This window comes from Papaver somniferum, chromosome 9 (assembly GCF_003573695.1).
Source record: "Papaver somniferum cultivar HN1 chromosome 9, ASM357369v1, whole genome shotgun sequence".
NCBI lineage: Eukaryota > Viridiplantae > Streptophyta > Magnoliopsida > Ranunculales > Papaveraceae > Papaver > Papaver somniferum.
In genome coordinates this window covers 27,351,794-27,423,882 of record NC_039366.1, presented here as the reverse complement: position 1 = coordinate 27,423,882, position 72,089 = coordinate 27,351,794, and the positions used below count along the sequence as shown (strand labels likewise).

General features: G+C 38.8%; 3 protein-coding genes and 1 long non-coding RNA gene across 5 annotated transcripts; 2 read left to right on the top strand and 2 right to left on the bottom strand.

Annotated features, from left to right (window-relative positions):
* The first annotated feature begins 1,937 nt into the window (after positions 1-1,937).
* LOC113308096 lies at positions 1,938-2,851 on the top strand. Its single transcript, XM_026556571.1, has one exon. It carries the CDS (start codon positions 2,011-2,013, stop codon positions 2,677-2,679), a length of 669 nt encoding a protein of 222 aa, XP_026412356.1. The 5' UTR covers positions 1,938-2,010; the 3' UTR covers positions 2,680-2,851.
* Positions 2,852-19,585: 16,734 nt separating this feature from the next.
* On the top strand, positions 19,586-20,603 carry LOC113308111. Its single transcript, XR_003339504.1, has 2 exons — positions 19,586-19,733; positions 19,911-20,603. It is a non-coding gene; the product is annotated as an uncharacterized LOC113308111 (long non-coding RNA).
* A 13,157-nt stretch (positions 20,604-33,760) lies between these two features.
* On the bottom strand, positions 33,761-36,356 carry LOC113313921 (exonuclease V, chloroplastic-like). 2 transcript variants are annotated; one of them, XM_026562695.1, is made up of 7 exons: positions 36,096-36,351; positions 35,234-35,341; positions 35,016-35,137; positions 34,774-34,923; positions 34,498-34,651; positions 34,327-34,403; positions 33,761-34,196 (listed from the first exon to the last, which is right to left on the bottom strand). In XM_026562695.1, the coding sequence occupies exons 1-7, from the start codon at positions 36,264-36,266 to the stop codon at positions 33,980-33,982; spliced, it is 999 nt and encodes a 332-aa protein (XP_026418480.1). In that variant the 5' UTR covers positions 36,267-36,351; the 3' UTR covers positions 33,761-33,979. The 2 variants fall into 2 exon arrangements, with proteins under 2 accessions (XP_026418480.1, XP_026418481.1); XM_026562696.1 differs by having other exon boundaries at positions 34,031-34,196; positions 34,364-34,403; positions 36,096-36,356.
* A 2,875-nt stretch (positions 36,357-39,231) lies between these two features.
* On the bottom strand, positions 39,232-40,137 carry LOC113311637 (F-box/kelch-repeat protein At3g06240-like). The gene has a single exon (XM_026560448.1). The coding sequence runs from the start codon at positions 40,135-40,137 to the stop codon at positions 39,232-39,234; it is 906 nt and encodes a 301-aa protein (XP_026416233.1).
* Between the last annotated feature and the right edge of the window lie 31,952 nt (positions 40,138-72,089).

Sequence of the window (72,089 nt, the reverse complement as noted above, 5' to 3'; positions counted from 1 at the left end):
GACATGGCTGCGAAAAGATTAAAATCAAGAACAAGTTACACACATTCAAAAACATTACCAAAGATCAAAAAACCACATCAATAGCAATACACACACGATAACGCAGAAACCCTAAAATTAGTATACATGCTCAAAATTCATAAAATTCAGACCCTCAAAACTCTACAAGCAAACAGTGGCTTCCTTGATTTAAGATGAAGAACAGGGGCAAACTAGTATGCAAGCATCAAAAGAAGTTCTTCATCACAAACAAGGAACAACAGTAGCAGAGAATTTACAAATCAACACAGCGTAAAACAGTGGAAACAAAGAAAAGAAAAACTTACCGGCAAAAACAGTAGCAGAAGAAACAAACAGTGGAAGCGGGCGTGATTAATGCTAAGGTGCAGAGAATTTAAGATCACAGGTTCAATGAAGACTGACAGAGAATTTAAGGTCACAGGTTCAATGAAGACAAGCAGAGAATTTAAGGGCTGAAAAACAAAAATTGAAAACTGAGAGAATGTTTAGGAAGAATGAAATTAATTTTCTTTCTCTCCTTAATATACCCGAAAGAAAGAGAAGTAAATTAATGGATTAATCGGAAACATGCCCGTTACATAAGCAGTTAATGCACGAATAAAAGACGTGCCCAAGTATCTAGGAGAAGTTATTAGGAGTGAGAAGAATATGCGACGATAGTTTTTCTTCAAGGCACCCATTAGACATTCAAGCCCGAAGAAAAGGGGCAAATTGTGTACACATATATCTCACTATCAGACACGTGTATATAAAAAGATACGTGGAAAGCATGCAGGCCAAAACATCAAAACATGATGCGCTACGAAACACCAAATAAACCCCGAGGAGTTACTTTATCGCATCCCCAAAAGAGAAGCTAGGATCAACGGTGGAGAGAAAGTTAGCTGACACGGACGTGACAGGGGAAGAAGACACTTGTCTGACACGAGCAGACTCCTCAACTACCCGCATTAAACACTCTGAGCAGTGTACTTGTCGATCAACCTGTGGAACGAGCGTGGATGCCTCTGCGGGATCAAGGGGAAAACGCAGACCTCTGCGTGATAGACGCAAGGACACAAGAAGATAAGGTTCCAACGGTCATCAGAGATGGGTCCCACACTCTAACCTTATAAATACCCCGTCTCCACCAAGAGGAAATGGGATCGGAAGAATCAGAAAGGGAGGAGGAGAGAGAGAGAGTTTGCAAGTGTAAGTTAATCATTTAGAAGAGAGAAACATGTAAACCCAAAAGTCATTCGACTATTCGTGTAACGGTGAAGAATATAGTAAAACAACAAACCCCGTGGACGTAGGCCTTAGTGCTGAACCACGTAAACCTTGGTCTTATTTACATTTCAACACTTTATATTTATTTAGCCCCATGGATCTTTACTTATACGTTTTGTTTTCTTTGCTTGTACTTATATCCCGTGCGTAAACGCCTCGCATGGAGTTGTTAGATGAGGCTATGATAAACCCGAAGGTTTTGAGACAATGAATCAACACATGGATATCATCATCACAAATCTCCTTAGATGATGATGATTGATTGTGAGCATTCGGATCCCTTCGTGGTTTGAGTGTTCACAGTTTGTATTTCAAAACCTATTATATGTTACTCATTTTCTCACTCCCACACAATCACAAGACTCAGGTCAGACGTGCCAGAAAATAATGCATGGGATGAATCTGAACATCTCCTTATCTCATAATCATTTATAACTCACAATATTTGATTTGAAATGTGAATCTACGTCGTTTTAAAATAAAAATCCCGATTCATCGAACATAACTCAGGACTTGTTATATGTATATCCGAAGTACAAAATCTTATATTTAAGAAACCAAATCGTTCATCTTTAATTTCCTATTCTTTCATTTCATTTATTTTTGCCGTGATTCATCTATAAGGACACTTTCATTGCGTTATTCTCTGCCTTCATCGCACAAGAAACAAAATCCTTCAATATTTTTCATACTTGCCGAATCTTGTTAGTTTTGTTAACAATGGCATCCACGAGTAGGAATTTGCTTCCATTTGTGGCCATGGCATTACTGTGCTCGTTGTTTTTGGAATTAACGTTTGCTAAAAGATATGTCGAGTATCCTCCTTTAAACCAACCATATAGACCAGGTCCGCCCGGCCAAGCTGGTCCATATCATAGAGGATGCGAGAAAGCTGCAGGGTGCAGAACAAGTCCTCCTGTTGTTACAGGTACTCCTATTCTGTACCCTGATTTTCCGCGTACCGGACGTCATGGTCCGCCCGCCCCAGCTAATCCATATGACAGGGGATGTTCAAAAAGTCACAGGTGCAGAACAAGTCCTCCTGCTGTTACAAATTCTTATATCAAGTATCCTGCTTTAGTCCCTATCAGGGGACGTCATGGACCTCCCGCCCCAGCTAATCCGTATGACAGAGGATGCGAGAAAGCTGCAGGATGCAGAGGTGGTACAAGTCCTCCTGCTACTACAAATTCTTATAGGATTGATTCTACCATCAAGTATCCTGCTTTAGTCCCTATCAGGGGACGTCATGGTCCTCCGGCCCCAGCTAATCCGTATGACAGAGGATGTTCTAAACTACAAAGGTGCAGAACAAGTCCTCCTGCTCTTACCAACGCTATATCCAACACAGGAAGTGGTGTTGCACGCAAACTAGCACCAGGAAATTAAGGTTACATCTTCACGACCAAATAGTTCTTATTAAGTACTTAGAATATACTTAATCAGAAATGATTAATATTAAGTAAGCATTGTCTTAGTATTTTGATTCAAAAAATAAGCGTTGTTTGTGCAAAAACGTTCATTGTAACGATCTTTTTTTACCATTATAATAAAAAGCAACAACCACATCTTTAGCTTTAGAATTGGCTTTAGCATACCAGACTACAAGTGAGTGCTCGATTGTTTCTCAGAATGAACTTTTTGCCACGCTATTTTAGATTTTTAGTTCCAACGATACGCCATATCTCAGGCCAATGGCTACCACACGCCATATGCAAATGCCAGGTTCATTCTTGAATCCATGCTTCTCGACACCCTGCTAACTCTCAAACCAGGTTTTGCCAAACCATTTTTTGAGAAAACTATCACATATATGTCCATACAGTAGTTGTTATTATTCTTAAGAATAATGAAAGGTCTCAACAATATTTTTCTTTCAACATTATTATATCCGCTAGAGGTGTAAATTGGGCTGTGCCAGCACGAGCACAACCCAACACAGCACGTGATTCAGTCCAGCACGGCCCAACACGTTAGTTTCATGAGCTGTGCTGGGTTAGCCTAATCAGCATAGTAGCACGGCACAATACGCGGCACGGATAATCACGTGGCCCAGCCCAGCACAGCACGTTAAGAAAGCACGTCAGAGCATGCACAAGTATACCGTATAACAAGGCATAATACATTACATTTTGTGTATATTTCACAAAAGAGTCACTATTCTAGCTAGTTTTTGACATTTTATGTTGCTTATTTTTATAACAACACATATAATATCTAAATATTTGGAAAATATATTCCAATATCGTTGTTATAACGGTGTTACTTATATTTGACTAGAACATTAATTTACATGACAATGATCCAATTTTATACTTGATAGGCTATTTTTTTTTATTGAATAAACTTGTTACTTTTATTCGAAATAATTTCAAATGATATGTTTTCTATTTAAATTCTCGTGATAATGTCCGACTTAATGTATACACTAAGTGATTTCAAATTATTTATAACATGTGTGCCAACACGGCACAACATGGCACAACACGTTTATCATATGTTGTGCCCGTGGGCTGTGTTGTGCTTAGCTTTTGACTAGTCAAGCACAACACGACACAGCACGTCAAAATCATTGGCACAACACAACACATGGCACGTAAAGCACGCGACTTCGTGTGCCGGACTATGCCAGGCCGGCACGTTTTAGACCTCTTATATCCGCAACACCAATAATCGACGTATGTCAATTTGTAATTCATCCTGGATTACAGACTTCGTTGGATCTCACTCTAACAGGTAATGCTAAAGAAAGGGCGAATCAAGTGTTTCTTCTCTCTCAATAACACCGAAAAAAGACGGTCATATGGGTAAAGATGTTTCATGATATTATTAAATCAAATATTTTGATGACAAAAATATATTTATATGTAAAAATATAATAAAATTTAAGGATTTTTTATTTAACATAACTCCATTGGGTTCTTATTTAAGGATTTTTTATTCCTTAAATAATTTTAAAAAAGAAATCTTATTTCTTAGTGTGCGGATATTATTCATGGAAATTTTAGAGCACAAATAGTATTCTTAATATATTTCATCCATAACAATATCCATCTTGATTTTTTTTAATATTCACTTTCTGTAAGTACCGAAGACCAAAATATTCCCAATATATTTACCCGAGTGAAAGATTTTGACAGATATGTACATTTATGCGTAATGGAGGTATATAATCTTGTATTTAGGAAATCAAATTGTATATCTTTAATTTTAATTTTATTTTACTTCATTAATCTTTTATACGTACCCATTTATCTATCTATATATGTTTATACGCAAATTTATAAATTATATATATACAGTGTTCATTTTTCGGGTCAATTTCCATGCCAGAAGAAACGAAATCCTTGATTGTTTTTCATTCTCACGTCTTAATCAAATCTTGTTAGTTTGCTAACGATGGCATCCATGAGTAGGAATTTGCTTCCATTTGTGGCCATGGCGCTAGTGTCCTCGTTCTTTTTGGAATCAGCGTTGGCTGAGTATCCTCCTTTACATCAACTATATCGCCCAAGTCCGCCCACCCCAGCAGCTGCGTATCAAAGAGGATGTGATAAAAGTGCAAGATGCACAGGTCCTCCTGCTCTAATAAATGATATATCCGTCAATGCTGATTATATCACGTGGCCTCCTCCTGCTACAAATACTTATATCCAGTATCCTGATTTTCCTCGTGATCGACAAGGTCCCCGTGCCCCAGCTAATCCATATCAAAGAGGATGCGAAAAAAGTCATCGTTGCAGAAGTTCAAGTCCTCCTCCTGCTGTTGCAAATGCTATATCCGACAGAGGCAGTGGTGTTGCTCGCAAACTAGCACTAGGAAATTAAGGTCATATTCCCACGACCAGATAGTTCTGATTTGCCTTGTATTTTTTATTCAAAGAATAAGCCTTGTTTGCGTAAAGACACCATTTTTTAACCATTATACTACTAATAGAAAAGAGCCACAGTAGCTACATATTGCTTTAAATTTGGCTTTAGGCAGTGCTCGTGGAAGGCAACATCTCTGGGCAATCGCTACCACACACCAAATGTAAATGCATCCAGCAGTCCCATGCTACGTACGTTAGCTGTCAAACCTACCTTGATGCCATGCTGACTCTCAAACCAGGTTTGAGTGCCAAACCATTTCCGTAAAGGAGTTAGGACGACACTCGTATTCTCTGAAAATGTCCAGCAAAAAATGACAGATTTATTTCATAATGCCAGATTTGACATTCCATTATAACATTCATCGTACTATTTGAATGACAGTATAGATTAACAATCTATACTGTCAGATTTGACATTCCATTTCATAATGCCAGATTTGACAGTAAGACTATAACAATCCCTAGGGTGAAAAAACTCGACCTAAGAGCAACCACAGTCATGAGACGGACCAAATACCAAAAGCCAGACTAAAAACCAAAAAAATTTGGTATTTTGGGTGACCCAAGCGCAGTGGGATAACACCAAATTTGGTGAAGCGTAACTTACACTAACGCCCGATGCCAGACGTAACTTATACTCACGTCTGTTGATGAAGCGGATTTTTATTATGCGTTTGAATGAAACGGAGGTATAATGCCCGCTTGATTGAGGCGCAGGTATAACTAACGCCGGATATGGGACGGCGATGGAAAGTGCGTCTACTGGGACGGAGATGAAAAGTGCGTATCACTCGTGCGGAGATATAAAGTGCGTATGTTTCGGGCGTTAATGGATTATGCGTATGTTTCGGGCGTTAATGGATTATGCGTCTGGGTGAGACGTTTATAGAAGAAGCGTCTGAGTGGAGCGTGCATTTAAGAAGCGTCTGGTTGGGGCGTTTAAAGAAGGAGCGTCTGAGTGGGACGTTTGTAATACCTGTGTCTATGTGGGACGTTTGTAATACGTGCGTGTGAGAGGGACGGTTGTAATACGTGCGTCTGAGTGGGACGTCTGTAATACATGCGTCTGAATCAAGCGTTTGTAATACGTGCGTCTGAGTGAGACGTGAACGGAAAATCCGTCTGGATATAGACGTGATTATCTCTTCTTCTCCTCCTCCTTTTACATAAACAGTTTTTACAGAAGAAAAAAAAAAAAGACGAAAACAGACGAAAAATCTAGGGCAAATATATGCGCCCATCCCAGACGCTTCTAAAACATGCGCCCACTCCATACGGTCGTAATATATGCGCCTCACTCATACGCCCATAAAACATGCGTCTCACACAGACGTTAATAATACGTCCGTCTCCCGCATACGGTCATAATACATGCGCCCGGACCAGGCGCTTTTAGTAACTGCGTCCAAACCAGGCGTTTTTAATAACTGCGTCTGCTATGGGGCGTAGGTTTTATCTACGTATGGCCCGGCGGTGTTTATAATAACGCCTAACTCAAACGCTCTATATACATCCGCCCCATTATCATACGTTATTTATACGTACGCCCGATGTGGAGCGTCCACTATACTTCCGTCTGAAATCATACGCCCACTATACTTCCGTCCCACTATTAATCATTTTAGTCTGGGTTGGCGACCACATTTGGTCGCAAACCCTAATTAACTGGACTAAATATGGTTTTAGTCAGTACCACTGCGGCTGAATTTGGGACCAAATTTGGGTATAGTCCCCAAATTTGGTCATGACTGTGGTTGCTCTAAGGGTAAAATCTGATACTATAAGAATAACTGGCATCGCGTTGTCTTGTATTTTTGATTAACAAGTAAGCGTTGTGTTGTATTTTTGATTCAAAGAGTAAGCGTTGTTTACACAAAAATGTTCATTGTAACGATCTTTTTAACCATTATAATAAAAAACAACCACGATAGCTATATTTAGCTTTCAGATTTGGCTTTAGGCAAGGCAGTACATAAATTATTTTCCCGATTGTTTCTAAAAATTAGCTTAGCTTCCTGCAGCCAGGCTACTTTCAAGATTTAGCTCACTACCACACACCATATGTACATGTCAGGTTCATTCTTGAATCCAATCCCATGCTACCTTAGCTGTCAGACCTACGTTCTAATCGAACTATTTGAATGACGGTATAAATTTTTACAATTTACAATAATCCCAAGGCGAAAAAGATCCGTAGTTTCGACCCAAACTTCCGGTAAAATCTTATACTATAAGAATTAACAATGGAGGGGTTAAATAGGCACACCTGAATAATCATGCGAGACAATTGAGTTAGTAAGGAGCGAACGGAGTTCGCACGTAGCATATCCCAAATGACGGATTTCCAAGTTAGGGTTTTATCTTCTTTGTATTGATTTCTAAACTTAATAAAATCTCTTTAAGTGTTCTTCATAATGATTTCATAGTTTGTTATATAGATTGTTTAAGGGGTGTAGTAGTAGGATTTTCTACTACTACATTTTGACGCTAGAAAACAGCTCGAGAAGGGGATTACACCTGCTTGTGAAAATTTTAAATTTGTGACTACTCGTTTTCCCGTAGTCTACATAATGTATACAGCTCTGAGGATCTAATACTAAGCAATATTGATACCTCTGTTGAACTGATAATGCTAAGTGATAAATGATATCTAAGATCGCAATAATAACGAAGAACATAAATATAATGTAAAATCTTCTAAGTTATCATGAGACACAAGAGATTATGTGGTTCGACATTTGTTTACGTCCACGGGATAATGAGTGATTGTTTTATATTAAGTTTGAGGTGGTTACAAAGATCTTAAATGCTTCCCAAAGTAATAGAGAGAACTCAAGTAGAAGTAAATACTTAAGTTCTAAACATTAAAGAGGTATAAGCTTAAGACTAGATCTTCTCTCCTAGATATTGAATTCCTCTAATTTGTTGGCGAGGCTTGGTATTTATAGCCTCTCTTTCTCCAGGTATATCTTTGCTGCCTCTGGGTCCATCGTCTGCTAATATACCTTTCGTACCAATGGCACCTTCGTCCACCGCGTATCTTCTCCAGTTGTATTTCGCCACCTCAGCTGGCCAACATTCCTTTGGGAACTACCCAACCTTAGTACAGGTTGTACCTTCGTTCATTGCCAGCTTCTGCCAATCGGATCCTGCCACGCCTTCTCTCTCCACGTGCCTTGATTTATGCGTGTAGATAAGAGATTTGAGCTTTTAATGCTGATTAGATTCTACCTCTGTCCCCTCGCCAGCTGCCTCTTTGTAGACTAGGCTTTTACCATTCTTATCTTGACCGTTTAGGCCTTCTTTCTTGGGATGAGATAAAGTAGATATGCGTAGGTATCCTTTGCTACTTAGGCTTCTCTGTTCAGCGAAGGCTACACAGTTGAATATATGTGCGACCACTAAGATCGTGACACGTCCTCCACAGAATATTGGTATTCACAGTTTGCCCATTTTCTTTCATATTCTACCGTTTGGTAGAAGTGGAAGAAAACTTATGTTACGCCGCCATTTTTGCACGTACCGATTCGGTGGTCCCCACATATCCTTTCATGCAATAACTTCCCCTTTAATTTCGGGACACCCAAATTTTTGTGCCGCCTATAAGAAGAGAACAAAGCAAAGGAATTTTTTATTTATTCCCTTTATCCTTCTTCTTCGAACTATCGCTCTCTATCTCTTTCATTGAGATTCTTTTCTGCTGCTAACTGCTCCTTCTTTCCTTCCATTCTCCGCGTGCTTTGGCTCCACAGTCGATCGTACAAGTAAGTGATACTCCTTTTTGGTTTTGATCTTCTCCATGTTTTCCCATGTTGTCTCCTTTTTTGAGTACGGAATTACTGATGTTAATGCTATACTTGCATGTGAGAACTTTTGTTCTTTTTTACTTGTTTGCACCGTATGGGAACTTGGGTTTTGTTCCAATTTGACCGTTGATGGCGATTTCACCATGATAGTTGCCCGCAACTTTGTTTTTCATGATCAATGGTTCTTGATTTTCCCCCATGATATGTTTAGACTGTCCCCTTTGGTTGGTTAAGTGAAACCCGTGCCCAAAGTTCGATCAGTTTTTTGCCCCCAATTCACTTTTGAATGAATTGCAATATTCTTCTATCATTGTTGATGGAGATGTTCTTCCTGCTAGTGTTGGGAATTATGAGGCTTCCAAAGAAACCTACGCGTAAGGGTCCAAAGATATATTCGTCGACTGATCCTCCTCCACGAATGAATCATCCTGATGCTACGCCACCTCCTCCTCCCGAGGACTCTGAGGTGCCTGCTGGTACTGAGGAGGCTACGGTCGCTGAGGAGGAATTTGTTATCGAGGATCTTCCACCTCCTCTTCCTCACTATGAGCTTCAGAGGCTCCAACTGCGTGACAAGGACAACTTTGCTCATTTGTCTATCGATGAGATTACCAAGTCTTTTCGCCTTCATAAATTCGAGATTTCCTTCGTCAATGGCCCTGATGTTCTCACTGAGTCTCTCATTCGCGATTTCCCTTATGATGAGAATAATCTTTTGATTAGCGTTGGCCAATTGGCTGCAGGTATGCTTCTTCCTTTGTATAGAAGAAAGGATCCTTTCTATTATGACGTTTTTTCCACCATGGATGACCCGGCAAACAAGACTCAGGTCCGAGGAATTTACCAGTATACTGGTAATTACTGGCGTTCCCTTCGCGAGAGCTGGTATCGTAGCAAGGGAAAGACTACTTTGAAGTCTTATGACCCCTTTGCTGAAGGGAGATCTAAGCATGAGGACTATACCCCTGCCAACTTCAATGCTACGTATGCTGATGCTATTCAGAAAAGCAACCTTCTTCCTTGGAGTGTTGGTCCTCTTCGTATGCATGTTACTTCTAGGAAGATTAGGGAAGGTAATAGCCTTCGCTTGCTGGAGGAGATTGATAAGACTGGTTTGACTACCATCCCTTATTCTGCTAGTCTGCCTTTGCCAAAGTCTGACTGCATTCGTCTTGATCATGATGATCGATGGGCTCGTACTTCTCTTCGCGTGGTTGGTCCTTAGGCTTATGGTTTCACCACTGCGGACCCCTCAGTCTCTCGTTCAGCTCGTTTTTTGCCTGAGAAGTATGACGGGTATCGGCCTTGGATTTTTAATCCTGATGCTTCTCACGAGGCACCTTTGCTGTTAATATCTTCGTCTGCTTAGATATCTTTATCTGCTTTGATGTCTTTGTCAACTTTGATATCTTCGTCTACTTTGATATCTTCGTCTACTTTGATATCTTCGTTCTGATGGTTTTCTTTTGCAGTATTCCCCTGCTTCTTCTGTTAGGACTGCTCCAGGATCTGCTGGTAATTCTGTGGCCACAAGGACTAGGAAGAGGAAGTCTTTGGTTGAAACGCCTGCGGAGGTAAGGATCATTATCATACCTTTGTGCTTGTAAGTTCCTTAGTACCTTGCCCTTGATTCTTAGATGACGCATGTGTTTCTTTATAGTCTTCCCAGAGGAAGGGTAAGTTGAAGACCGTGATTGATCTTGATGCTTTAGATGATGATCCTAAGGCTGCTGGTGAGGGACCCGGTGACGAAGACATAGAGGATATCGAGGATACTGGACTTAGTACTCATTTGGATGATACTGAGGAGGATTTTGCCAAAGATAACCCTAGTCCCGTCTGAGCTGCTTCAGTTGAGGGTGAGAACCTTCTTGTTGGTACTGGTGCTCAGCTGGTAGACCCTGTTAGCGTTCAAGCCCCTGCACCTACGCTATCCTTGAAGATTCCTTCGTTTTTTGCTCCTAGAAAAGCTTTTCCCGCTATTCCTGCTGCTGCTGGAGCTGCTGTTGTGTCTTCTAAGAGTCTCCCTTCGTCTCTTGCTACCGCCCTTCAATCAAGTGGTTCGTTTGCTAAGGTTGTTACCCCCACGGTGAGGGCTGGTAGCTCAGATTCTCAGCAGAAGAAGAAGGTTGTGATTTCACTAGCCATCTTCTCCTTCAATGATGCTCCTGCTTCGCTAGGGAGTGCTCAGTCTGTCTCTACTTCCCCCTTAGCAAAGCTGTTGGACCCCCACCTTCGTCACCAGATTGGACCGTACTGGATAATCTTCCTTCTGCCGGTGACATGGATTTGGGAGGTTCTCAAGCTCATCTTTCTGTTCCTAGCTCTTCCACCATGCCATCTCTTCATCGTGGTGAGGGTTCAGCAGTCGTACCCCTTGTTCGTGTTCAAACAAATGAGGGAGTTGCCGCTGAATCTAGCCAAGGTGGGTTGCCGGAGAGCTTGATCTTGGGTAGTTCTGATGACGCTATTCTTGAGGCCATCCTGCGGGATTCCAAGGGTCCCTTTTCTGTTGGAGTTGATCATCATCATCTTGGTAGTTCTTTCGAGATAGCTTCATAGCTGGACGTGTTATCTGTCCAGTATCGTGCTTCCAAATACTTGTTCTTTGACCCGGATTGTTTTCGCTCGAGTCAGAGCTTTAGTGAGATCCGTAGGGGTAGCATCCAAGAGATAAAGGCTTTCATGGATACCTATGTTAACTTCCTCCCTCGTCTTTCAACGTTCTCAGTAAGTGATTCTTACCTTATCGTTTTTCTTCTTAATTTGATCCTTCGTCCGTCCTTATACTCCTTTGTTTGCAGCTTTGCAAGCAGATCGATGTTGGTTATACCTTATTCAAGGTTTATAGGGATAAGTGCACTCATTTGAGTGCCCTGTTGGAACGTGCTCGTCAAGAGTATGCTCTTGTTGTTGCTCAGCAGCCTTCGTCGAGTGATGCTACCTCTGCTGCTAAGATATCTTCGTTGGAGGATGATCTGAGGAAAACCCATAGGTCTCTGGAAGCTTGTTTATTGGATCTTGAGATAGCTAATAATTCTGCTAAGGTTGTCGAGGAGGGTCGCAAAGCCGCTGATACTGCCTTGGCTGCTGAGTCCTCTAAAGCCATAGGTTTGTTTTTTCTTCTCCTTAGCTTTTTTCTTTGCTTTCTGGTTGCTTAGTCCTAAGAAAACCTTCGTCTGCCAGCTGGTATCTCTAGTAAACTTAGATGTCTCCAAGATCAAGTGGCCAAGCTAACCTCCATTATCAAAAGAAGTCTGATAGGCTGATGAACGTAACTGTTCATAATGAGGCCCAACTTTCCCTTGAGTCCTCCCATAATGCAGACTTAGAAGCAGATGGCTTTGCTTCGTAAGGAGTGTGACGAAGCCCTTAGATGGAAGGAGAGTCTCATTTTAAAGAAAAAGTAGGATACTGCCTTAGTCGAGAAACGTCTCTCAGCCCAAGAAATAATTCGTAAGAAATATCACGCCGATTTTGAAGATGTTTGTGCTTCCTTAGCTAAGGTTACTGCGGAGCGTAATATATTAACTTCTGAGGTCTGTTCTCTTAAGAACAAACTAGTTGATGCAAGCTCCGTGCATTCTTCCATATCTCATGCATCCTTAGTAAAAAGGTCTGAAGAGTTAGAGAATGTGTACCAAGCTTTATCCTCTGAGAATGCTTCGCTCCGGATAGATGTTGATGATCTTCGGACGGAAAGGGATACCCTTTTGGAAGACCTTGATGCGGATGAGGTGGATCTTGTTGAGGCTCAACATAGTTTAGAAGAGTTCCTTAGCCATGCAGGAGGTAGCTTAGGATTTTTTTTCCCGTAACATCCTTTGTATCTTTAAATGCTTTTTTTCGTTGCTGATACCCTTCGTATCCGCAGGTATCCAAGAGCAGTTGGTGGGTGAAAACGCCAAGATTAGCCGTCTTGAGGGTCATATATCTCAGTTGGAAATATCTCGTCAGTTTGATGCTGCTGCTAAGTTTAAAGCTGAGGCACTTCAGCAAGCTAATAACCAGCTTAGCGCTCATATCAGGGAGCTCAATCAGAAATCGTCTTCGGATCTAGAGGCGCAAGCTTCTCAAATGAAGGTGCAGTTCGAGCATACTGCCATTTATTACATCAATGATGCTTTCGCGGAGGCTGAGCTCTAAGCTGAGGGTGTTGTTTTCCCTCGTCTTCCTTACCCATGATTATGTTATGCTTACTTTGTTTTCAACTGAACTCATTTGTTGTATTATGCCCCCAGCTGAGGGGACTTTATTGTCTCCTTTCCTTGAAACAATGATTCGTTACTTTCTGAACCTTCATCATCTGTAACTTTTGAGATGTGTTAGTTTTATTTTGGTAGTACTATTATGGTACCATTTTTATTATATATATACGTATTGTGTCTAATTATTTGCACATTCGAGTCATCACAAGGTGCTAAGGTGTTTTTAACCTTTGGTGGAACATTCATCATCCTACCCAAGTATCCTTTGGCCAGAAGGTACCATGGTGGCGAGGGTTCCTACGTGGGTAATAATTTTCCTGTAACCTTACGCGTTCAGCGCGATGGCTGCTTTACTTCGACAAGGTATCTCTCTTTGTGGGATATATTTCTTATTATTTGCCTTTTAGTGGGATTCATTTGCCCTTAGGATCCGAGATTGACGTATGCACAATTATGCCGTGCCTTGCCTCATTGTCAATTCTGACGGAGGGTGTCTATTCTAACCCAATTTGTATTTAATCAGCATGTACTTTTTCTTAGCAAAAAGTTTCTTTCATTGATTAATTAGGTTTATGATACCTTTGATCAGGGACAGAACATGGTGGGCCACTGCCCCTTCCCCTGTTCTCCTGAGTAATAACCATTCTCACGGGTAGTACTTCTTTAGGTACATTGCATTCCAAGGATGTTGCAATACTTCTCCTTTGATATTCCTTAGGTAGTACGAACCCTTTCCAGCAATATCGTGTATGATGTAGGGTCCGTTCCATGTCGGAGCTAGCTTTCCCCATTCTTTTTCCCTTTGATATGGTGGTATTTGACGTAATACGTATTCTTCAACCACAAAGTTTCTAGGAATTACCCGTTTGTTGTATTCACGATCCAGCCTTCGTTGGTAATTCACCATTCTTTGTAAAGCTATTTCCCGCCTTTCTTCAAAGTCATCAAGCTTTTCCAGCATAAGATCTGTTATCAGGTTCTTTTCCCATGCCTCTGTCTTTGTCGTTGGCAGTATTATCTCCGTTGGGATGACTGCTTCGGCTCCGTAGGTTAGCAAGAACGGAGTTTCTCCAGTGGCTTCCCTTCTTGTAGTGCGGTAGGCCCATAGGACATTGTGTAGCTGCTCGCACCATCTTTTCTTGTATTCCCCCAGCTTTTTTTTTTAAGTTCATTGCTATCGTCTTGTTAGTGGCCTCCGCTTGTCCATTGCTCTTAGGATATATTGGAGTAGACTTGTTTTTCTGAATGTTGAAGGCGTTAAAGAGCATGTCTATGTTCTTTCTTTCCAATTGTTTGTCATTGTCAGAGACTATGGCGGCTGGTATCCCGAACCTGCAGATGATTTGCTCGAACAAAAATTTAAAGACATCTGTGTCCCTAATTCTTGCCAAAGCCCTTGCTTCCACTCATTTGGTGAAATAATCCGTAGCTACGATAAGGTATCTTCTTTTTGATGTCCCCTCTATCAAGGGTCCAATAATGTCAACTCCCAATTTGGCGAATGGCCATGGGATGATGACCGAGTTAAGCTCCGTTGCTGGTTCTTTAATCTTTCTGGCATAGCGTTGGGATCTTTCACAACGCTTTGCTACATTCTTTGCATCTTCGTCCATGCTTAGCCAATTGTATCCTTGAATTTTGGCTTTGATTGCCAAGGACCTTCTTCCGCTATGATTGCCAGCTTCTCCGCTGTGTATATCATGCAGTATTCTTCTACCTTCGGTTTGTGAGAGGCACCGCATCAAAGGTCCAAGAAATGAACTTCTATATAGTATTCCGTCTCGTAGGTTGTACATTGCTTCCTTTGACTCGATCTTTCGAGCTTCTTTGACATCTGCGGGTAAGGTACCTTTGTCAAGGTACTGGTGAATTGGAATTCTCCAATCGTCCTCAGCTTCGTCCTCGTTGCTTCCATCTGACATGGGTTGATCTTTGTCAGACTCATCGGTTTCGTTATCTGGTTCTTCCATTCCTTCATCTTCTTTTTCTTTTTCTTCTTCCCTCATGGCCCTGGTCTGGACGGCTAAGGTTTCCTCAGTGGCGGAGGTTAGTCCTTCTATCGAAGGTTCATAAATTCTCCCAATTTAGACCAAGGTAGTGTTTCTGTCCCTCAGCATTGATGATATAAATGCTAAGGCATCTGCGTGTCTGTTGTCTTTTCGGAAGACATGTCTGAATATGACCTTGTTGATTTTTGACGCATGCTCCTGTGCTAGCTTTAGGTACGAAGATAGTATCGGATCCAGAGTTTGGTACTTAAGCTCTATTTGTCTAATGACCAATTGTGAGTCACTAGTCAAACAAACGTCTGTTAAGCCTATCTTATGTGCTAGGCGTAAGCCGTGTATGACTGCCTCATATTCCGTGATGTTGTTAGTGTATTGTTCGAATTCTAACCTGAATGCATAGATGAGTCGGTCTCCGGTAGGGGTTGTTATTATGATCCCTATACCTGCACCTTCTCCGTTGGAGGAGCCATCTAAGAATATTTCCCACCTTCGTGAGTTTTGTGGTTCCAAGAGGTCTTCAGGTTCCGGCTTTTATTCCTCCATTCCTGGGATATCGTCTATCTCCACTTCGATGTTCAGAGGTAGGTCCGCCAAGAAGTTTGCTAAGATTTTTGATTTCTCCGCTTTTTTGGTTTCGAAGATTATGTGAAATTGTTTGATCATGGCATTCCATTTTTCCACTGTTCCAATCTTCTCCGTGCTGTCGAGGATTTGACTTATTTGAGACTTTGTGAAAACTCGGATGGTGTGTGCATCGAAATATATCCTTAGCTTTTGCGTTGCCACTACTAAGGCATATATGAGTTGTTCCACCTTGGTGTAGTTACGCTCCGCTAAACTGAGTGTCTTGCTGATGTAGTATACGGGATTTTATCCTTGTCCTTGGTCTCGTACCAATACTGCGCTCACAACGTACCTTGTTGCTAATAGGGTGAGTATTTCACCTGGCTCTGGTTTCTGCAGGATGAGTACTGATACTAAGTACTCTTTGATCTTGTGAAAATCTTGTTCGCACTCTTCGGTCCATGTAAACCTGCTTCCTTTCCTTAGTGTGTCAAAAAATGCTTTGCATTTATCTGACGACCTTGATATGAATCTTCCCATGGAAGCTAAAATTTCATTTAACTTTTGTACTCCTTTTAGAGTTTGTGGAAATGGCATCTCCATTATTGCTCTGACACTTTCAGGGTCTACTTCGATTCTTCGTTTGGTGACCAAGTAATCGAAGAATTTTCCTGAGGTAACTCCGAACGTGCATTTTTCCGGGTTCACCTTCATGTGGAAGTTCCTCATGGCTTCAAATATTTCCCTTAGGTCTAACAGATGGTTTTTTGCTTCTTTGCTCTTGACGAGCATGTCGTCCACGTAGACCTCCAGTATTTTGCCTATACATGGCTTGAAGATTTTGTCTACTAATCGTTGGTATGTTTCCCCCGCGTTCTTTAGTCCAAAACGCATCCTTGTATAGAAATAGAGGCCTCGTGGGGTAAAGAACGCAGTATGCTCCTGATCTTCTTCCACAAGGGCTATTTGGTTATAGCCTGAGTATCCGTCCATGAAAGATAGCCTTTGGTGGCCTTCAGTTGCATTGACCAGCTGGTCAATATTTGGCAGTGGGTAGCTATCCTTGGGGCATGCTTTATTGAGATTGCTAAAGTCGATGCAAATGCGCACACCTCCGTTCTTCTTAGGAACAATGACCATGTTGGATATCCACGTGGGATATTTGACTTCTCGTATGAATCCAGCTGCAAGTAACTTTTGCAACTCTTTTTCTACCCCTTCGTGGTAGATGTCCGCCACCTTACGTATGCGTTGCTTAAATGGTGGTATTTCCGTCTGAGCCGACACTAGTCCAGAAAGGGCTATTAATCACGTTTTTAAATGATAGATTAATTGCGTGAATAAGGTTTTACGAACAAATTCCGTCATATAACATAAAAATAATAGGACCCATCATTTAACGCCAATAAAATGTCATTTTCAAACGTGATAAACTACAAGGTGTGTGATTTAACGTTAAACCATTAAATAACAGAATAAATCCGTAAAATCTTTCATGTTTAAATACGCCCACCACTAATATTCTATTACACACCCAAGAATAGCTAACCACATATTAATGCCACGTTTTATTAGTTGAAAATGGTAAGCCACCTGCTTAGTTGCCACTAGTCTGTTACATACGGTGCGATATAGGTCCCATATCGGTCTTATTCCGATAAACCCAAAACCAAAAGAGATGGTTTCCTTTTTTTCTACCGATAATCAAGGGATTCTGAGATTTTTTTGTTAAATGGGGATTCTGAAATTACTCTTCAAACTTATCTCAATCTTTTTTGTTCGACTAACCTAAGAGGAGAAGAAGAAGGTATCAAATTCATCTATAGTTCATAAGAAGAAGAAGGTATCGAGTAAGTTTCCGATCCTTTTCATTTCTGAATCTAGATCTTGCATAAGTTTCTGTCTGGTACCAAAAAAAAAATTGATTTTGGGAAACCAAAATTATACCAAAAAAAAATAAAATAAGATGCAAAGATATTTCTTTGATAAATTTGTTTAGGTGAAAACAATGATTGAGTTTAGTTCTATTGCATGAATGGGTTTTTAAATCTGTATTCAGAATTGCTCAGACCTGGTTTTTTTTTTTTTTTTGATTAGGGAAATTGGTTAGAGAAGGTCTACTTTGCTTGATTTTGTGGATTTTATATCTTGGTGCCTAATTATGGACTCTGTAATCTGTTGATTTTGTTCTTTATTTATGTTTCATTATTGAAAGTTTTTATCCAAATCTAGGTTATAACTACATGGACACTGTCTTTCCAAGTTGCCTTTCCACTCTAGCTTTATTGAAATTGAGTGATCTTATAAGATTAGGAAGAGAAGCAATAGTAAAACGATATGAAATTCCGATAATCTTGTGAGTTGACAGTAGGAGTGTGTGCTATGCTAGGTGTATGTGGAAGGAGAGTAAGTGTAAACAGAAGGATGTAATTGCACTGCTTGCAACGGTATCTAACACTGGAATCTGGAGTGTTGCAAGCATTACATAAGAACTCGTTATTTTAAACGATAACTGTTTTGATTGAAAGCCTACCTAGTTAATAAGATATCAGAGTGGGTAAAGTGCGTTTCTGTTGTTTTTCTTTGGCAGGAAAACTCTTGCGCACTGAAGCATCTCTGTTTCTCTCTCGGATTTAACTTGATTTCTCTGTTTAGATATATATCCAGGCTTATTTATAGCCAGGAAAGTTGATGTACATTATCCGGTGTACCAGTAGTCAACTTGTGAATTAATGGTATCGGCCGTGGTGCGTAATATTGCATGTCCTAGTGATTAATTCAGTCTGATGAACTAACCGATGAATAAACTATTCAGAAACTAGTATTGACTCCACCGTCGGAGAAGGAAGGAATAAGTACTGCATTAATTTAATTATACAGTTCTGTATGTCATTGTTAACACTTGGCCAAATAGCATATTTTCCTTGCCCCTTGAATACTTGATAGTTTCAGCAAAATGAGTGCAAACTTGTATAACGCATTATGACTGCAGAATTTTAATTGCCAACTAAAGAGATTTGCATACTTTAGTCATGCATATATGACTGTAGTTGAAGTAAGAGTATGGCTGAGTCTCCGTTCTTTGCTTATTCACATTATTTTTGTGTTTTGGGCTTTGTCAATGCCAACACAAGCTTGCCTGTTAGAGCATGTTTGGTTTAGCTTGCATGTTTACTATGTGGAATGATGCAGTATTTTGTGCTTGTGCACACAAATGTCGGGTGCGATTGTTTTAGTTGCCTATTCAATGCAGTAGGACGACTGTCTCTTAGCAGCACTTCGGCGAACTCACAACTTTACACTTGCGTCTTCTTTTAGTGTTGATTACTTTTATTTGCATGGCACTAACAGCTTTGGCCACCTTCTTTACATGTCTTCTTTTAGTTTTGATTTCTTTTATTTGCATAGCACCAACAGCTTTGGCCACCTTCTTTACAAGACGTACAATATTACATGAAATGACTAGGCAACATTGTAACATCATTACTTCAGTTAACTCATCAATGTTATGGAGCTTGTTTTTGTGCTTTTAATTTCGTACTTGGACTTCCTTTATAGTTTTATTTTCTGATAATGATTCTTTTGATCCCTTGTGCTAGGTTGATAAAGATGTGCTGGTGGAACTAACTAAAGCCTAAGACAGAAGGGCATAGATATGCGTGTTGCTGCCTTAGACAGGCATGACATAGATATGCGTGTTTTTGCTTTGGCAAGTCATTTTTTCTTTTTGGTTTAGAGTTTCCTTTTGCTATTGCTATCTTTGCATACTAGGATCTGATCCTAGTATTGTATCAGGTACTTCAGATGCAATTTATAATTAGCATCGTTGATGCAGGTGAATGATACACTTGGTACATAAGCTGGAGGCAAATGCTTCGATAATGATGTTGCAGTTGCAGTTATTTTGGGAACTAACTGGAAAAAATGCAGTATATGTAGACCATTCCTAAGAGGCATGGTCTCCTACCTAAATCAAGAGAGATGGTATGTAGCCTTCGCTGTTATCACTTTATCCTAATCCGAATATGCTTATTCTTCTTTAAGTGATCAGTTTGGTACATAAGCTAGAGATAAAGCATGGACCTCTTTTTTTTCTTTATTTACAATTAACTGTTGTATTTTCAGTGCTTTTAAATGTCGTATCCTTCATTAATGCAACAGATTTTGAGAAGAAATTTCTGGGATGTATTTGGGAGATATTGTACGTAGAGTCCTCTGCAAAATGGCTGAAGAAGCTGATTTTCTTGGTGATGTTGTTCCACCAAAACTTAAGATTCGATTTATTTTTACTATACCATCCATTTCACCTTTAATAAAATTAATTTTTTACTCAGTTCTGCGTTTGCCTACCGCTTCTTAGATTTTGCTTGAATTCTTGGTAAACAAACGCTGAATGAAATGTGAATTATGTAGGACTCCAGAAATGTCTGCCATTCCCATATTTGAGAGTGGTTAGGAGAAAATTGGAGAACATGTTTGTTTGTTCCCTCATGAAGTTGAACTCTTTACTCATTTTCCTATAAACAGCACTTTCGTTGTACCGGTTACACTTGCATATATTGATACTCCAAAGCTGCTAATTGGTGACAATTATGACTGCATAATCCAAGAGTGATGTTGTGCCATGGAGATGATGTCTTGGGGATGTTTGAAGACTGTGACATGATTAAGTCGCCAAAAGGTTATGTAATTCCTGTAGGAGAGTGACCAAGTTAGAGTGGCAAGGTGACAGTTGATTGATTACAATTTTAGTTTCCAATATGCAACTATGGATTGCTATTTATCTTTCGATTTATATTCAAATATTTTATTTTCTTGAAAAAATAATTAATAAAGTTGATTTTCCAATTAAAATCATAATTTTGTTTTATGAATTTGGGCGAATTTCAAATACACCAAACCCAGACCAGATTTCAATTTCACTAAATCGGAATACCTACCTGAATCAGTAGTCAGAAAATAGCGGAATATTCATTTATTTTTATGGAAATGCCTCGTTTATAACAGGTCTTAACTGGTATTGTATTCTACGTACAATAACCGTGATATTTAATGACATATTATGTAAGTGATTTTAAGTCACAAATTTTATTCGTCATATTTAATAACATTTTCTGTTTGTCATTTATAAAGAGTCACAACAAATAAATAACGGTTCAAATAACAAATGAAAACTGTGATAAATCATGTTTTATAACAGACTTCATTCGTCATTTATAATCCCTCCTGGACTAGTGTGAAGATGGTGTGAGACCAAATTCGGATCAATTCCTGGCATGTCTTCCATTGACCATGCAAAGACGTCTACGTACTCTTTCAGTAACCTTTGTAGTTGCACCTGCTCTTCCTCTTCAAGTAAAGTTCCGATATTGAGCATCTTTGATTCTGCCTCCGTCCCAATATTGATTTTCTCTGTTGGTTCCACCGGTGAGCAGATTTGTTGCTGAGGTCGTTGAGGAGTGCTTTTCTGTAATTGTCATTTGGCGGAGACATCTGCGTCTGGAATGGCGGAGGTGCTTGTCTCCGGGGCTGAGACGGCTTTGGGTACCAAGGATGCTGTGTCCTGCACTTCCTTGGTATTTGCCTCGCGTCTCTTTCTTTCATGCTGTTGAGCAGCAGTTCTTTCTTCGTTGATTCTGATTTCCGCTAGATTGCATAGCCTTGCGTCTTGCTGATCGCCTTTGATTTCCATTTCACCCATAGGTGTAGGAAAGCGTAGGTATTGGTGATACGTCGAAGTTGTTCCTCGCAATCTATGGACCCATAGCCTGCCCATGATTACATTGTAGAGCGAAGGTGCTTCTACCACACAAAAGCGTGTATTGGTTACTAAGGGTCCTGCATGTACCTGCAAGACGATTTCTCCCTTTGGCCTAGAGACTGCTCCGTTAAAACCATATATTGTGCAAGTGGAAGAATCCATTTGCTCTGCTATCAAACCCATGCGTAGGTAGGGTTCGTAAAATAGTACATTTAATGAACTGCCCCTGTCCACGAGGACCTTCGTAACATTCCATCCGTGTATTGGAAGAGTGATCACTAGTGGATCGTTGTGCATTTCAACCTCCTGGTTGATGTCCTTTGTTGAAAAGATTAATGGCGTGGCCATCCATTCCTCTCAAGTGCTAGTAGGTGGTCCACTTAGCTTGAACACTTCATCGGATTCGATCTTCTTTCTGTTTCGAGCTAACTCGAGTATGTCCTCGATCATTTCTTCTTGGCTTCCACTGGAGAAGGTGATCATGTTGATGTATTTTCCATCCTGAGGTAGTTCTACCCTTTTCTTTGGGATCTCCTCAGTCTCCGCTGGTTGTAGCTGTAGGTACTCCATGAACTTGCCTTCGTCGATGAATCTTTGGATCACGTTGCGCAGGTGGTAGCATGTATCAGTAGTATGTCCGTAGTATTGGTGGTATGCACAATACTCCTTGGCATCCTTCGTCTTTTCTGGCTGCTTTCCCTTTATATTAGGGTAAGGAAAGCTTGGATTTGCTCCCTCCTTGCTTAGGATGTGAGAGAAAGTTGTATTCAACTTTGTGTAAACTTTATCCAGAAACTCTTCTCTTCCTTTGCCTCTTTTTCCATCTCCGTGTTTGGATCATTGTCTCAAGAGCTGGTCCTGCCCCCGACTTCGTTTTGTCGCTTAGGTACCTCCGAAATTGTTTCCAGAGAGTTAGTTCGCTGTGGATCTGTTTTTGTCTTTGCTTGTGCCCTGGGGTTGTCCTTCTGGATTTCTTCGAGTCTGATGTAACGGTCTTGGACAACCCTGAGCTCGCCTTCGGAATCGAGGGCTCTGTTGTGAAGCTCCACGAAGATGGCTGAGGTTCTATCAAGTCCGTACTTATAGCAGTTTATTCTAATTTCTGGATTGGCTTTTCTAATTGCTTGGCATGTCTTTTGCCACCTGTCTGTGTACTGTATCAGTATTTCCCTGGGTCCGATAGCTAAAGCAAATAGCCTATCTAACCCTGCCTTTGTTGATTTGTTGTACATGTATGTCTCCAAAAACACCGTAGACAATTGCTCGAATGAGTCAATTGATTTCGCTGGTAAGTTATCATACCAGGCTAGTGCTGATCCCGTTAAGCTTGCTGGGAAGTACCTGCAAAGTACCACCTCGTTTCTTTCCCAATGGGCAATGACACGAGTGTAATACTGTAGATGGGCTGCGGTATCTGAGGTACCGTTGTATGCTTGGAACGTAGGTACTGGGCATTTCGGAGGGATGGATTCCCTCAAAATGCGAAAAGATAATAGGGACGTGGTTGCCTCTTGTAGCACTTCTTCTAGTCTTGCGCCTGCGTGGCCAGTTTTTAGGCCTTGAATCTCCTTTCGCATTTTCTCCATTTGCTCCATGACCATGTTCACATTGTGAGCATCTCTGGAAAATGCTTCGTCGTAGTAGGTCTGAGAGGGTTTGTATGTTGAATCTGTTTCATCTGGATCATGGTGCGCTCTCCTCGCTCCCTTAGGTTGATTCGTCTTTGGTGGGTTGAGATCCACCCTTCTTCTTCCTGAGATAGCTCCGTTTTCACGCTTCTGTTGCGGAGGGTGAGTTTTGGAACCTTCGATTTGTATGTCTAGCATACCTTTGAGGTTCTGGTTCTCCTGGGCCATCTCGTGCATGTCATCTTCATTTTCCTTGTTACGGAGTAACAAAGCTGCTATTTGTGCCGCCATTTGGTTTTCAATGTGGGCTCCACCTCCCTGAGGAGTGCTGTCGGCTGGATCTTCAGAGTTTTCCACTTCTTCGTCTACAATTGGCGCGTCCGGATCTATCTGGATTGGAGTTATGTTTCCCAACCCTCGTCCCGTAGGAGCTAAGGTTCTGGGTAACCCTGCGTTGGCCGCAGGTGGCTTTGTAGTGGTAGCATGCTCCGGTAACGGCATGCCGTAGATTGGTTGGGCTTCTGATGTATGCCCCACCCCTTCAGCAGGAATAGGTAATTTGTTAGCAATTGTTCTTCTTGCTATTTCGCTTTGTCCGTCGTCCGCTTCATTCCTTTGGTTTGCTTGAGACGGCTTTTGGGATCTCCCTCTTGTGATAGATGGTCGTGAGCTTGTTGGTACATCAGTTGGTTTCTGCATGCCTTCGGCTTTTGTTATCTTGCGGCCACAGAAAAGGCGAAAAAGTCTGCTACTTGGGTATCTACGTTAAAAGTAGCAATTAATGCTCTGATATAGAAGACGGCTAAGCAGCTTTTTCAGAAAAAGGACTGAAATAATGTTTTTGACAGATGGGTATTAAATGCTTATGACAACCTTGGAAAAACAACCTTAAAACATTGAAAACCAATGAAAAAGGGTGTCAGATGTTGCGAAAAACAAGGCTATTAAATGCGTTAGAAGATCTTTCTTCCTTAAAATTCGACTGAGATTCCTCTGTCAATCAAAGGTTCTCAGATCTAAAATATGCTCTGTTTAAGAAGGGTTGTTTTAGTATAAAACATACATTTTGGCGTTTTGTGAGTTTGTTTTTTTTGGAAAATTTTGTGGATCTATAACAAGGCACTATGAACTCAAAAAACATACACAAATAATGGATAAACGAATCACTAGAGAGTGAGATTCATCGCTGGAACATAGATCCCTTCATTTCAGAATATGTATAAGTAAAATGTAAACTGTGTCTAAACTCAGGTTCGTGAGCAAAACACGGTGGGCGCCAAACTGTGACTACTCGTTTTCCCGTAGTCTACGTAATGTATACAACTCTGAGGATCTAATACTAAGCAGTATTGATACCTATGTTGAACTGATAATGCTAAGTGATAAATGATATCTAAGATCGCAATAATAACGAAGAACACAAATATAATGTAAAAGCTTCTAAGTTATCATGAGACACAAGAGATTACGTGGTTCGACACTTGTCTACGTCCACGGGACAATGAGTGATTGTTTGGTATTAAGTTTGAGGTGGTTAAAAAGATCTTAAATGCTTCCCAAAGTAATAGAGAGAACTCAAGTAGAAGTAAATACTTAAATTCTAAACATTAAAGAGGTATAAGCTTAAGACTAGATCTTCTCTCTTAGATATTGAATGCCTCTAGTTTGTTGGTGAGGCTTGGTATTTATAGCCCCTCTTGCTCCAGGTATATCTTTGTTGCCTCTGGGTCCATCTTCTGCTGATATACCTTTCGTACCAATGGTACCTTCGTCCACCGCGTATCTTCTCCAGTTATATTTCGCCCCTTAGCTGGCCCACGTTCCTTCGGGAACTACCCAACCTTAGTACAGGTTGTACCTTCGTTCACCGCCAGCTTCCGCCAATCGGGTTCTGCCACGCCTTCTCTCTCCACGTGCCTTGATTTATGCGTGTAGATATGAGATTTGAGCATTCAATGCTGAATTATATGCGTTATCTACCTCTGTCCCCTCGCCAGCTGCCTCTTTGTAGACTAGGCTTTTACCATTCTTATCTTGACCGTTTAGGCCTTCTTTCTTGGGATGAGATAAAGTAGATCTGCGTAGGTATCCTTTGCTACTTAGGCTTCTCTATTCAGCGAATGCTACACAGTTGGATATATGTGTGGCCACTAAGATCGTGACACGTGCTCCACAGAATATTGGTATTCACAAAATTAATTTTACTTTTGAAAAACTTCTTATTATTGCTGTTTTTGTGAGAGAATTTCATCACTTCCGCGAAAATCAAACATTTGGGTTCATTCATTCAAAACACAGTTTTCATTAAGAAAGGAAGTTTTAGTTTGCTTACGTTTTAGTTTTAGGTTTCATAAGTTTGCGTAAGTATTATTTCAAGAACAAAAAATAGTGAGACAAACATCTTCAGGAGCAAACACAACACCGGTCAGGAGGAGTAGAAGGATTGCGGGTAGAAGAAGAGGAGAAATCGCAGAGACATCAAGAATGGAGAGAGGAATGATAGATCTCAGCCGATCAGATCTCAAATCCACCAGGAACCAAGGGAGAATGATCAAAGAAATTATGAGGAGGTAAGTGTCCATACTACAGATACAGATACCGCAGAAGAAAATGAAGAGAGGACACATGAAGAAGGAGAAGTAGGAGAAATTGAAGACAACATGACCATTGCAGAATTGAGGCAGCGATTGGCAGAGGAAATAATAAGAGAAGAGGAACTGCGTGCGAACTTGACACGACAAAATGATGAATTAAGGGTGGAAAATCAGCGACTGCAGGAGCAAAGGTCACAGTCACGGTCCAAAACTACACGTGCGAGCTTTAGGTTAAGGACAAGCAGGAGTACCACAAGGAGGAGTAGATCTGAGCATGGAGATAACACACAAGGACAATTTGTGGATAAATTTTTTTAGATAAACGAAAATTCACAGGAGGAGCACGAAGGTGATCGCATGAAAGACGGTATATACAAGTGGTGAGGACGAGCACAGGCGAAGACATCGTAGAGAAGGTAGATTGGAGAGAAATGGAGAGTACAACCGCGCACATGATGACGACCAGCGAGAGAATGATGCAGAACAAGCAAGGATGATAGTCCAGGGAATAGAGATGCTGAGACAGCGGAATGAGAGAGATAGAGCAGCCCAAGAGCATGCGAAAAATGAAAGAGAAATACGGAGAAAAAGAAGAGATGATGAAGAACGACAACAACTAAGAAGCGATACGACAAAGCAGACATGAAAACAGGATGAGACAAGCCCGGTTGAAAAGACCAAGGGAACAACAAGAAGAGGACATATTCCCAAACGCTGAAATTCGAAGAGAAATAGCGGAGCTAAGAGAGTTAGTAACTAAAGAAAAATATGGAGGAAGAAGATAGCTAGAGGATGTAATAGAAGAAGCAGCAACGACACCCTTCGCACGGAGGATACAATCGGTAACAATACCAAAAAAGTGCGCGCTACCCATGTTTCCTAGCATCTTTGATGGATCTACCTGCGCGATCCAGCATATAAATACATACAACTTGGCTTTGTTAAAATATGAGGATAATGAGGCAGTCTTATGCAATTTTTTCCAGCCAGCCTCGCAGGAGAATCCTTGAAATGGTTCGATGGATTGCCAGTAGGAACAATAAAATCATTTGAGAACTTACATAGTCTGTTCTTGGGGAAATACATTAGCAGTAGTATGCTTAGACCAGGAATTGAAAAAGCATTCAGTCTACGAAGGAGAACGAATGAAAGCCTGCGAGATATGACTAACAGATGGAGGACAATGAGTAGTGAAATGGCAGGACGAGTGGATGAAAGAAATCTCATCTTGGCCTTCATCAATGCGTTGTTACCAACTGACTTGTTATTTACACAGATCTTTAAAATGAAAGACAGAATAACGATGGATGAGCTGCGCGAGTACCAAGAGGAGTATATCGCACTTGAAGAAAAGCAGAGAGATATGGAGTCTTACCCGATCGCAATAACGAGCGAAAAGATAGGGAATGCAAGTCTATTACCAATAATGGCAAATGCCGTTGCGAGCACTTCACAAGGAAGCAAAGAGAAGTTAATCGTAGAAGATCAACAAAGGCAGGTTGCTATGAGTAGCAGAGACCAAGAAATGTACGAGCAAGAATACAGAGAGAGGAAATACAATAACCATGGAGGAAACAACAAAGTGGCAAGATATGATAATCATGGAGACGGATATGGAGGGAATAGGAGATACTACAATCAGGGTGCGAACTACAGAGTCCATGAAGAGGTCAGGATGCCACCTCTTAACACAACAGTGGACAAAGTTTGGGAAGCTGTCATATTGATGGAGGAGATAACACCACCACCCAATCTCGGACAAGAACCACCATCTGGAAGAAGGAGTAAAAAGTTTTGCGCTTATCAACGTTTCCACGGCCACACAACAAATAACTGCAAGAATATTCAAAGAATAATATTAAGGATGATTGGAAAAGGAAAGATTAATCACTTCCTAGCTACACCACTACCTCCACCACCACTAACGCAACCAACAACAAGAGGGCAGTCACCAGGAGCAGACAAAGGCAAAAATACCTTTCTAATGGAAGTGGGAGCGAGTGCCGAAAATTTACAATGCTATTCAATAATACACTCGTACAAAAGCATAGAGGATTTCCAAGACAATGTGTTGAGTCGAGTATACACGAGAGATGCTGGAGGAAAAGAAATATTGAATTTAGCAAAGATACCAAAGCTCAAGGAATGGCAGAAACAACCAATAATATTTAGAGCATAAGAAGTATCTGGAGGAGGTGAACTTCACGAGAGTCCACTAGTGGTTAAGTTAGAGATAATCCCGAAAGAAAATCCGAATAAGGAAGAAGGGGAAGAAGATCTCACATGGGCGATAAATAGGATACTAATTGACTCTGCGAGTTCTGTGGATATTTTTTTTTTATCACAGATATAAGACAATGGGAGGAAAAGACGAAGATTTCATCCCGTCAACATATAAAATATACGGCTTCAATGGAACACAAACAAGCCAAAAGGAGAAGTCACCATGTGAATACCTCTTAAGACAATCTCTACAGAAATAACATTTTGTGTCGTAGATGTCGAATCTCCATACAATGCATTGATTGGAAGGCCGTGGTTACATAGCATCATGGGTGTGGCTTCCACATATCATCAGTGCATTAAGTTCCCATTATCCTAAGGTGTTGGAATCATCAGAGGAGACGCCAATGAAGAAAAGAAATGTAACGAAATCGATGTGGAGAAAAGTGAAGCGCGTGCGATTAAGAGAAGGAACGTCTGGAAACAAGACGCAGAAGAGAGCAAGAGGTGCAAAATATTGATGGTTCATTTCATAACAAAAGAAGGAGAAGATGATAAGAGTGGAAAATCCTGAAAGTAGAAGGGATTAGCAGTGATATAACTCAAAAGGGAGTCGAAGGAACAAAAGGGCTTAAGTATGCGAAGTAGTCTAAAAGGGAAGTTTTTCAACCAGGAGAGTTAGTCATGAGCAAAATTCCACCTTATCAAAAACAAGGAAGAATGAAGAAAGGAAAAATAATATGGGCTGGACCATGTGTGGTGAAGAAATATGTTGGAGATGGGATGTAACAGCTAATGGAAACAGATGGAAGAAATATGGATAAAATGAAGAGTAGACTCTACAACAAGAAGTATCTGAAGCAGTATTATGGTTAAGATGTTACATACATGCGAAGTGAGTGAAGGGACAAGAGGGGTGAAGCAGCGAGTAAATTATTAAGTACTAGTAGGATATTTATATATGTGCGAATAAAGAAGAAAAGGAAAAGTCATATGTGTACGACCAACAATTATTAAAAGAAAAATTATATTTCTTATACAATGCGTATTTTTAATGTGCAAAAAGAGAGCGAGGCAAAAACAAGACCTCAAAGTAAGACCTCAATAGGGGGCAATAAAATTTAAAACCTCTAAATAGGGAGGCTGGGTAACCAATTGTGGCGTGCACCCTAGTTCGCACTTGTGCAAGAGGCAATATAAATAAGCCCTAACGCGCGTCATAATTGGGGAAAACCTGGTAATGCATGGCTCAGGCGAAAGCCATACCATCCCTGGGATCTGAGTCATGGAAGGTGGGGGAAAAATAAAAGCCTATCCGGTAGAGACTCCTTAGTCGAAAGGCTAAGGTACTAAGTTCTCTATCATGGAGTGTTGAAACTCGATCAGGGCGCCGCGGTACACAGCTGAGCCAAGGGTGCCGGGGGTGTCTGGAGCGTACCTCGCCGCTCTTGGAAAGTCCTGACTATGATACACTCGGTCCTCAAGAAACCCCACTTAGGGAGATGACTCGAACGAGTCTGCGAAAACAACTGGTTGTTGCATTACTGGATGGGAGGAGCCCACCTTAACCCGATAGGGGTACGTCTCCTTGAAGGGGAAATCAGGGAGAAGATAAGGACGGCACCCTCCATTAGGGAGCTGAATTGTGTCAAAAGACATCAATATCATGAGACTATAACTCCAACAAGAGTATAGGCCTGTCGTATTGGTGCATAAATATATCCTGCAGAGGAAATAATACGAAAGATGATAAGACGAGATCAATGGGTCAATACGCAAAAGCGTAAAGACCTCCTGCGATTTCTTCGCACGGACCAAATAGACACCCTGAGGAAAAAATAAGTCATATTAACAGGGGAGGCTGATTAAGACCTCTACTTAGGGGGGATCAATAAAACCTCATGAACAAACACAACAGACCACACTAACATTATTTTTTGCAGGCATAAAAGCAGAAGCAAACGAGCAATCAAAGCATGAAATACAACCGTGCACGGGTAATTACAAAGGTAACTTGAAAAACTAAGGATTTAACAGACGCAATTACACTACTGCGAATACCAGAGGCAAGAAGGGAATTATAAACACAATAAGAATATGATATTCTCACTAGCATAATTGTCTCGTGTCAAGCGTGATAGCAATTGCATATTCGCACATATGATAGACTCTTACACATGTATAATCATATTCGCACATATGACAGGATCATAGCACATATTATTGTATTCACACACATGATAAATACATACATATATATTGACATATTCGACTCGCACACATAGGTTATTATATCTAACCCTGAAACTGACATAAGTTACTAGAAAGAAAAGCATCGCTCTTTGATCAATAGCCAGAAGAAAGGGAGAAATCTATTAAAAGGTGGAAAATATTAATATTCAAAGTATTAACTTCAAAGTCATAATGATGTACAAGAAAGAAAATATCATACAAAGAGCATGAAAGAAGGAAAAAATGAACAACTAATTCTTCCCACCATTATCTCTATCAACTTCAGAGTCGTTATCCTCTTCATTATCTTCATCAACCTCAGAATCACGATCTTCTTCACCAGAATCCCTATCTTCAAAGTCATTATCAGAAACCTCAGAATCCCTATCTTTAAACTAACACTCGTAGCGAACTCCAATCTAGCTTTATCAAGGATTCTAGCAGCCCATGCGAACTCATCATCATCGTCTATTAGAAGAAGAGAGCGAATTTCATTCTCGCGAGTGAGAAGAACATCCTTCTCACTAATGGCATGATACCTTTCAACTTGAATCTTGAGTTGAGCTTCATGAAACTGCTTCAAAGCCTTCACACCATTAGCAATTACTTGCTCTTTATCAGTAATAAGGGCGTTCCTTTTGGCTTCTAAGGTTTTAATTTTTTCTTTATCCTCACAAAGGCGACGTTGGAAGGATCTCGTACAAACTAGCAGAGGTCTATGATCACAAATAAGGGATTCATATTTCGACCTCAGTTCTTTATGGCTAAGGTTTTCTAAGCTACGTATGGGGAAGTTATCCAAGGATGCGTTAAGAAGCTCAAAAAGAGCATCGTTATCATCGGGAACGTGAGCCGCCTCATCAGTTAAGTTATAAAGTTCTGCAGATTTAAGTAATAGAAGAAATGTATGAAAACATAACAAAATTTCACAAGGTATGAGAGAGCGAAAAGAGACGCACCTGTTAGCTGATCATTTCTTAGGCGAGGTTTATCTGCCTCTTGCATCTTATTCGAAAGCTCCTATTTTAGCTTCGCACACTCAACCTCCAAGGAGTGATTCTTCCTTTGCGAGTCAGAGCAACCGCGTGAGAAGTTCGCGCTACCTATAAAGACGAAAGGATAGGAGAAATCAAAATAACTAAAGTACAAAGAGAAGGCAGTAGCTTAAACTCACCCCAGATTACAAGAAAAAAAGAAAATATACCATGGAAGACATAAAAAATAAGAATTCTGGAGATATATCTGAGGCAGATCCTCGCAGAGATTCATCACTCAAAGTGGGAGCATCATATATAGTCGAAACCATTTGACAGGTGCGAACTAAATTGTCATCACCCACAGCTGCGAAGGAGTCTTTAAAGATCCGAGACAATTGAGTCATGGGAGAAGTTGAAGAAGATACATCAGGGAATGACAACTCATTTCCCTGAAGGCGAGGAACTGAAGGAGTAGGAGAAGAGGTAGTAGAGGTAAGCTTTCTCTTCTTCCTGGGATTATTTTTCTTGTTGGCATTCTTCGAAGAAGACTTGGAAGAGACAACTTTACCCTTAGCTTTCACACAACCAGTAGGCTTCGCACGAGTAGAAGTTTCATCCTCAGAAGAATCTTCATCCTCAGTTTCACTAAGGTCCGATCCTTCAACCTTCGCACACAGATTAAGATAAGAAATAGAGGCAACAATATCGTTAAAATGAATTTAAAAGTATTTCTTACATCATTAGTGATCGAACATAGGTCTTCAAAGGTGCTTGGCTTTCTTTGAGCATTATAGTCCTTCTTCAACTTGGCAATCTGAAGATAAAAAGGAGGTTCGCAAAACAAAGAAAAAGGGGGAGAAAAATAAAGAAAAGTTGGTAAAGGAGCGAAGTTTAGAATGGCATACCACTTTGACTTCCTCGATCCAACTAAACTCCCAAGGAGAGCAGACTGTAAGACCCTCAGGAAGAGGATTTATCGATCTATTATCACCATAGCCAGTGATATATGGGCCTTCAGGAATCACATGATAAACATCCCAGCGATTGTCATTAGAATTTTGTCCAGTGCGATTGGTTTTATCATTAAAATAAACATCTCGCATAATCCTTTGGTTCTCTGCGAGGCCATCTTTTCTCGCAAGACGAACAATCCAACGAGATGACTCCACCTTCATAATCACCACTGCATAGTTGGCAAAGAAGCTTTCAACAGTATAATCAGCAGGATTAATTTCTAAGTCAGCGGACGCTGCATTCCTATATTCTCTAGGATAAAGGGACTCTAATCCATCCGCAGGGCGGGTGAACTCTACCATGATTCTTATAGCGTCCCCACTCAATTGAAAAATCGCATGTTTAAATTTTTCATGCGATAAGGTTTGATAAAAAAGAGGAATTCGCGTATCCAAGAGAGGGATAGGGAGGCCAGCGAGAAGCTGCCGTACAAAGATTATGACCTTCTGATCACTCCATTGATCAATCTTGAAGAATTTAGGGCTAAGCGTCATAGTAGGTCCTGATGAAGGAGGAGAGGATAGCGTGTAACCCTTATCTCCGAGTTCGACCCATAACCTGTCGAACTGTTCTACCATTCTCCAACCGGCCTTGTGCCCCATTGATTGATCTTCTAGAAGGGGATTAAGGATATCAAGGAAATCAGGATAAGTCAAGATGATCAAAAGGACGAAACTTCACAACAGAGGAGGAAACTTTACAACAGATAAGGAATTGAAATGACAGAGAGAACGAAGAAAGATCGAGATTGAATAAAAAATAACTACCTTAAGAAAATAAAAGTTGCAGAGGTTAAAAGAGAGGGAAGAGAGAAAAAAGGAAAGAATGAGAACGAAGAAGGGGATCATAAAGGATTTCGAAACCTTCCCGAAATGTGTTTTTCAAATGCATTAATGAGTGAAAGGATGTGAAGCGACAGTTGCAGAGATTGATCGCAACGTGTCTAAACAAAAAGCGCTAAGAATAACACGTGGAGAAGTTAAATCCGGGATCTCGGAATATTGTCAGTTAAGGAATGTGAAGAGATAACAAGGTGCGGAAAATCGCATAGGATGCGAAGAAGATTATAAGAGCAGTTTCTCTCATCGCTCTTTCTATAATAAAGATCGCTAAAAGAAGAGGCAAAATGTAGGGGTTAAATATCGCACACGTGAATAATCATGCGAGACAACTGAGTTACTAAGGAGCGAACGGAGTTCGCACGTAGCATATCCCAAATGACGAAATCAATGACGTCACAAGGTCACGAGTAAAGTGTGAGAGCTGTACGAAGTCCAAGAGTACGTGCGAAAAGACATAGTATACGGGTGCGAGCGCATCGCATGCTAGATCCGAAAATAGGGGCTTTGTTAGCTGTCCTCCACTATGTAAAATCCATATATATATATAGGACTACCACACTAGAGGGGGATCTTTTGTTATAGGGGGATAGAACTTTAGGAGAGAGAAAATTATTTGTTATATAGATTGTTTAAGGGGTGAAGTAGTAGGATTTTCTACTACTACAAACAAGTTACATATGCAGAAGAATGGTGATGGCAAGGAACTGAACCACTATTGTACAACAACGCAACAATGTAAGTTATACAAAGTTACAGTTCTAGCTATAACAGATTAACAGGTTACATGTACAAAAGAATTAACTCTCGCACCTATGGTATTGAGTGTGCGAAAGGTTCTGTTCAGGACTAATGTAATCAATTCTTCTGTGCACTGTACATATCACATTCTGTTTAAATCTGGCTGTAAAAACCGGATGAATAAGAACGATGTTGTTTATAGAGTAACGATTTGTGTTGTACTACTGTTTTCTGATGTTGTGGGTTTTGGTACATGAAGGACAAACCGAAGCATAAGAACATATCCTACATTTCCAATTTTCATCCTTTGAAACATAACTGGCATCACGTTGTCCTCCAACAAACTCAAGAAAGTTCTTCATCAGACTCTGGAATGAATCAGAATCGTAGGCGAAAGTCTCTTCACCCAACAAGGAGTTATCTACTTGATATTCATATCTGCAGCAATTTCAACAGAATCCCATTATTATTAAAATGAACCTAGAGACACGAGGATTAGAAAGGGCTGTTTATGAGTCCATTTATGTAGGATCTCAGAAATTGTCTCAAAAATAAAACAGTAAAACACCTCAACAGGAGCTCATCCTGAGAAGGAGACAACGTACTACATGTACTTTGAAAGAACATCACTAGATCTCCAAGGGTCTGAAAATACAAGAGAGGAAATTCATCATAATGGTTAAATAAGACTTAGTAAAATATGAATAAAATGAGGAAATTAAATTTTCCAAACAAAGACCTTGGCATGAAAACCCAGGTTGGTAGCACGATCCTGAATTTCTTTAGGTAAATTATATTGAGGATCCAAGCCGAGGGAGTTAAAGAACTCATCTATAGGAAAGTTAGTACTAATTGTAGTATCCCATAAGTATTTGTAACACATTAGTTGTAGCCTGGCAAAAAAAAATGCACTTTAGATTCACTAGCAAGTGATTTATTGCAAGAAAAAGAAACCAAGAAGAAGTAGTAAATACTCAGTTCATAGCAGAGAGAGCAACACAAAATTACTGGTTACCTTGAATTTCTTTTTTGTGGTTCAGAAGGAAGTGTAGCTTGATTACGAGTTTTGGTGTCTACTAGAGAAGGGTTTTGAACCGTTCCCACTATAGGCATACGGAGTTCATCAATTACTCCAACAAACCATTTACCATTCACAAGGGAAACTCTGAAATTTCAAACAAACTATCTTAGCATCAACTTAGAGAAGAAGGAAAAAAAGCATAAAATTACAGGATGCCAATTTTGATCTCGGCTCACAATGGTAATTCACGAGTCAACCCTTCCAATGATAGTTGGTTTACACATATGAGGAAATTCATGAATTTGGCAGCCCAAGCATCTTCAGCTGATAATTTACGAACCACGACTTTTTTAGATACCTGCAGATCTTGCATCGGTAAGCACTACATATCTATCATAAATTTCCTCACTGGAATGGATGATCTAGCTATACGTGTAGGATTTGAAAGGATTACCTCTTCTTCTAGTTTTTTATGACGAGCTGTGCCCCTTTTCATAGCTTTAGTGGGCCTTTTGTATTTTGCAAACTGGCGATCATATTCAAATTGCTTTTCACACCACTCCTGATGTTACATAACAACAGAACACATAGCAGTAAGAACCCAAAATCAGTTGTACGAAACCCAACGGCACCAGAACTAATGTTGAAGTGTATCTACTTAATATCCTATTCCGTCTAACATTATCAACGAAATAAAAGTGATAAACTTGTAAAATCTAGAGTGCACTCAGGAATAAATTAACATTTCCAAGTTAAACATCTGGCTATAACATGTAATGTTGAAACTATCCAAAATGCAATCTACGTTGGATTCAGAGAGGCAAACTAACACATCAAACGTACAGTCGCTACACGAATCACAAAACTTTAGTATCAAAACCGATAATCGAGAGTAGTTTCACATGGTTACAGAATGCAATCTAGAGCTATACAATGCTATCCAAAGTAGATTTCACAGACTTACATTTTCTTACACTTTTTATCAATACAATGCTCTATAGAGTGAATTCAGAACATGTAACATTGAAGCTAAGTATCAATGCGTTAAACAAAATGCAAACTAGAGTGGCTTCGCAGACAATATTAACTGAGTTAAAACATACAGACAAAACATGTAAAACTGAATGTTAGACATTTTTAAATCTCCAGTTACATATGAATAAGTCAACCTAGATTCATATATTTACAATTTACCACCCGAAAAATCGATCAAGTTTCATTTCATAATCTTATATGATCTCGTTGAGGCAATTCAACAAACACAATACTGTAAGCATTCATTTTTTAAATTCAAAAGTCAAATCATAAAATCATACCCAAGCTCTTAAATCACTGACTGAGAACTTCTTTCCATATTGACTTCCTGAAGAACAACCCAGCAGCAATCTCTTTTGAGATTGATTAGATAATCCAAGGTTTTTACCAAACAGAGATGTTGAAAATGGATATATAAAAGATGGTCTAAAAATAGAAATACGAGAGACCATTTTGTTTTAGTCAAGTCAAGATCTAAAATTGAGATTGGAATTTGAAATGGATGATGAAGAAGAAGAAATATATTGAAGAAAAATTTCTCCATATTTTTAGTTAGGTAATTCAGTTTTCCCACCAACAGTTATTTTTAGCTCCCACGTTATCCACTTATTCGGTTAGTTTCAGTTTTCCACCAGAGTCGTTAACTAACTCATACACGTAACTAAATTCTTTGAGATTTGGGCTTTTATTGGATCTAGTGTTTGACATTGATATTTAAACTCCCACGGGCCTTGTGGCACGACCCGTTCCAAAACCCGTCCCAGTTGCTTGGTATCTGTAATGGAGTGTACATGGACATCATGCAACAACTAGTTGGGTCATGAGGCCACATCACAAGTTTTGGGTGAATTGTGCAGAATCTGCTTGTTGCTTGGTATATGTAGTGGAGTACTGTCTATATACATCATAATTCATGCAACAACTGCAACATTGGAGAGAAACAAAAACTGCATTGATGAATAAAATTCCAACATGGAAACAAAACATAAAAATTGCCGACTAAAGCAGTTGCAGAACCGGAATGCATTCACAAAAATGATGAGGTGGCAAACATAGAACTACCTATCAAGGATTAAAAAACGAAAAAGCAAATTTCTTCTGCCTTGGGAATTTCATATATGTTCAGGTGGGAGTGGAGCACGTACGTGTACTTGGTCACACTCTTGAATGACCTCCCTTTATACAGATTTCGACTCTGATTACTTTTTGTTTCTTGATTTTTCCTCTTGATTCTCGCCTACACCAACTGAAACTAAGCTTTCAAAATAATCCTCCAGAGGGAACTTATACCACTCAAAGTTAGTTTTCTAACGCTCTGTTGCTTTGGGTCATACAACTCTAGATAACTGGCATGCATCCAGCGGAATAGAACCTCACCTCGCTTCTCGAAAGACCACACAGGGATCAAATAATCGTTGTTATTCATTATTCTCTTATCAGATATGACATAACATTTAGTCCAAGATTCCCGAACTCCATAATCTCGCATCACCCACACTTCAAAGCAAACCTCAACCGGATTTTTAATAACTACACTAAGACAACCATCCAAAACTCCCATAGTCCTGTCCGGATGTTGATTATTCTCTAATATCTTTTCTGTTTGTGGCACTTCATTGAAAGTCTCATCACTGATATCAAAACAAATTATTAACCTGGAGTCTTCATCACGAGTTTTGGCATACCAGTGTAAAGCTCCATTAACAAGCAGCCCACTTGATTTGGAAACTGAAAACGTTTAAGGCACAATTTGACATCTTTTCTGTAACTTTGATCTTAATGTATAAACGTAGACTAAAGAACTGTCTTTAGGTTTATCAACGTCAGGCATAATACTTATTACCTTGTAATCGTCAGCTTTATGATCATAACCAAAACCACGAATATGTTCAGTTGCATATTTACTTTCTGAATTTAGTATTTTCTTGCACTTTTTAATGGCTGGGTTCCAAAGACAGACGAAATTCCTTTAAGTCGTTCCTTAGGCAAACCAGGCCATTACAAGAACCAACCAACTCAACCATACAGTTTAAAAGGTTGAATGTATCACTTATTTCAACAAAATCATCTTTGATTTCACTCAATAATAGCGAATCATAATTAATAGAATATATTGCGGGTTTTCCTCTGCAGCTGTTGTAACCGTAAGCATGAAGCAACAGATTAGTGTTGTTTTTCTGTTTAGCATGATGAAGATGCATCTTAACAAAACTAGGATTAGAAATTAACTGAAACCAATACTTGCAAACGCACTTACATATAGACGTTGATTTCACTGGTAGCCTTGCGAGGATCTCAGGATATATATCATCAGGAATGCTTGAGATTGATGCTAGCTTCTCCTTCTTAGTCTGAGAGCGAGCACTAACTAGCTAGGGTTTTGATCGAGAGAACCCTTCTCCTTCTCCTTCTCCTCTTTAAACGTAACGCAGTAAAAGCACTGGAGTTTACTTGTATGGTCTAAAATAAGCCCATAATTTAGCAATACTTTATTTGATTTTTATGGATCTGTTTGGTGAATTCGGTTTCATAACCGACCCGAAACTATCATGCTTGGCAAAATATACAGTGCTAATGTTTACCGTAACCCAAAAGATTGCACCAGTGTTTTCTCTCTTGCTAACTCTGGTCTCTGAGTTTTATGTCATTTTTAGTTTCAGGTATTCCTAACTCTGTGTGATCTTTACGAGGCTGATTTCAGCTCACGGTGCAAATTTTAGTCACAATTACATATACTGAATTACGGTAAAGATTTACGGACACTGTTGCAATCTTTTTGTCATATGATAAAATTGAGGTTGCAATCGGGGTGTTGGGCCACTTGGCAGGTTATGTAGCAGTGATAGATTTTTGAGCCAGAAGACAATTTATGCATTATTGTCCTCATTTTTGGTCATGGGTGCATCTTAGGATCATCACAAGGCAAAGTTTGGTCTTGCGGAAGAGCACGGTTCAAGTGGCAGATTGGCAGAAGGCATAATTTGGACAACTGAGGCATTCTCTATATCGACTGGCAAAATTGGGATTGCCATATGTATATTTTGGTTCATGGTGCTAAGTTTCGTCGTTTCAGTTATAAAATGGATAATGTTTCAGAGAAAGATTTTGGGTCAGAATAAAGACGTTGGACATGAGGCCACATCACAATTTGGAGTGCGTAATGTATATACATCATTCAGCAACTGCAAGAGACAAAAAAAAAAAAAAACACTGCATTGATGATTCAAAGATAGAAACAAAACATAAAAATTGCTGACCAAAGCAGTTGCAGACCCAGAACAACTATGACAAACTTAACGGTATTGCTTTCTTCTCATACGCATTTTCGTTTCTATTTTATTTCCATTGAGTATTTGAGTTGAGTGAGACTAGGCTTTCTACATAATTCTCTACAAGATCACAGTGCGTTAACTTACGTTACTTTGTTTCTCTGGTACTTGAGTTCTTCAGGTCATACAAAATGAAACCACTCCTAGTTTGCAATAGAATTTTACCCTTTTTTGAAGAAATCAACCTCAAATAAGAAACGTTGATACACAACCCTGAGGCGATAGAATACTGTTTAACCCACGATTCCTGGACTCCATATTCTTGCATCACCCATACATCAGCTTCATTGCTTAAAAATTTTAAGTCAACTACACAAAGACAACCTTCCAGCACTCCCACTGTCATGATTTTTGTGGTATAAAATTCCTTCTTAGAAAGTTGTTTCGGTAGTAGAACACTCTCGAGTATCTCATCTCTGATATTCAAAGAGACTATAACTTCGGAAGAATGACGAGTTCCGACATCAACTGTGCCTATCCAATGGAGAGCATTTCGAACAACCACCCCAGATGTTGTATCAGAAGGAAACCAATAAGGAATCGTTTGACTGCTCCTCCATGAATTAGAACGTAACCTGTATACATACACTAAAGTTTCGTACGTATCTTTGTGATAGCATACAACTTTGAACAACTTGTAATCGTCATTCCTGTAATCATAACAAAACCCATACATGACGTTTCTTTGAAATAAAATTTTGTTCTGAGACTCGGGTAATTGTTTGTGTTCAGCTGGGTTCCAAAGACAAAGGCGTAGCCACTTATCCCTATGTACTACGCCATGGATGGACGATAACTCCTTATAAAACGAGAAAAGAACCAAACCGTTACAAGAACCAAGCATTTTCTCGAAAGATTTTAATGGGTACATTTCAACAGCAGCAGCTTCATCAAATTCACTTTTCTCAAACAATGAATCATAACCAACATCGTAGATGACGGCCCTGTCCTCCTTACTCTTGGCAATATTTGGACTAATCACGATTGAAATCATGAGACTAGGATTATTTTTTTGTCAGTAAGATTAAGGTGAGATTTGACAAAATCTGAGTTGGAAATTGTGGAATACCAAGTTTTGCAAACACACTTAAACGCTAATACGGATTTCACCGGTAACCTCAAGAGGATTTCACGGTAAATATCCACTGCAATACTTGACATTGCTTCTCCTTTTCTTCTAAGAATATTAGCTTGAGAGAAAAAAAACAACTAGGGTTTCGGCTAAAGTAACAGAACCATATTCTCTAGTCGTTAAATAGAGCAGGGAAAGAGATTTTGTAGGTGGTCAGTAAGTCCCAACCAGCAAGGTTAAATCTTGATTCTAGCCGTAATCCTATGGTGCTTAAATCATCTGACACTGTTTACACCATGGTGAATTGCTTTGCTTGGATTCTTGACCAGTCAAACGTTAACGACCGGACCCAAATATAGCACGTAGGAGGCTAGAATACAAATGTAGAAATTGACGTTTAATCCCATATTAGTTGGGCTTTAGACACTTTAGTCCTGTCCTCTTAAGCCTAGTACCAAAAGGTCCAAATTTACATAATGAGGAACGAGTTCGTCCTTTTATTAACGATTCGGTCCAAAACTCTCTTTTTTTCATGCCAAAAATAGCCCCCGAAAAAAAATCGTATACTGTATCCATTTTTTCACAAACTAGTTCTTCACTTCGTTGTCATCAATCGGCAGAGCTCTGCAGCGATAATGAAATTTTACTCCTTTCAAATTAAGGGTTTCTTTTTCCATCTCTTGTTCTTATATGTGTAGTTTTTCTCTGAAACTATTGAAATCGATCAGTGCTGAGGTTCATGTACAAATCAGAAATGAAGAGATTCAGATCTTCTTCATGTGAGAATTAATGTTCATTTGATCAAATTACTTTTGAGGTTAGTATTTTAACTACTTTGATTACTCTTTATCCGTTAATCTTAATTCGATTTCATTTTCTAATCGATTTTTTATCGATTTCGGATGCTTACTTTTCAACCTTCTGTCACTATTTTCAATTTAATTGAACAAAACTTTGGTTGTTTTTGTAACTTGATGATTCAATTGTTTTTTGATTTTTTTTTTGATTTGATTTTTGATTTTAGGTTTTTTGATTTTGATAAAACTTTTTTTCTCTTTTTAAAGCTTAATTCAATTAATAGGGATTGGAATTCTTATATGTGATTGAGATCCTTTTTTTTCAGTAGCATGTTTTGTTGATTTTTAGATCCAATTGGTTTTTTTTTTCAGGTGGAACTAGAAGAGCAATATTATGCGTAAATTATTTAACCGGATTTGGTCTTTAAGTTGCCTCTTAAAGTCACGGGAAAAGAGAGACTGGCAAAAAATTTGCAGACACCAAAGGTGTCTCAGAAAAACAGTGGGAACTCCCTTGTCTTGTTTGGACTTATTTTCAACAGAGGTACATAAAGTTTCCTATCACCTTGTAATATTTGAATTCAGCTAAATAATCAAAGTATTGAATTACAATACATTATATATCTTAATTTATATGAATGATTTAGTGACTATCAAGTTAAATATGTTGATCACAATGCTGGAAGTTTTTATATTAGTCTCCAACACTTGAGAGAATGAGTTGTCGGGATCTTATTTTGGGTACCCATTCACACTAGCTAATGTTCATGCTTAATCGTTTGGTACACCTGTTTCATTATTTCATAATGGTCCAGCGAAAGAGGGAAAAAGCAGTGCTCTAACTAGCTAGTAAAATAGCTCCAAGTGTTATCTTTGTTGATGAGGTATGTTGATTAGTTTTTGAATTTTCTCGTTAGAGCTGGCAAACAATTTGAGATTAGCTCGTATGAGGCTTGTTATTCGTTCCGTGTATTAATCAAAACTTAGTTGCTCACCGTTGGCTTTAACTTATAACTCAAAGCAAAGTAATCGTTTAACCAACGGGGAACAACCCAATTGACCAGGGGGGACTCCCTGATACTGGTTGGTCACTAGTTCGAGTTTCATGCTGGCCTTTGCCAATAATTGAAATTCCGAGTTCGAGTCCCACGCTAGGCATTTTCACTGTTAACTCCAATGACAACAATGGTTCATAGTGACTTCTGTTTCTTGCTTTTGGTGATTAAAACAGTATGTTCTCAAGGTCGGAGAGGGAGCAACAGCTCAGTGCATTATTGGATTTACAGCTTTCGATATACCTGCTCCACGTGGCCCACTCCTTGTTAACTCTACTTGATCTTAATTATCCTAGAAATATTTGTTCAGTTGGCATTTTAGCTGGGTGGAGGTTAAGAACTGTTATTTATCATTCTTTGGGTTGGATTCTTATTCTTTGCAGGATCTTGGGAGATATTTTCATGGGTAACTACCACAAAGTGTTCGACTACGGCAACATGAGGATTCGATTTGCTGAAGCATCTTGATCAATTTTATTGAGTTGGTTCTGTCTCTATGGGAAGTAAGCGTTTCACGTATCCTCGTATATATATATATATGCCTGCTCATCTTCCTTTCCTCCGTGTTTTTGTGGAGAAGATTGTCATCAGGGTTTTAAAATTGTCGTTGCTCGACTGTTAGGAGTATTGTCTCTGACATGCATTGTTTTATTTTAGCTAACTTTTTCATGAAACAGTGATCCCACAGTTTATTTTCTCAAGAATTGCTTTAAGTTGGTCTCGATTGGATTCTTCTCATATAGGTTGACAACATGTTGAGTAGACGTGAAAATCCAGGACAGCATGAGGCTATGCGCAAAATGAAAAATGAGTTTTAGTAAACTGAAACGGTCTGAATACGGAGGACAAAGAACGTGCACTTCTTCTTGCTGCTACCAATAGGCCATTTGACCTTGACGAAGCCGTTATAAGGAGGCTTCTTCGGAGGTAAACTCGTCTAGACACTTAAAGATTTTATCATTTACCTTATTTTTTTATTGAAATGCTAGCTAATTACTCGTTAAGAGAGTAGAACAGGGCTCCCTTTATCCCATTTATTTAACATAGCACCCATGTTTCCTATGTCAATCACGTGCTTAGGTTTACTTCCTTAAGATAAGGAGCTGCTACCTGTTCTGTCGTAAGAAGTATATTTTATGTAAGGCAATATGTGAGCCAAAGTTATTAGTGTACACCAATTGATTGTTAACGTGTACATAGTTGTACACCTGTTTGTTAATGTGTACATAGTTGTACACCTGCTTATTTTCAATGTGTACATAATTGTACACATGATTTTTAATGTACACGTAAATGTACACATGTGGACATAGCTGTGTACAATCTGGTGCACAAGATTTTTATTCCTAACTATAGGTCGGTCTTGATCAAGATGTTTTCTCCTTATGGAAGGATCGAGTCAGAGAATCTTTTATGGCACACTCGTGGTCCAAAGCGAGGAGATCCACGAGGTTTTACCTTCATTCAGTTCAGTACCAAAGAGGTATATTATTCATTTCTTTCAACTATTATAGATTGTTATAGTGTGTACATTATTTCTAGGAAGATTGGAATGCTTGAATAGCAATGTAGAAAGAGAGCGAACAGGTTCACATAAACTATAACCAGGATGTACAATCTAGTGCACATGTGAAAAATGACTTCATAAGCTTTTCCTGCATAAGTAACTTGGGTGTGAAAATTTGTGCACATGAGAAAAAGGTTGACTTAATAAGCTTATGCTGCAGCTGCATAGATTTTTACCTTTAAGTGTAGTATCCTTTTCTGGAGTTCTATAGATTTGAACATAGTTGTACACCATTGTTCATTCTCATGGATGTATGTCAAGTTTAGTTGTATGGACGTTGGATTTGCTAGGATTTCTGTAGAGGTGTACATGTCTGTACAGTAGTATATGTTTTTGTTTATATAGCATGTACACTTTAATGTACAACGTATATATTTTTTTATTTATGTGTTTGTAATATGTAGGGTATCAACCATGTTGGAGAAGGTTGTGTATGCTATTCTGAACCATGGTGAGCGTTCAGTCATATTTTGGTAGACGTGTGCATATTTTCTTCACTGAAATTCTCTGTGGTGAATGCAGGGATTGTTTTGTTTGAATAAATACGTTACTTTGTTGTTTTTTGTAGATTGTACATACTTGTACGCTGGTATTCTCTATGTGTGGCCTTATCTGTAGACCCAAATAGATTGTGTAAGTCAGTAACTGATTAACTTTTTTACTTTGATTGTTTTCTTGCTTTGTTTTTTATATGGTTGCTGGTGAAAGGTTAATCCCTTCTTTTTTCAACCCGCAATTTCTTATGCTTTATCGTTTTATCCTCTATACAGGTTGACTGCTAAACTAACTTCTGGAAATACGGCTATTATCTAACTAGAGATTGACGTGGTTGATATTTTTGTCGGTCTATTGATGAGTGCTAAAAATTGTATATTTTTATCCCTTTTTGTTGGCAATTAACTCATCTTTTGTGCATTAATTCTACATTTTATCCCATATTCTGTATTTTCATTGTTTTCAAGAATAAATATTTTTCTTACTTAATTCTATATTTTTAGGTAATAAATAAAGTTTGGATGAATTTCGGAGCAGAATAGAGCAGAAAAGTGGTGGAAGCCGGGAGGAATTACGCAAGGAAGCCGCGAAGAATGGTGCGCACAAGACCAAAAAGCTAGGAATGGGCTCAAGAAGGAAGAATTGTTCTTAAAGAAGATATGGGCTTGGCATACCCAAGGCCCAAAACCCTTACCCAAACCCATTTTCTATATCCATACCCGCCTCCATTCTCAGCCGTTAGATGGGATTACATCGAAATCCAATGGTCGCTTCAGTAGAGTGCATCAAGATCCGAGGTTCTTGCAAACACCATAATGCCTAAATTCCAAACCTTCAGATTAGATTGCAGTTGAATCCTACGGTCGCTCCTATGCCTTTCATAAAATCTCGATACTTCCGCTTAACACTACAGTACCTAACCCCATCTAGAGCCGTTAGCTTCGTTGCATCTCACAATCCAACGGTCGATACCAGATTCTTCTCTCTTAGCCGTCCGATGCAACTCATATCACATCATCCAACACTCTTCATACGCGGACATCAAAACTTGATGATCCACCTCACACCGAATCGACAGAACCTTATACCCAAACAGAAAAGAAAGAAAACCTAACTCTTCCATCTTGTTCCTTCTTCTTCAACCGTACCATCACCATGTCCGCCATCACCACCACCTTCTCCCCTGTCATCTCCACCAAACGCCGCCAACAACTCTCTCCACCAAACCGTATCTACCCACATCACCCCCATACCCTACATACATCTCTAGCCACCTATTTTACCCATTTCCCCTCTAATTTTCCCTTGAAACCCTAGGTGGGAAATTAGTAAAATAGGTGAGGCTATAAGACTGAATTGGAGCAGGAGAAGGACTGAGAGAAGGCAAAGAAGGATGGGTCGACGTCAATTTGAAGATTAGGTGAGTAATTTTAGGATTTTCAAAACCCTAATTTTAAAATTAGGGTTCATAAAAATTGGGTAGTTTCTGCTATAAATAGAGAGTGAGGTGTGTGTATGGAGGGTGATGCCTGGGTTAGCCAGTGTGTCACCCAAGAGCACTGGAATAACCAGTGTCTCAAGGGTTAGTGTTTAATTTTCAACTATTTTTATGTTTATTCCATTACTCTTATTCAGTTTCAATTCAGTTGCTGTTTTTGTGTTTCAATTCAGTTCATGTTTTTGTTTTATGTCTTCTGTGTTTGTTTATGTTCAGTTCAATGCTCTGTTTAGTAATTGTTTTGTTGTTGTTGCTGTTATGTGAGCTCTCATGTGTATGTGTATAGCTAGGCTGAGATGATGCCTTAAGTCACTGTTAGAGGTGGAATGTTAGGTTATAATTCTTGTAAATTGAGCTAATTGAGAAATGGAGGAATTTAGTGCTCATTAGCAAGCTTCTTCTCCTTCCATTCCGTTTATGTATGCCTTGGAACATAGGCAGGCTTGAACCTTCACCTAGCTCCATTAGGGACAGGGATTTAACATAGAATTACACCATCTGGCTAGGTCACAAGGTGGATTCATAACCTAGTTGTGATGTTTACTGTTTTGTGTGAATGTTAGGCTAAAGCCTTTGAAGCATTGGATTGATTGAGCAGTGGGGAGAAACTAGTGCTCACTAGTGACTGTGAGCAAACTGGTTCTCTTCCCACTCTAGTTGTATGCCTAGGCTCCCAACTTTGCCTTTCATTTTTTGTATCTTGTTCTTTCTTCACTCTTGGCCTTTCATAACTGTTTTGTGCCCTGTTCTTCCTTTGCCTTTGGCCATTGCCTTTCTTTTGTCACTGTCACTGCCACACCATCACTGCCTTTGGCCATTGGCCACTGTTTTTCTTCATTTTCCACTGTCCATTTTTCCTATATCAATTTTCACTGTTCTTGGCTTAGTGCCACCATTACTTCACTGCCATCTCTTCTTTTCTCCTTGCCTTGCTACTCAGCTTCCTTGGCCACTGCCCTGCAACCCTGCTGCTGCTGCTGCTTTCCTTCCTCTTGCTACTGCTGCTGCTACTTCTTCTCCTGTTGCTGCTCCCAGCTCCTGTTGCCTTCACTTCTCCAGCCTTGCTGTGCTCCTGCCAGGCCCAGCCTTGTTTGCTGCTACTTCTCCAAACCCAGTTCAATACAGCCCAGGTTCAAACCATACCCTAAGCCCAGTCTACTGTGGACTTAACCAAAGCCCAGGTGAAAGGCTAAAAGCCCAGTTCATTCTTAGGGAATAAGGTCAAAACCCAAACACAATTAAAAGCCCAGTGCACTTCAAGGGCCAAGCCTAGTGCACTTCAAGACCAACTGAGCCCAAGCTCAGTTCACTTCATTATCAAACAAGCCTATAATCCAAAGGTACCCTAAGCCCAAAGCCCAAAAGGCTTCATAGTTAACCAACAACAAATTAGAGCCCAAAATAGCTAGAGAACTCCAAACACACCCAGTCTCTGTGGATCGACCCGTACTTGCATGAGCTACAACTGACGACCGTGCACTTGCGGTATTACTGTAGGCCCGTTTCATTTCACTCCAATTTTAGACGCTTTCCCGGGCCCACCATCTATATAGACTAGAGTGGGCAGTCTGGCTATCATTGATATTGGATTTTCTGATTTTTTTTTTGTAGATGTGTATATAGATCTATACTAGTGTATATTAAAAAAAAAATTAAAATTAAAAATTATATAGTCATATGGGCATTCTTTTTGTAGCTCTTGGAAAGAGCTTTCCGAATATATAAAGTTTGTGAATTTTGGAAAAACAATTCGTAAGATAAATTGATTTTAATTTTTATATATTATATAAAACTGATGACATCATCATGAGTCACTTTGAACTAAACTGTAAATATTTGGACTAAATTGTAAATCAGGAAAGTTATTTGTGTACATTCCATAAAAAAAAGATTAATTTGTACCTAGTTGAATGGGTCAGGACTAACTAGTATATTTATATGAAATTTTGGACTGAACTGTATTTTTCCCAATACAAATCTCAAGAACCCATAATCGGCGACAACAATACATGCAAGGCGCTTAAGTTTGAGGCTTAGAAAAACAAATAATACATGCACGGTAACATTATTTCTTAGAAACTTACACACACACGCTGCAGAACATGACACGGTACATGTTCATGAGCTCATGATCGAACTGGATACTACACTCTCAAACATAAATTAATGTAAACAGACTAGCTATAGTTTTCCTTTTATATTATGCTTACAAGCCTTAGGTATATAATAGGTGATCGGATGAGTTGATGATGATGATCTTCGATCAACAATTGCGGCCAAAGTAGCAGAAACACATCTTCTTGCCACTACGAGTGTGGCAAGCACCATGAGCAGCATCCTCCCATTGCTTACACTGTTTATCACAATTTTGAGTGTTTCTACAAGTTTCCGGACCAAGTTTGGCTAGCCCTCTCACATGATCTATGTGCATCACACATATTGAAGTAATAAAAAGCACATTTTCTTGCTTTTTCTTATATGACAAGCTCCATTGCTTGCCTTCTCCCAAGCCTGGCACTGTCTGTTGCATCATCCAGTGTTATTGAACGACCCTGGCCATGTTTGGCTTGCCCTTTCACATAGTTCTTCCACTGAAATCAATAGTTCCAAATAATTATATTGCTTTTAGTTATAAGTAGTTAAGTTTTACATGAGAAGATTCAGTAATGAAGCAACTTGGTAACAAATTACTTACCCTGCTGGTAGTGGTAGTGCTGATGACCGCAAATACAAAGACGATTAGGACTAAGAAGCTGGCAGATTTTATACCCATATAAGACATTTTCCGTGCCAATAGATCGATCTGCCTGTAATATATCTTGTTGTTTCTTTAACCGAGTTCTCTGTTGTTTCTTTTCCTAATTGTTTTTCTTTGGTTGCATAAAACACCAAGAAACGCATCAACTATTTATAGAGCACAACTAGGTTGCACGAAACCGTAGTCTGTGTTTATTTTTACTTGAATTAAAACTCCATATTTACTTGACCAAATCAACTATTTATAGAGCAACTGCTAGCTTATATGAACTTACACAAACACTAAACGATAAACGAAACGATACATGTTACAGATCACACGATATGTGATGCTTGTTATTAGCTATGGTTTGCCTTTCATTTTATTATTTTCAAGCCTTGAATATAAATACGGACTCGTCATGTGTTTCAATCATATTAGGCCTGACTTCTTATGTGTTGTTTCATTTTTATACTCATACTTATTCAGTGAAATGATGGTTGCAGGTGAACGAGCCTACCCTTCAAAACATGAAGCGTCAGAAATCTCAAGGAGGTGTGTTGGGCCGGCTAACAGATTATTGAAATCGAAAAGGGGAATAGCATATGAAGTTCCGGTGAATATAAATCACCTAACTACTGCAAACATGGAGTGTATATATACATCATAGAACAACTGCAAATATGGAGAGAAAAAAAGTGCATTGATGAATAAAATTCGAACATGGAAACAAAACATAAAAATTGCCGACTAAAGCAGTTGCAGACCCGGAACAACCGTGACCAAACATAACGATATTGCATTCTTCTCAAGCTACTTCTTCATGTTTTCGCTTCTTCTGATTTTCTTTCAGTTGTGTCTTGGAGTTGAGTGAAACCAGACTTTCAACATAATTCTTTGCAAGACCACAGCGCGTTGACCTACGAAACTTTGTGTTTCTGGCACTTGAATTCTTCAGTTCATACAAAAAGAAACCATTGTTAGTTTGCAGTAGCATCTTACCGTTTTTGGAAGACCAAATCAACCTCAGATGGGAAATTTTGCTATGAAACCCTATGGTAATGGAATATTGTTTAGTCCATGATTTTTGGACTCGATATTCTTGCATTGCCCATATATCAGATTCATTTTGTTTTAAATCAACTACACAAAGACAACTTTCCAACACTCCCACAGTCATGTTCCTCTTCTCAGAAAGTTCTTTTGGTAGTAGCATATGGTCGAATCTCTCACCGCTGATATCCATAGAGATTTTAACTTTGGAAGAAGGCTGACTTTTGGAATCAACTGATGATCAGCCTAACCAATGAAGAGCTTTTTGAACAAGCACCAAAGATTTTCCAATAAAATTACACCAGTAAGGAACGGTTTGAATGCTCTTCCATGAATTCAAACTTAACGTATAGACAAACACTGAAGAATTCTGTTCTCCATTGTAACATACAACTCTGAATAATTTGTAATCGTCATTCTTGTAATCATAACCAAACCCATATATGGCGGGTCTATCGAACGAATTTAAATCCGGGGACTCGGTAATTCTTTGTATTCTCTTGTGGCCGGGTTGGAAAGACAAAGGCATAGCTTATAGTTGTGTACTAATCCTACTTGGAAGAGCTCCTCCAGTTCCTCCTTATAAAAGGAAAGGAGAACCAAACCATTACAAGAACCAAGCAATGAAGCGTTAGAAGATTTTGATAAGTGCATTTCAACAGCAGCAGCTTCATCAAATTCACCTTCCTCAACGAATGAATCATAACCAACATTGTAGATGTCGGTCCTGCCCGAGATCGTGCCCATACATGGAACAACGTAATTCTTCGGATCTGCAGGGGAGTAAAGCTAATGTCTTTACGGATAGGTATCATGAGACTAGAGTTATTTTTTCGGATAGTAAAATTAAGGTGTGATTTGACAAAATCTGAGTTGGAAATTCTGGAATTCCAAGTTTTGCAAACGCACTTACAAGCTAATACGGATTTCACCGGTAACCTCGAGAGGATTTCAAGGTAAATTTCCTCTGGAATGCTTGACATTGGTTCTTCTTCTTCTAAGAATATTAGCTTGCGAGAAAGAAAAAAAAAAACTAGGGTTTCCTAAAGCGCAAGAAAGAAAAAAATGTAGGGTTTCGGCTAAATCAGCAGAACTCTAGTTGTTAAATAGAGCAAGGAAAAAGAATTTATAGGTGGTCAGTAAAGTCCCAACCAGCAAGGTTAATTGCCTACGGTTTCGTAACTCATCTGACACTGTTAACGACTGAGACCCAAATATGAGACGAGGCTATAAAAATTTCAAGAACCCATTATCATCTTCTTCTTCTTTTTTACAAGCATTCGTACGTCTGTTCTGCTCTTCAGACTTTGGAACTAAAATTTAATTTAATGCTTGCTTAAGTTGAGGCCAAATATCAAAGAGAATGCACGATAAACAAGCCGTTAATAACTTACAAAAAACAAATACATGCACGGTAATATTATCTCTTAGAAACTTATACACACACAATATAGTACATGCATGACATGATACATGTTCATGATCATGAACTGGATACTACACTCTCAAACATAAATGTGAACAAATGACACGCGATTCTTTTTCTAGCTATGGTTTTCCTTTTATTTTATGCTTTCAAGCCTTAGGTATATAATTAGGTAACCAGATGAGTTGATGATGATAATCATCAACATTTGCGGCCAAAGTAGCAGAAACACATCTTCTTGCCACCACGAGTGTGGCAAGCACCATGAGCAGCATCCTCCCATTTCTTACACTGTTTATCACATTTTTGAGTGTTTCTACAAATTCCTGACCAAGTTTGGCTAGCCCTCTCACATAGTTTATGCGCAACACACGTATAATAAAATTTGGTTTCTCAGATAAAGGAATTCACTGGTTGCATACTCTGATACCATCTGCAAACATTTCAGTGTTAGTGAATGGAGGCCATGCAGGATATTTTTCAGTCGGGAGAGGACTTAGACTAGGAGATCCACTATCTCCACTGTTATTTGTTATAGCCGAAGATGTCTTGAGTAGACATATTTCAAAAATGGTTCAGGAGGGTAATTTGAGAGGTATGATTAACAGGAGGTGAATGGGTAATTCCTAGTGAAATACTGAAAATGATTGAGCTTAAAGATTTTCCAGTAGCAGAAGGTGGTGCATGCAGATAGAAGAATATGGACAGGAAATATTTCAGTGGCATCTGCAGTGGAGTGCATCAGAGAATTTCCTAAACTGCATTGGACTACACAGGTATGGAATAATTCTGTACATCCTAGTGTATCTAGTACAATATGGAAACTAGTTACAGGAATTTGCTCTACAGATGAGAACATGAGAAAAATAAACTTTAATATAGCATTTAGATGTTCCTTGTGTAAGCAAGATGAGGAATCTTTAGAACACATTACGTGGAAATGTTCTTTTAGTGTTCAAGCATGGGACTGGCTAAGTAATAAATTAATTTGGATTCAATAAACCTAACTCCTTTGAGGAAGTGCTAAAGATGAAAAAGGGTAAGAGTCCAGTTGTTAAAGAAATCTGCAGAATTGCTTCGTTCAGTTTAATGAAGGAAATATGGTTCATGAGGAATAGGTGTGTTTCATAATATAAATGCTAGCATGGAGTATATTCAGAAACAAGTAATACACTTCGCTACAGCAAGTGAAATTAGATTGAAATCTTACATGTGGAATGCATCCTCTTACTTGCAAATTATAAAAAGCTTTAATCTCAAGAGAAGAAAAGTTAAGCACATCAGAATCATGGAGATCTATTTCCAATTACCAAGCCAGAATGAACTACTTCTCTGCTGTGATGAGGTATCAAAAGGGAATCCAGGCATTTAAGGATATGATTTTATAGGAAGAAACAGTAGTGGAGAATTTGTTATTGTAGTGGCGGGAGGACTCGGTATTTTTACAAATTTCTGTGCAGAAGTAATGGCTGTAATAAATGCAGGTGATTGGGCAGTAAGTAAAGGATTAATCCATCAACTAATCTTTAGAACAGATTCAATATCAGTCATGAAATCTTTTCAAACAGAATATCTTGTTGGAGAACAGATTCCATCGTATGCAGTAAGTAGGGAGGAACATATGCTCAAGAATATCTTGTTGGAGAATGGTTCATAGCTACAGAGAAGTAAACTTCTCTGCAGACAAGCTTGCAGATAAAAGAGTTACACTGAGGCAAGGAGAAAAAAATAATCTTTGAAGACAAACCATCTTTCTTGGATGGTCTGGAAAATCCAGATCAATCCTACTATAGATTGTACTAGTATGTACAACCTATAATAATAAAAGGCTATTTCCCTTTTACTTCTCTTTTCTGTCAAATTTGGGGCAAGTCCTTAGTGTCTTTTTTGTATTCTTTGGTAAACTTTTTAGTTAATAAAATTCTTATTACTGAGCAAAAAAAAAAAAAAAAAATGTTAAAAGAAGTCATCTGTACGGAAGTTAGTTTTACTTGTTGTAGTTCTTAACATCATCTTCACCGTAGCGCGAGATATCCCAAATCGGGAGATTACTGAGTTAACTCAGTAACAAATTTTTTTACATGTTTTGATCTCTTTGTCCTCAATCATCATGTTTAGAAATCATAATTAATTTACTTCTTCTTTTCATCACTATTCCTGTTTTAAGCATGTTTCATAGAATGATTTTAGTACTATTCTTTCATTACGTTACCACTACATTTCACGATTAGTTTCTTTATCTATGCTATTTTATTTGGAGAAAATGGGCTATATAGCCAAAAATGGGTGTTTCCTGGGTCAAATGGACGGGTAGAGATTTCGTCTGGGTCAAATGACCAAAAGAATCTTTTGATTGAAATGGACACAACTACCTGCCACGTCCACCAAAACCTTAACTCGTTCTTCTTCTCTCTTCAACAGAACCACCAACGCCTTCATCTTCTTCCACCTCCGTTAATCCCATCTCCACTACCAGAAACACCAAATATCACCATCAACAGACATCAAATTTCTCCACCACCACCATCTCTACTACCAGAAAACACCAACGTCGTCGAGAACAACGTGTTTATCCATCTCTATAACCAGATCTATCAGCACCACCATCGACAATACTACAACCACCACCATCAACATCTACAACAACTACAACCAACACCACCACCTTCCTCCACCACCGCAAACATCAACATCATCGTCAACATTGATATCACCACCACCACAAAAACACCGGCAACCCTAATTAAATGGAGAGTTCTCAAATTCATTCAAACCAAAATTAGGGTTTTCTCTTCCAACCAAAATTAGAGTTCTCAAATTCATTCACTGGTAAGTTTCTCGATCCTAATTTTTTTCATGATTTTATTAACCGAACTCATCAATTTCACAGGAATTGATGTTAACTACCTTAATTTTCTGAAATGAATCATTTTTATGAGTGAAATTTCATTCTGTTTTTTTCTTCTTGTGTAAACACGGATGAAACTGGTGTTTAGGCGTTAACTACCTTAATTCTCTCGATTTTCCTTCCACAATGACAGTGATGATGAAATTAGCGAATTAGTTTGTTTTGAAATTGATTTCATCAATGTTTGATAGTAACATGAAAATTGGTTTCATCTGTTCTGGATTGACCTGAAATTGTTTTTATCCATGTTATACTAGGATGAAACCAGTATCATCCTGTTTTGGATTGACCTGAAATTGATTTCATCCATGTTATACTAGGATGAAACTGGTTTCATCTAGTTATAGTCTGTGATATAATTGTGTCTTAAATTGTTTTTATCCATGTTATACTAGGATGAAACCAGTATCATCTTGTTTTGGATTGACCTGAAATTGGTTTCATCCATATTATACTAGGATGAAACTGGTTTCATCTAGTTATAGTCTGTGATATAATTGTGTTTTCGTCAAAATACTCACGATGAAATCAGTTTCATATAGATCACTCATTGATATAACTTTATTTCGTGGAAATACTCAGGATGAAACCAATTTCATCTAGTAGTAGAATGTAATATAACTTTTTTAAGGCATTACTTTCAATAGAAGAGGAGAAGGTATTACTGATAGACGCATTTATGTCTCTATTTTCATCTCTTTTGGGTATTTTGTTAGTACTCGTTTTCGTCCTTATTATGGTGTTTTGTGTGTTTGTAGGTATTTTTTTGGAAATAAATAATTTTGGAAAAATCGGCTCGAAAAATTATGCGGAGCATCCCCGGAGGACATTTGTTATTCGGACTCTCTGCTTTGGATAAGGGGCACCCACTTGATAAGGGGTGACCACTTGCTATTCGCACCCCTGAACTGGATAGTGGGAGGTCATCATCTTTTTTTGAATTTGGTTTTGGCGGGAATACTTAATGCAGACGCTGTTGATTTTGGGTCGGATTGTTGGAGGGATTTCAGCGAGATTCAATCGCTAGAAATGGTTGGGCTGGGCCTGAATACACTAGACAGGGTATATGCAAGCGATTTGACCGAGTAACTTGGTCCAGAAATCCGAGTTCGGAAGTAAACAGGGGACCGAGATATTTTAGAAGATTATGTAATTACGGAAGCTGTGTGAAGATTGGGAGAAGATATTTGGGAAGATATTCTCTCATGATATTATACAAACAATTTAAGACAATCCAGAGACGCGTAGAAGAGTTAAACAGGGAAGAAAATCCCATATCCTGCATAAAATACAAAGAAAATATTCTCGACGTTAATGGAGATTTCTGGGAGTTATTGTGAAGATTTGAAGGCATTAAACAGTATATAAAGGCTCTTTGGGTCAGCTAGCGAGGTAGAGAGAGAATTGGGAGAGGTTTAGAGCACTACAGAGCAAGAAAATTGAAGTTGCAGAGATTCTGGTTCTGCTGCTGCTGCTGCTCGAGGAGGAAGAATGATAAAAGATTTTTGGTGGTTGTAGTAATGATGATAAGGGGTATCGTTCAAACTCGAACTTGTGAAGGTAATGGATTTTTAGATTTAAAAATATATATACAAATATTGACAAATTGGTAGAGAGGTACTGGGACTAATGATTCGGCCAATCTTCATAACATAAGGCTTAATGATTTATTCTCAACAATAATAGCTCAAAACATATATGGACTCTTATTTTGCCAAAGTCGATTCTCAAAACATTGGTTGTAAATGTTAATCATGGAACATCAAATCACCTAAGCTAAGCATGACCCATCTAATCAAATAACACCCAATTTAATCAAATCATATTTCACTTAATTTTTAATGCAAAAGTCTTAAAAAGAATTAATAAAATTACCCATTTATGAAGCTCGGCCTCCTCCGTCGCCCCAGTGTTGGGGTTTAACTCATCATAGTAAAAATGCTCTCAAAATATTTCATTGATGCTCAAAAGTGTTTTACAATGAAGAGAAATACAAGAAATTGATGTAAAACAAAACTCTGTGACCCACATAAGGCGTCCAGAATCAATCGACAGAGCTGAGGTGCTGTTGTCGTTGAAGAACTACGACCCACAGACGACAGTCGATTTCACTGTTGAGGAACGACTGCTGCTGCGAGTCCGTTCTTCGTGTTCTTCAGGCGTGTTAATGGCAGCAGCAGCAGGGTAACTTCTCTGCAACTCCTCCTGCGCCTCTCTGCTCGCCTCCAAACCTCCCCAAACTCTCGACAGCCTCTCTGTAGCACATTAGGAACATATTTATACGTAATTGAACCATTGAATCTCCTCCATTAATCCAAAAAATCTTCCCATTACTCGGCAGTGAATGAAAATATTCCCGATATTTTTTTCTTTAATTCTCTGATTTGTTACGGATTGTTCCATGTTTTATCTCTTCTCACGCGTCATCCTTGAGCTGTAGGGATTGTTTCCATCCAATAAAATCAACCCATGCACGTCTCTTCCATCCAAGAATTCCAAGAATAGAATATTTTTCTTATTTTAGAATATCTTCCCTGATTTGATTACCACCGGTTATCTAACCAATTTTGACCGAATCCAACACCCATACCAGCTCTATCTAGGCCCTAGGAATAAAACCATTTAATTTGGGCCATTGAATCTCCTTTAATCCCGTCCAAACTTCCAACCCTAAATCTGCCAGTTGATAAAAAAAAATTTCCGCCAATTTTGTTTTTTTGAATTTGGGAAGAAGATGTCCTCCCCCTAACCAGAACTTGGGTGCGAATAGCAGCTGCCTTGGGGTGACCTGGGGGTGCCCCTTAGTAATTAGGTTACCCCTTATCCAAAAGCGAGAGTCCGAATAACACTTGTCCTCTGGGTGACAAAATCAACTTTTCGAGCAGAATTTTCCAAAAATGTTTATTTCCAAAAAATACCTACAAATACATAAAATAACAAAATTAGTACAAAATCGAGTGCCAACAATATATAGTATTGAGATCAAATTAGACACAAAAATGTGTCTATCAAATACCTCCAAACTTATTATTTGCTAGTCCTCGAGCAAAATTTATTCTTGAAAAGTGACCGAGTTAATCTCGGGTGGGTTTATCAGAGGTGTACCCACAAAAACCAATACTCCAGACCCCAGCTATCTACGCAGAACCTTGGAAAGCACTAAAGAACCTCCTTGGTTGGCATACAATTATTGACTTTAAGAGGAAGAACCCTGATGCGAAATTCCAATTGTTGTACACGAGTTTGCACTCAAGCATACTAAAATTCATATAAGTGACAGAGCTCTACTAAGATAGTTTCACGATGGACATCATACTCGGAGTCAGACTAATCACATGAAAAGATTAAGAAGATGGAAAAAGAAAAATGTAGATGGTTGAAAAGTGAACGGTGTTTCCCATATCTGTCTGAAGGCCTCTGCCAAGGTGAACCTAACCTAAATGACTGAGATACCGGTCTGACTAATATTAACACACTGGCATATACAAGGGAACCAGTGGTCAATAACTTAACTCTATGTCAACACAACTGGCATATACAAGGGAACCAGCAGTTGACTACACATAACAATAACCATTTTTTTTTTTTTTTTTTTTTTAACTTAACGGCATGAATAGATCTTTTGGATCCAAGCGCATGCTTCTTGTCAGCAGATTACACGATAGTTCCCACGGTCCTGCATTCCACGCTTGCTTAGGCGACGGAAACAGGGAGAACACACGCATATTGCTATCCAAGTGTTAATACTTATTCCGATTGGTCTAACTGGTCCGGTCTTTTTTTTTTTTTTTTTTTTTTTTTGAAAAAGGTAACTCAGTCACTCTATTTCACCCTAGCAAAGGTAACAACTTGAATCGTGTGCCCCACCAAATCACTTGAAACAAAAGAAAACTAAAAATAGAAAGTGAAAAGGACTCGACAAGATATGGCGAAACTATCATGTTATTTCTAACACCTGAGCTCTGTGCTTTTATGAATAGACTCTATAGATGTTTCCATCTAGTCAGATTGGTTCCTCAACTCCTAAAACAAAAATGTTTCCATCCACTTAGATTGGTTAGTGCTATCCTTAATAGCATAAATTTCTAGGCTCTGGAGTTTATTTATTGCAACTAAAAAGTTTCTCCCATACCCCCAAACTTAAATCTAACATTGTCCTCAATGTTCTAAAGATGAAACTAAAAGCATGAACAAGGAGAAATGTTACCATTGAAGCAAAAGAGATAAGGAAGGATATTACCATGTCGCAAGATATTGGGTTACCTCCCAAGAAGTGCTAAGTTTAAAGTCTTCAGCCAGACGTAGGAAAGGTTTAGTCAACTCGAACCGTATAAAAGTAGCCGGAATAACTGTGGGTCTTTAAAACCAAAAGAGCTGACAAAGGAAACTGCAGTGAACCAACGAAATGAACAACACTAGCATGCCCTTACCTAGTTTCCTGATAACTATCGCTAATTGTGGTTCAGGTTCAGGCTATGAAAGGGTCTAAATAGAATATTTTCATTGGCTGCGTTTCTTCATAGGTTGGATCCAAATTATTAGGTCCTAGAGTCTGGAAAAACTCAAATAAGAACTTGGAATCACAAAGTAATAACCTAAATAATTGCGGATCCTCTAAGTCAATCAGATATGACTTACAAAATTGACCACAGTGAGAATAGTGGTCATTCTTAAGCAAATGTATCGATTCTAATTTCCTAAGGCATTCAGGTTTAGTCTCACAACTTAATATTCGACACATTTGGAATATAAACGTTCCCACAGTTGGAAGAAAACTATTTGGTGGGAAAACAAAATCAATCTTGGTATTATTGCCTGGGTTAACCACATCAACCAGAGGATGGGTTTCTAACATTTGAGACTCTTGTTGGATATCATTAGGTTCTGGAAAACGATTATGAAGATAATCTTGTAAGATGGTTGAGGCATTGATGTCAAGTCCCAAGTGAGGGACCTTACTAAGAGTTAAAGCACATGGAGAATGATACTCACCCCCAAACTTAGAGTTTTCGGCGTCTCTAGATAGACTGGTCATAACCTCCCTAATTTCTAGGTCGGCAATTGATTTTTCTAAGTCAGGTTCATCCTCGCTAATCTCTACGAGTTCATCTAAGACTATTGTTTCTAAATCGTTTGACTCGATCTCAAGATAAACTGGTTCCTCTAAACCATCATCGGTTTCGTAAACAGGACATACTACATCGTCTGAAACGGGGGTATCTCTAGTCAAATCCTCGTCCTTTTGAATAGGTGAATAATTTTTAAAATTATTAGGATCTGAACCAGAAATAATATAATCATTATAAGGCTCAACTGGGGTAACAAATTCCTGATCACTATTCCCACATATTTCAGATTCTTCATCATCACTATCCTCATCATCATGATACAATTTTTGAAATTCAAGAATTCTCAATCTTTGTTCCAAACTACATGGTCTATGTTTATAATATTTCTCATAGATCGTTAGAGGTGATTCCTCAATAAAAGTTGGAGTATCCATATATCGCTGCCCACGCATATATTCACCAAGAGTCATTTCCGAAGACGTCTCTTGATAACGAGAATTTCTAGACATATATTCTCGCAACGTCATCGCAGGTGGCGTCTCCTCAAAAGGATTCATCACCGAAGAAATATAAACTACAGAGGGATTCTATACAATCACAAACAAGGCCGACTCGACTCCACCAAAGCAAACCTAAAGATTTCTAGCAAACAAAAAGCATGATGGCTCCACTTAGATTGTTTCTAGACCAGCTTCTATCTTTCGAAAGGGAATTCGTTGCAATTTGAGCAAACCCCTCTGGAATCAATCCGAGTCAAAGTAAGTTGAATTGAGGCGAGGGAAGCTCAGTGGAGCTTTGATACCCAAGGCCTCACCGCTATCACAAGGCGGCGCAGTCACGCATTCAACCCACAGAAACCATCATGAACTTTGGAGTGTGCTTAAAGAGCAACCAATATTTTTCGAACGAGTTTCCTATTAAGCTCGTTACCCTATCGGTCTCGTTCTATTCCAAATTTTAAGCTTGGGTTCGCGTTAGGTTTCGTTTTCCTAAGGCGGGCAAGAAGGGAACGGTGATGAAATCCGAACCCTTATCTTGTTTAGGCCAGGCCTTGCCCTTTACTAGGAAAATAAAGACAGTCCGGTTCGTCCTCAAACAATTATCACCTTAAGGCAGACAGTAACCCGCTTGCAGGAGATTCGCGGGTGTTTCGATTGGACTTACCTCCCGTACCAGACGGGCGATGAACCGTTGTCGTCGACTCGGGCCACGACTCCTATGCCGTGTGCGAACCCGAGGGGCCGAGACGATATAGTAATCGTCGTCCTTCCCTGCACACAGTTTATAATAATTTTTTTTTTTATAATAATACCCTTCCGTAGGGTTAAAAAAAGAATAAAGTCCAAAGTCCAAAATAAATAAAAAAATTACAGTTTTCCTCACACACTCTAAAAAAAAAATTAAAAATTAAATCCTAAAATTGTCCTTTTTTCTTCTCTTTTCGCTTTTCGCTTTAAGCTTTTTCCTCTCCAAGTCCTTAGTGCTCCACTTCGAACCTGTAAATCAAAGACAAAAAGACAAAGTAAAAAGGAACAAAAAATAAAGAAAAAAAAAATAAATAAATAAATAAATAAACATAAAAATTCTACCTAAGCACAAATCCCCGGCAACGGCGCCATTTTGATAAAAGATTTTTGGTGGTTGTAGTAATGATGATAAGGGGTATCGTTCAAACTCGAACTTGTGAAGGTAATGGATTTTTAGATTTAAAAATATATATACAAATATTGACAAATTGGTAGAGAGGTACTGGGACTAATGATTCGGCCAATCTTCATAACATAAGGCTTAATGATTTATTCTCAACAATAATAGCTCAAAACATATATGGACTCTTATTTTGCCAAAGTCGATTCTCAAAACATTGGTTGTAAATGTTAAGCATGGAACATCAAATCACCTAAGCTAAGCATGACCCATCTAATCAAATAACACCCAATTTAATCAAATCATATTTCACTTAATTTTTAATGCAAAAGTCTTAAAAAGAATTAATAAAATTACCCATTTATGAAGCTCGGCCTCCTCCGTCGCCCCAGTGTTTGGGTTTAACTCATCATAGTAAAAATGCTCTCAAAATATTTCATTGATGCTCAAAAGTGTTTTACAATGAAGAGAAATACAAGAAATTGATGTAAAACAAAACTCTGCGACCCACATAAGGCGTCCAGAATCAATCGACAGAGCTGAGGTGCTGTTGTCGTTGAAGAACTACGACCCACAGACGACAGTCGATTTCACTGTTGAGGAACGACTGCTGCTGCGAGTCCGTTCTTCGTGTTCTTCAGGCGTGTTAATGGCAGCAGCAGCAGCAAGTAACTTCTCTGCAACTCCTCCTGCGCCTCTCTGCTCGCCTCCAAACCTCCCCAAACTCTCGACAGCCTCTCTGTAACACATTAGGAACATATTTATATGTAATTGAACCATTGAATCTCCTCCATTAATCCAAAAAATCTTCCCATTACTCGGCAGTGAATGAAAATATTCCCGATATTTTTTTCTTTAATTCTCTGATTTGTTACGGATTGTTCCATGTTTTATCTCTTCTCACGCGTCATCCTTGAGCTGTAGGGATTGTTTCCAGCCAATAAAATCAACCCATGCACGTCTCTTCCATCCAAAAATTCCAAGAATAGAATATTTTTCTTATTTTAGAATATCTTCCCTGATTTGATTACCACCGGTTATCTAACCAATTTTGACCGAATCCAACACCCATACCAGCTCTATCTAGGCCCTAGGAACAAACCCATTTAATTTGGGCCATTGAATCTCCTTTAATCCCGTCCAAACTTCCAACCCTAAATCTGCCAGTTGATAACAATTTTTTTCCGCCAATTTTGTTTTTTTGAATTTGGGAAGAAGATGTCCTCCCCCTAACCAGAACTTGGGTGCGAATAGCAGCTGCCTTGGGGTGACCTGGGGGTGACCCTTAGTAATTAGGTTACCCCTTATCCAAAAGCGAGAGTCCGAATAACACTTGTCCTCTGGGTGACAAAATCAACTTTTCGAGCAGAATTTTCCAAAAATGTTTATTTCCAAAAAATACCTACAAATACATAAAATAACAAAATTAGTACAAAATCGAGTGCCAACAATATATAGTATTGAGATCAAATTAGACACAAAAATGTGTCTATCAAAGAAGAAGAGGAAGAACAGACTACCAAAGGCAGTCGTTTACCAACAAAGACAACGACTGTCGTTTGTGGATCATAGTTTTTCAACGACAACAACACTTTATCTCTATCGTTGATTCTGGATGCCTCTTGTGGGTCGCAGAATCCTGTTTTGTCGAAGTAGTTCTGACCAACAATTCTTCGGTTCCTCAATAAGGTAAGGAGTAAGCTCAAAAAGATAGGTTTGATCATTTTCTTGTCTTTCTCTTCATTGTAAAACACTTTTGAGCATCAATGAAATATTTTGAGAGGTTTTCCAACATGATGAGCGGCTAAAATACCTGGTGATTGAGGCAATGGAGGATCTATTCAGTCATGTTTGATTGGTAATATTTTTATTTATAATTTCGTTAATTATTTATTTTATTTAATTCACTTGGATAAAAATATAAAAAAAGGGATAAAATTGTTTTCTTAATTATTTGTGAATCAGTTTGATGTTTTATGCTTAGAATATATTCTTTGATAAATTATGCTTAAGGATTACAAATTAATATTTGGACACCTTTTAAATTAAAAAGTGTTTTAATAAGAAAAAAAGCTTAATAATAATTTCTGAAATATTATTTATAACCAATCAACTTGAAGTAATAGTGAATCCTGAGCCTTCATCTTTCTAAAATCTTGACATTACTATTAATTTCCTTCATTTATTTATTTGTTTAAATCTTAAAAAAAAAAGAGTTACCTTCACAAGTTCGAAAAGAACCCAGTTTTCACCACTATCTACAACAACATTTGAAAATACATCAAATTTTTGGCGCCGCCGACGCGGATTTGTGCTTAGGTAGAATTTTTTTTTTTGAGTTTATTATTTTATTTTTCCTTTTTACGTTTCTTTTTGTCTTTGATTTGCAGGTTCGAAGTGGAGTACTAAGGACCTTGGAAGGAAAAGCTTAAAGCGAAAGGAGCGAAAGAGGAATTTTTCTTTGTTTTATATATAGAAAAGAGAGAAAAAAAAAGAGAGATTTTTATATATTTTTTTTAGGTTATTTTCTTTTTCTTTTGCACTTTACTTTATTTGGACTTTGGACTGGACTCTTGGACTTTATTATTATTATTTTTTTTAAACCCTACGGAAGGGTAGTTAAATACAAACTGTGTGCAGGGAAGGACGGTGATTACAATATCACCTTGGCCCCTCGGGTTCGCACACGGCATAGGAGTCGTGGCCCGAGTCGACGACAACGGTTCATCCCCCGTCTGGTACGGGAGGTAAGTCCAATCGAAACACTCGCGAATCTCCTGTAAGCGAGTTATTGTATTCCTTAAGGTGATCATTGATTGAGGACGAATTTGGACTGTCTTTATTTTCCTAGTAAAGGGCAAGTCCTGGCCTAAACAAGATAAGGGTTCGGATTTCATCACCGCTCCCTTCTTGCCCGCTTTAGGAGAACAAAACCTAACGCGAACCCAAGCTTTAAAATCTTATTAGAAAGAGACCTATAGGGTATCGAGCTTGTTAGGAAATTTTTTTGAAGGATATTGGTTATTCTTTTAGCATACTTCGAAGTTCATGACGGTTTCTGTAAGTTGAATGCGTGACTGCGCCGCCTTGTATTGCGGTGAGGCCTTGGGTATCAAATCTCCACTAAGCTTCCCTCGCCTCGATTCAACTTACTTTGACTCGGATTGATTCCAGAGGGGTTTGCTTAAATTGTAACGAATTCCATTTCGAGATATAGAAGCTAGTATAGAAACAATCTAAGTGAGCCATGATGCTTGTTGTTTGCTAGAAATCTCTAGGTTTGCTGTGGTAAAGTCGAGTCAGCCTGCTGTGTGATTGCTAGAACCTTCTTGTTAGGATTTTTATTTCTTTTTGATTTTTTTTAGTGTATGCCCGATTTTGTTAATAGGGCTTGGAAAAGAGATACTCTAGGTCGATTGATTAGCGAAAAACCTAGTAGTTCTTCTGATATAAGCAGGGAGCTCGAAGATTGTTCTTTAGAGAGCCCCGTTTTTGGAAACTTCAGTTTTGAGAATCTGCGTCTTTGTGAAGAAATTTCTCCTAGTCCTTTGGTAGTGCCAGAAATGGAAACTTTAAAATCTTTATTGAACCCAACTAGGACCTCTCGTCCGTCTTGTATCAAGTTAGCTGAAACCGAGGCAAATTATGAACTCAAACCTGGGACTTTACAGATGCTCCCAACCTTTTTAGGAAAAGAGAATGAGAACCCCTATTTTCATGTTAGGGAATTTGAGGAAGTATGTAGTACTCTGAAAATTAAAAACCTTAGTGATGATGCACTGAAACTTAGGTTATTCCCCTTTTCCTTAAAAGATAAAGCCAAATCTTGGTTGTATAGTTTGGATTCTGAGTCAATTGAAACCTATGAACAACTTACATCTGCCTTTATACATAAGTTTTTCCCAAGGCACAAAACATCGTCTATTAGGACACAAATTTGTACTTTTGCTCAACAAGAGGGAGAATCTTTATATAGGTATTTAGAAAGGTTCAATGACTTAATTTCTCAATGTCCTCATCATGGTTTAGAGAAGGTTAGGTTAGTTCAGATCCTCTACGAGGGTTTAGACTATTCAACAACGACCATGGTTGAGTCCTTATGCAAGGTGGGTTTGAGAATAAAACTGTTGATGAGGCGATGACATTTTTGAATGAAATCGCCAATAAGACCCAACAATGGGAAAATAATAGGGAACCCCAGAAAACAATTCTTCTAAGTAGAGGAAATGTCAATAGGGTAGAAGGATCCTATGAGTCAGATGCTAAAATAGCAGCCATAGCCAAAAGGTTAGAAGCGTTGGAATTAGGTCATTCTAGTGGTACTAGTGGTAGAATAGAGCCTTTTTGGGAAGACCATACTGTTGAAGAGCAAGCCAATGCTCTTTATAACAACACTAGATTCGATAACCGTCAGAAGTTTGACCCTTATTCAGAAACCTATAACCCTGGATGGAGAAACCATCCCAACCTTTCTTGGTCTAAGGGCCAGAATCAAGGTCAGTCTAGTAACTCTCAAGCTCCCCCAGGTTTTGGCTATCCTAAGAATCCTTCAGCCCCGGCACAGTTTCAGAACCCTTCGGATAAGAAGATTATGAGTTTAGAAGAGTCTCTTGCTTTGTTAACTCGTAACACTATGCAGTTTCAGCAATCTGTTGCTCAAGGTATAGAAGAAAATAAGAGAATAGGTCAGGCTAACTCTCAGGCTATTTCCGAGTTGAAAACCCAGGTTAGTCATATAAATGAGTCTTTGAGGGAAAAAGGTAAGTTTCCTAGTCAAACTCAACCCAATCCTAAAGAGAAATCGTACAATCATGTGAACTCTATTACAACCCTTAGGAGTGGAAAGAAAGTTGACAAAAGGTTGCCATGCCTGATAGTGAACATGTGTAGTTCACCCTTATGACCAGAAAATGAGGAGACTGATAGAGTCTCCAAAGAGACCAATGAGGGTCCTGATGAGCCCGGCTTTGTTCCCAGAGCCCCGTTCCCCCAGCTTAGTTCCGACTAAGAGGGAGTCCAACTTTAATGATATATTGGAGGTTTTTAAGCAGGTTAATATCAACCTTCCATTATTAGATGCAATTAGGCAGATTCCCTCTTATGCCAAGTTCCTTAAGGACTTGTGTACGCGAAAGCGTAAGCTCAGTGTCCAGAAAAAGCCTTCATAGCTAGTCATGTGAGTTCTATTATTCAGAATACCACTACTCCTAAGTATAAAGACCCAGGGTCCCCTACCATTGCTTGTACAATAGGTAAGTACCGTGTTGAGAAAGCGTTGCTTGACTTAGGAGCCAGTGTGAACTTACTGCCATACCATGTGTACCTTAAGCTAGGACTTGGTGAGATGAAACCTACACAGATGACACTTCAGTTAGCTGATAGGTCCGTTAAAATTCCTCGTGGTGTGATCGAGGATGTTCTCATAGAGGTCGACAAGTTTATATATCCGGTGGATTTTGTTATCCTAGATACCCAACCTATCCCTGACCCAGAGAACCAAATACCAGTGATTTTAGGTCGCCCGTTTTTAGCTACATCCAATGCGATCATTAACTGTCGAAATGGTATTATGAATTTGTCTTTTGGTAATATGACTATTGAGCTGAACATTTTTAATATTAGTAAGCTACCCTCTGAGCTAGATGACACGTGCATTGAAGAGGTCAACATGATAGGAACCTTAGTTCCGAAGTCTGTACCAAACACCGAATCGGAAGATCCATTAGAGAGTTGTCTAGCCCGTTTTAGCATGGATTTCGACGATGATAGCAACATTGAACAAGTAAATGCTCTGTTGGATTCTATTCCTATGTTAGATACCGATAGATGGAAATCTAGGTTTGAACCATTACTAGCTACCGAATCTACCTTAAGCCCTTATTTCGAAGAGCCTAAAGATCCTCCTAAGTTGGACCCCAATATGCATTTGTAGGCCCATCTGAGATTTTGCCTATAACTTCCGATTTGGATGGTGATCATGAGATTAGGCCAGTAACCGTGCTTCAACACAATAAGGAAACTCTAGGGATGACCATAGAGGATATGAAACATATAAGTCCTATAGCTAGTATACCTCAAAAGAATTTAGAGGATGAACCACCTGATTATAACTCAGAGAAAGCAATTGACCTTTTTCAGGAACCGGATGGTCTAGAAATTAGGAATATTGTGACTAGTTTATCTAGGGACACCCAAAACCCTAAATTTGGGGGTAGAGATTGTCAATTATCCCCAGTAGAAGTCCCTAACTTGGGACTCAAGCCTAGTGCATCTGAGGTATCGCTTGAGTCTATTCAGACTCCACAACCTGATCCGCCTGATACTGTTCAGGAGGAAATCCATATATTAGAAACCCGTTTTTCGGATGAATCTATTTTTCAAGACACTCTTATGAAGCCCAACTGGAGGCTCTGGATAGATCCGGTTGTCTTGCAAGAAACCTTAGATGAGGATGTGCTCCTTCTGTTCATTTTTCTGAGCCAGTGCAGTTGTCTCATATTGGTGTTAGCTCTATTTGGTATTATGGACCCACAACTTTTTCGGCTATTGGTATATGACTTTGGAAGGTGAAGATCCTTTTTGAGGTATTTGATGTCTGGCTGAAGACTTTAAACTTAGCACTTCTTGGGAGGTAACCTAATCTCACGCAACACGGTAATATCTTTCCTCAACCCTTTTTTGCTTCAAGTGGTAACAATTTCTCCTCGTTCATGTTGTTAATTTTATCATTGGAAACATTGAGGACAATGTTAGATTTAAGTTTGGGGGTATGGGAAAATCTTTTAGTTGCAATAAATAAACTCCAGAGCCTAGAAATTTACGCCTATTAAGGATAACACTAACCAATCTAAGTGGATGGAAACATTTTTGTTATAGGAGTTGAGGAAACAATCTGACTAGATGGAAACATCTATAGAGTCTATTCATAAAAGCACAGAGCTCAGGTGTTAGAATTAACATGATAGTTTCGCCATATCTCGTCGAGTCCTTTTCACTTTCTATTTTTAGTTTTCTTTCATTTCAAGTGATTTGGTGGGGCACACGATTCAAGTTGTTACCTTTGCTAGGGTGAAATAGAGTGACTGAGTTACCTTTTCAAAAAAAATAAAATAAAATAAAATAAAATAATAGACCAGACCAGTAGATCAATCGGAATAAATACTAACACTTGGATAGCAATATGTTTGTGTTCTCCCTGTATCCATCACCTAAACAAGCGTGGAATGCAGGATCTACGGGAATCACCATGTAATCTGCTGATAAGAAACATGCGCTTCGGTCCACAAGGTCCAATCATGTGTTAGTTCTTAAATAAATGTGTGTTTAATAAAGTCGACCACTGGTACCCTTGTATATGCCAGTTGTGTTGACCTAGAGTTAGGATTATTAACCACTGGTTCCCTTGTATATGCCAGTGTGTTAATATTAGTCAGACCGGTATCTCAGTCATTTAGGTTAGGTTCATCTTGGCAGAGGCCTTCAGACAGATATGGTAAACACCGTTCGCTTTTCAACCATCTACATTTTTCTTTTTCCATCTTCTTAATCTTTTCATGTGATTAGTCTGACTCCGAGTATGATGTCCATCGTGAAACTATCTTAGTAGAGCTCTGTCACTTATATGAATTTTAGTATGCTTAAGTGAAAACTCGTGTACAGTAATTGGAATTTCGCATTAGGGTACTTCCTACTATAATTAATAAGTATGCTAACCAAGGAGATTCTTTAGTGTTTTCCAAGATTTTGCGTAGATAGTTAGGGTCTGGAGTAAAGGTTTTGTGGGTACACCTCTGGTAAACCCTCCGGAGACAACACTCCGCCACTAGGGCCACCTAGGGGTTCAACTGATTTTCCTTTCTAGAATAAATTTGCTCGAGGACTAGCAAATAATAAGTTTGGGGGTATTTGATAGACGCATTTATGTGTCTATTTTCATCTCTTTTGTGTATTTTGTTAGTACTCGTTTTCGTCCTTATTATGGTGTTTTGTGTGTTTGTAGGTATTTTTTTCGAAATAAATAATTTTGGAAAAATCGGCTCGAAAAATTATGCGGAGCATCCCCGGAGGACATTTGTTATTCGGACTCTCTGCTTTGGATAAGGGGCACCCACTTGATAAGGGGTGACCACTTGCTATTCGCACCCCTGAACTGGATAGGGGGAGGTCATCTTCTTTGTTTGAATTTGGTTTTGGAGGGAATACTTAATGCAGACGCTGTTGATTTTGGGTCGTATTGTTGGAGGGATTTCAGCGAGATTCAATCGCTAGAAACGGTTGGGCTGGGCCTGAATACACTAGACAGGATATATGCAAGCGATTTGATCGAGTAACTTGGGCCAGAAATCCGAGTTCGGAAGTAAACATGGGACCGAGATATTTTAGAAGATTATGTTAATTACGGAAGCTGTGTAAAGATTGGGAGAAGATATTTGGGAAGATATTCTCTCATGATATTATACAAACAATTTAAGACAATCTAGAGACGCGTAGAAAAGTTAAACAGGGAAGAAAATCCATATCCTGCATGAAATACAAATAAAATATTCCCGACGTTAATGGAGATTTCTGGGAGTTATTGTGAAGATTTGAAGGTATTAAACAGTATATAAAGGCTCTTTGGGTCAGCTAGCGAGGTGGAGAGAGAATTGGGAGAGGTTTAGAGCACTACAGAGCAAGAAAATTGAAGTTGCAGAGATTCTGGTTCTGCTGCTGCTGCTGCTCGAGGAGGAAGAAGAAGAGGAAGAACAGACTACCAAAGGCAGTCGTTTACCAACAAAGCCAACGACTGTCGTTCGTGGGTCATAGTTTTTCAACGATAACAACACTTTATCTCTATCGTTGATTCTGGACGCCTCCGGTGGGTCGCAGAATCCTGTTTTATATCATTTTCTTGTCTTTCTCTTCATTGTAAAACACTTTTGAGCATCAATGAAATATTTTGAGAGGTTTTCCAACATGATGAGCGGCTAAAATACCTGGTGATTGAGGCAATGGAGGATCTATTCAGTCATGTTTGATTGGTAATATTTTTATTTATAATTTCGTTAATTATTTATTTTATTTAATTCACTTAGATAAAAATATAAAAAAAAGGGATAAAATTGTTTTCTTAATTATTTGTGAATCAGTTTGATGTTTTATGCTTAGAATATATTCTTTGATAAATCATGCTTAAGGATTACAAATTAATATTTGGACACCTTTTAAATTAAAAAGTGATTTAATAAGAAAAAGAGCTTAATAATAATTTCTGAAATATTATTTATAACCAATCAACTTGAAGTAATAGTGAATCCTGAGCCTTCATCTTTCTAAAATCTTGACATTACTATTAATTTCCTTCATTTATTTATTTGTTTAAATCTTAAAAAAAAAAAAGAGTTACCTTCACAAGTTCGAAAAGAACCCAGTTTTCACCACTATCTACAACAACATTTGAAAATACATCAATTACTAAGGCTGTAAAAGACGGTTTCATAATCGTTATCATTTAATCATGAAGTGTGTTTCTGGTTTAGTTTCTAATACGTTTGTTTTTGCTTCAGTCCAACCTGACTACTCCACTATCTCGATATGATGAGATATTGACTTGTGCAATATGATGCAAGGCAGGCAATATTGATGCAACACTTACTTTAAAGTAAAAAGGATAATCTGTCTTCAGGACTCGTGTTATGACTAACCCCAGGATTAGCTTATGTGAATAATGTCGTGGTTGCTTGGGAGGTAAATGATTTGTAGTTTTTATTGATGGTTTCTGTGGTTTTGTTTGCCTTATCTTGTCTTTGTTTCCTTAATGTTCTAGTGGTTTTGATAATTGAATGATTTGTTTTTCATGGCGTGGTTAGCTCTAAGCCTCTAGTTTTCACCGATGATAGTAGCCAGCTTGGTGTTTAAAGACGAAGAATTGCATCGGTCACTGAGAGTTTTAACTTACTTTTCTCATTATGCATTGTGGAGCAATTTTGGTTCTCTATCTATATGTGATACATGGTAGTTTGTATATTCTAGATTATCTTCGCTTATTATATTGGTTTCGTTAGCCTGAAGTTGTTTGTCGAGATTATGGAGCTTCTGCGGTAAAATTTGACTTTTTGTTTGCTGCGTAGTTTTGAATGAGTGTTGATCTGCTTGTCTGTGATAGATTGTTATTTGAGATATGGCAGTATCTGCATCATGATTTCTCCTACTATAGATTTTGTTAGGTGTTCTGTCTTGCTTCCATCTTCATTAATTTTATTCCCTTTTGTTGCTAGCAAACAAAGTCATAGAAAGTAACTGATCATATGGTTGTTGTACATGCTGAGATCGATTGATCATGTGACTAATTTTGTCTTCCAACAGACATATGTGTCATTCGTTATGCAAGAAATGCAATCTGGAGTGCTCATGTTGCTCCTGTATTTGGCCAGGGGGTGTCATCTGAACTTATACGAAGGAGTAGTTGTTATTCTCGACTTTCAGGACGGTGTCAAACATGGTAATATCTTTTACATATTGCTGACCTGCATCTTATCTTGTCGTCGAATTCCTTGATTGGAGTTTGTCTCTTCTGAGTTGTGAAGTTGTTTTACGACAAAAAAGACTCATATTGATGCAACATCATAGCCTCTGTTTTTGTAGGGTGAGTCCGGAAAATACACGTGTGCTTCAGCAATATTGATGCAACATCATAGCCTCTGTTTTTGTAGGGTGAGTCCGGAAAAATCTAATCCTCCAACTGCTTTGTCAATGTGCGAACCCGGTAAAATCTAATCCTCCAACTGGTTTGTCTAATGGAGCAAGCACTATGTATAACTGTCGAAAGTATGCGTAGGTGTTGGACTTATTGGTTTGTATGTTTATGCGCACTTTAGAGATGTTGAGGGTCAGGATGTGATTTTCTTTTTTGATAACATTTTCCGTTTCACTCAGGTAGGTGTTGTCGGCACTTGTTTAGACTGCTCTGATTTTTTTTCCAGATTATCCGAACTTCTTGTTCCAGGCTAATTTTGAGGTGTCTGCTTTGCTTGGTCGTAGCCTAAGAAGTGGTATTTTAGGTGTTGCAGTTAAGAAGCGCGCACAATTGGTGGAGTTTTGGTTGTTGTTAGACTAAAAAGGGGTATTTTTAGGTGATTGATATTTTTTTGTTTTTATTTTACTGGGTCAAATATCCATTTTGGTTAAATGAACAATATTTTTCTGTTTAATGTCCATATAAACAGTATCTAAACATAGCAGTCTGTTTCACCCAGGAAATGTTTGTTTTGGTCTTTTTGACCAATTTTGTGTTTTATTTGATCTATCATCTTACTTGACTCTAATTCTCTTTATTAGTTAATCATTTTTGTGCTTGTTCTCTTTTCTTAATGGCGTTCTAATTTGTTTTGCAGGCTGTCTTGATTTATATGGACCATATCCGATTTTGGATCTATGTTCAAAGAGTGTGCTTCTTTCTCTTGACATTATTGTCGACCATGGTGGTTTTACCAGTAAACAATCTCCAAACTACGACAATTTTTTCAACTTATAAAAGTTCAACATTAAGTTTGCTCAGTATGAGAACCATTATCCTAACTTCATTCAAATGTTTGAAGCCATGAAATACGATTGTTCATTTTCGAGTCACATACCGATCCAAGA

What these genes read in the sequence shown, in the direction of transcription:
- LOC113311637 (XM_026560448.1), bottom strand. Translation starts at nt 40,137, where the DNA reads ATGATTTCAATCGTGATTAGTCCAAATATTGCCAAGAGTAAGGAGGAC.
- LOC113313921 (XM_026562695.1), bottom strand. Translation starts at nt 36,266, where the DNA reads ATGGTCTCTCGTATTTCTATTTTTAGACCATCTTTTATATATCCATTT. An exon ending in ATAAAAAACTAGAAGAAGAG is followed by an intron (nt 35,138 to 35,233) that starts GTAATCCTTTCA and finishes CAAGATCTGCAG; the next exon opens with GTATCTAAAAAAGTCGTGGT. An exon ending in ACCTGGGTTTTCATGCCAAG is followed by an intron (nt 34,404 to 34,497) that starts GTCTTTGTTTGG and finishes TTGTATTTTCAG; the next exon opens with ACCCTTGGAGATCTAGTGAT.
- LOC113308096 (XM_026556571.1), top strand. Translation starts at nt 2,011, where the DNA reads ATGGCATCCACGAGTAGGAATTTGCTTCCATTTGTGGCCATGGCATTA.